General features: G+C 36.9%; 1 protein-coding gene across 1 annotated transcript; it reads right to left on the reverse strand.

The window, feature by feature from the left end:
* Positions 1 to 2,226: 2,226 nt before the first annotated feature.
* LOC149541568 (uncharacterized) lies at positions 2,227 to 60,236 on the reverse strand. The gene is made up of 2 exons (XM_089796776.1): positions 59,842 to 60,236; positions 2,227 to 3,465 (listed from the first exon to the last, which is right to left on the reverse strand). The coding sequence occupies exons 1-2, from the start codon at positions 60,156 to 60,158 to the stop codon at positions 3,276 to 3,278; spliced, it is 507 nt and encodes a 168-aa protein (XP_089652902.1). The 5' UTR covers positions 60,159 to 60,236; the 3' UTR covers positions 2,227 to 3,275.
* Between the last annotated feature and the right edge of the window lie 11,853 nt (positions 60,237 to 72,089).

Genomic DNA, 72,089 nt, shown 5'->3' on the forward strand with positions numbered 1-72,089 from the left:
AAAACTTATTACAAATACTTCCAAACAAAAATACATATGAGCTAATCAAGAAACTATTAAGATTAGATAATGATAACATTGATACACTATTCTTTCCAAAACACAAATGCTTTAATGTAGAATGATTGTAAGTCAATCTTCCAAACACCTTGACATGAATGACAACATTACCACCACCTTTGATATCAATGACAAAACTTCACAAAACAATTGGCCCAAGCGTGAAGGGAAACTTGCAAGATTAGAAAAAAAAAAAATGCATATGAAAAAGTAGGATGAATTCAACTTCGTGTAAGTTCACCACTTTGAAAAGGAGATAATTCGACATGGTCAACACCACATTTGTTGCTTAAAAAATAAAGGAACTCAAAACTAGGGGTAGAAAAAGCAATCTTGAGCCAAATGAAAACACGACACTTGGGAAATAAAAACATGGCAATAATGAGGGACATAATGGGAATCTTAAGAAGTTGACACAAGGCATTTCTTTAGACCTAGACCCACCTATCAAAAATAATTTTTTTAACAATTTGTACTGGTCTTATTTGCTGCAGCTTTGGTCATCACTCGATGTGTCATCTTAGCCTATATAACTTTGTGTATTCACAACTTTTTCTATATAAGCACACTTGGTCATGAGCTTATAGTATTTAGCTTGTGAAAAGCATGGCATTCCTTCAATTAGCGCATACTTGTCTACAAGTTGATTTAGTGTGTTCAAATGTTAATAAGTTAAGCATATACAAAGCACACACCACAATATACACACAAACTTATGAAAATTAAAACCTACTAGTCCTTGGTGATAACAAATGCGCCACAACATGTGTGCAATTTTTTGTTCATTGGAAACTTGTGTATTTATAAAATGGCATGTACTACAATATACATGCAAACATATTGAAAACTCATAAAATTCATTAAAACCCCTTGGCATATGCTTGAGTAAAAATTTGCCAACATTCAATACAACTCTCACCACTAAATTATGGAAACAACTTTATGTTTCTCTTCAATAGGTTGCGTCCAAATATAGAATTTGTTGCAAGCTTTACAATTTGTCTTTGCTTTATTAGGTGTGCTTCTATCTATAAAACAAATTTTTGGCATGCTCCTTTGTGCTAAGCAACATATTTCATGACTTGTGAAGCTTCACCCTTTCCTTGTCATCCAAGCTTCAATCTTCAGATTACCAAGATATGTTGGAAAACTCATTTTGTTAACCCTACAAAGACACTAAGGAGACAACAATAACATATATGACCATAAACATGACTTGTGATTTGAACAAACATGGAGGTTTTTTCTTGAAACGTGACATGATACGAAAAAAAATTACAAGTCATATTGCCATGGCTACTACAATGAGAGTACAAAATGTGGTTGTAGTGTGAACAAAAAGAACTCATTATTCTTTACTACTATTCCTAAATCCCATGGACCACAAGTTGCTTATTTGCCAAGGATAAGAAATCTTATATCATTGAATGATGCAAGTATTGAGCAAGTCAAATGCATAGCCTGCCTGATTGCATACAGTTGTGAACTAGAAAAACAAGAACAATGAAAAAAACATTCAAAAACAATTACAATCTCCATTATACACAAAAGAATTATACTCTATATTAGGCACCCCAAAATGTATGGAACAAATAATCTATTCTACTAAATCAATAAATATTCAACTTATTGACAAAGACTCTATGCAAAAATGTCTGCCTTTCTTTCAGCCTAATCATCAACACCTTTTCCAACCTTGATTTCTTAGTTCCAACTTGATTTCCAAATTTAGCAAAGGCTTCAACCCACCTTAAGGAAATGTTCACTTTTACATTGCATTTGACTTCCATTTGTGTCTTGATAACTTGGTCATTTCTAAAACATCTCTATATGACAATCATACAGAACTTACAACAATCTCATATGACATGAAATGTCTAATCATTTATTCCCACAAATCTTTTAAACTATATCGAAGAAACTTTGTTTATGTAAAACAGAGTTTAATTATATTGAATTATAAGGATACCAAAAATTCGAGTGAAAAGAAAGTTCTCTCCCATGCTCTTGTAAGCTTCAGAAATGGCAAAAGAACTCAAACATTCAAGTTAATATAAAGTTATCACTCCTCCCTTGTAAACTTCCAATTTACAGGTTCGCTTGTATTTTATGATTCAACATAAATCACAATAATCACTTACAAAGAAATTCCATTGTGGTAATAACTTGTGTACATAACAAACACATTCATTATTATCATTATGGTTGGTCACTGACTCATTGCCCTAAACAAATTATCAACTAGTGATGAGGAAAAATAAAAGTTACGTTTCCTTTAGCTACATTGACAATCATACTGTGAGAAAATTGTTACAAAATGGACTCAATTCAAGAGCCCAGGCACTTCCACTGACAAGTTTGACAACCTTTCAAAACGTTTATGTTTTTAATTTGTCAAGTTCTCAACATGATATTTTGTCCTGCATTTTGGGACAGTTCTATTTAGCAAAAGGTTCGTCGAATTCAAGCTGAATCCAGCTCTCAACTCTATGGAGAAATTAGTGTATAATTAGAGACAGCATAAGGTAACACATTTTCTGATAGGGGAGAAAAAGAGATCCTCCTCATTTGAGGGCTATTCACCTGAAATGCCTCGTTAACTCAGCAACATGGGTTACTGAACTGGAAAGAAGTAGACATTTTAGCTATTCTTCTGAAATGTTAAATAGTTTTCAGTTCTTTGTTTGCTGGTTTGTTGCCAAATATTTTTCAGAGCCTGAGCCATAACCTTCTATTTTGCTTTGCTAATTTATCTCAAGGTACAGGTCATCTGGCTTTGCAGTTTGCCAAGCGAAGTGCATGGAACACTTTATTCAAGGTATCAAGGTTGATTGTTGCCTTCCACTATTTTTCCAGAATTATATTGAAGAAACCCTGTGAGGCCTAATACTGATTGCCAAATACAATAAAATGCCATAGGTTCATTCAGAAAAATACACTGTCAAATGCTGCTTAAAAATGAAGTAGCATAACCTTTAATATCTTCCACTGCCATTAGTTTATTTGAGTATTCAACTGCCATCCACCCAAATGCTTTGCCTTTTCCACTGAACAATAATTATAAAAATGGCCATAAAAACAGTATTATTCCACTCAAAACAAGTTATCCATTTTTCAAATAAACATATATAAAAATGGATGACCCGTCCAGGCACCTATTGATTGAGGGAAAGTTTTTGCTGAAATTTGTTAAAAAAACACATACTCAAGGCAGTTTACTCCAATGGTTGGTGTATGGTGATGTTATCAATTCTATTATGCCTATCCTCCCAGTCAGATCCAATAAAGTTGATTTGCAGACCTTTTTCCTTGTAGGCCAAGGAAATGGGCCCTCCATGAGCACCACCCATTTTACCATCAGGCTCACCTAAAATATTCACAATCTCTTGTCCATCCATATTCAATCTGAAATTAAACCAATAAAAAAGTAATTAGTTGGAAAGGTGTGTTTTGTATATAAGATATTAAAAATAAACTATTGTGAGTTACTCTTCTTTATTGTAATTAGTTGGAAAGGTGTGATTTGAATAATTTACCATCAATCTTCTAATCCATTCAGCTAAATAGAATAAAAACATTTGAATAATTTAGCAATGTTTCTTACTATATCGTTATTTATTTATTTGTCTTGGCACCACCTAGCTGTTTTTAAGTGTTTGAAGGGGAATGCATATCATTTTTATTCTCTGTCTAAAGGTAACGGGCTTGAACATATGCCTCATCTAGATTTAAGGCAACAATATTGAAGAGCACATGATTATACTGCTTTACTAAGGGGGGATGAATCAGCATAATAACAATTTTGCCAATTTAAAACTTTAATTCAAACAATAACTTCAAATGCTGAAATAAACAATTATGCACATGAACACAATGACACAATGATTTACGTGGAAACCCAATGAAGAAGAAAACCATGGCAAAATAATTTCTTTTACAAAGATTTTAGGCTATGACCTACTAGAGGCTCCAACCCCTATGTTTATGAGCACAAACTCACTGGAAGCTCCAACTCCTACACTTCGCATGCACCAACCTACTGGAAGCACCAACCCTCAATGCTTGTCTTTATGAACACCAACCCACTGCACACAAACTTCTTTTCCACCTTAGTACTGTTGCTAACTCAACTGATGATGGATGCACTGTATCCCAATTTGAAGTTATGAAAAATCTCTACTCTTCCTTTGCACTTATATCTCAGATACAAAAATCTGAATATATATAATTTATCTTCCTTCAACCTTTTCTATCCCTCTATAATAAATATAAAAATTAGTTTAAAAATCTAATTATATATATTCTTCTCTATTTTTCTTCTCACTTCCCTCCCTCACTCCACTTGCATTATTCTTTCCATTGACTTCTTTATTGACTTCAATTTTCCTCTTTACACATTCTTCTTATTTCATGATCTGCACAACTCTTTTCTTTTTATCTTTTTGTATTTGTTCTTCTTTACTTCTCCTTTCTACTAATTTATTTTTATGCCCTCTTCACGTCTTCATATTTCTGCTTCCCTTCACTCTTCTCATTCCAATTCGTTTCTTCATATCATTCTTTATTTACATCATCTTCAGTTGAAAGGCAACTCCTCTAAATAGTTGTGTCCTCTAACTGCACCTTCTAATTACTATCAACCTTTATTTTAATTAATTTCTTATTATTATTTTAATTGCATCACTCAAAATCGATTTTTAATTCTCCTTGTGACGTGCGACCCTTTTAGATGATAATTCTCTTCTTCAACCAAAGGTTTTGGATGCCATCTTCATACACAGGCTTGCTGACATGAATATCTGATGGTTAATCCTTTGGATTGTCAAACTTTGCATTATACATTATCGATAGCCTTAGTCTTTCATCGGGCTTTTATCGAGCTTCCTTAAATAATTATCGTAGGCCCATTTACAAACATATCTGCTCATTGTGATCACTATTATATATGTCGCCGCTTGTCGTTCAATCAATTTTTAGTATCTTCTCATACAGATTGTTCTCCTTTGATATAATATAAAACTTAATAGTGTTCTGTGGACATGCACCGTTATACGTATATAATTTGTGTTGCTTTGACTATAAACATTTTAGTCTTTACCATCGGTTTCATGCTGCTAATACTTTTTCTTTCACAGTTTTTAAAGTCGACAATTTTCTCTAAATCTTTCTTGATGATGTTTCAATATTTCAGCGTATCCTTATTCTCGTGTTGCCTTACTTCTCCATTATATCACTGTCGTTTGGAAAATCAATATTTTGATTATCCTGCCGATAATCGATTCTTTATTCAAGATGAATTTCCTTTATCGCTGATTTTGAAACTGCCGTTCTCTTCGTCTGAACATGTATTGCTCCAAGTTTCTTTGTATTGGTAGATGCTTTGTTTGAAAACTTTGTTCTGTATGCTTCTAACTTTGACTTCTGTAAACCATGTTTTTGGTTCCTAATGCTGCCCATTATCTTTCATCGGGTCATCGGGTCATCGTTCATTTTTCCTTTCTATAATAACTGACTGGGAACTTCAATACGTATGTCTTGGTCTCTTCCTACATATCAACGCCGTATTGATTCATCGCTGACTTGCTACTTCTTTACAATATGCCGTCAATTTACAAATAAGATGTATGTATGCTTCTAATGTTATTGTGACTTCATATGCTGACTGGAAACTTTAATAATATATGGCATATCCGTATACTTTCATGGACTTCATACTTCTTGTCTTTTAACATTGCATCACACATTTTTTTCATATGGTATTTTCTCGATGCACATATTCACTATGCTCTATATAATTTTAGCAAGTTTGATTATGTTAATTTGGCAAATTTGATTATGTTTACAAATTGCCGCTCAGTCTCAATATTCTTAAGATATAATTCTGAGTTTTTTGTTAATTCCTCTGAAACTTGTCATCCACTCTGCAGGTTCACTGTCTCATGTGATTATTGCCACAGATGGAGATTCATAGTGTCTTGTTTTATCTCTAAAACATACTTAGGATGCTAGAAGCTACACCTTTTTATTGGATCCATGTATCTTCTTCTTTTTGTTGATGCCAATGCTTGCTGAGTTTAATCATTAGTCTCTATTCAATATGTGTTCCTCTGTACATTCAACACTTCCATTAATACTTTGATGTTATAGCTGTTTATTTAAATTGCTCACCAATACCATAGATTATATCTCTGATTGTTTGTGCTATAATTCTATGTCCAACAATCTGTATATTACCATTGCATTTGACTTCAGATATGTCTTAGGATGTTAGTCCCTTTGACATCAATGACAATATTCCATCAAAAACAAACCTGCTTAGATGACTATACAACCAATCTACATTATTTATCAGAATGTCAGAATCCAAGGCATCTTTTCCCATTTGGACTGCCTTCTTGTGAAATTCACTTACATAATCCTCCACAATATAACGTTTCTTGTGCTTAACATATTGCCGATTAATAGACCTGTCCTCCTTATAACAAACAATATATCACTGTCTCTTAATCAACACTTAAATAACATTACATATAGAACTCAGTGCTATCTTCCTCATAACTACGGAATAAATAAGGCTCTGAAACCAAGTTAAATCATAAATAACTTCAGTCTTAAAAAATAATTTATTCTTCACTAATCAAGAACAGCTACAAATTGAAACATAGCCATAACTGAGCTAATCAGTGGTCAAGTTTCTCAAAGTTTCCTTCATCTTCAAGCCTGAATCTCTGGTTTTGCCTTTTCTTTGAATGGAGATTGACTTTGCTTTCTATGGGAGAAAATCTTAAACCTTTAACACTCCATGATCTTTAAGAACTCTATATGGGAGACTCAGAAACTTTCTCTAGTTTTTCAGGCTTTTCCCGTTAGAAATAAGAAATACTGAGGGGGGGTGAATCAATATTCCACAAACTTTTGCCCAACTGTGGTATCTTTAACAATCTTTAAACATGCATATTAGATTAAACTGAAAAGTTAACATAACAGCAACACAAAGCAACTCATTACACCATTATTTGTTAAATAGGGAAACCTTAGCCAAGGGAAAACTCCAGTGGGGATGCTACCAACAAAATGATCCACTAAGAAAAAGTATCTTGTGAAAGATATTGACCCTGTTAAAGAGTCTATTACATCTGTACAGTGTATTTGTCCTTGTTAGAGGACTAGGCCTTGTTAGAAGCATCAACCCTATTAGGAGTTGGTATTACAATTACAGAAGTAGCAAGCTGAGCCCACTGCTCAAACATGCATATAAATTACAAAACTTCGCATATACTGCCTTTGGTCTGCTGTAATATAAAGTTTGCATCATATAATTATCACAACAAAATGACATAGTCATCACATAACTTTGCATCCAAAACTCTTTCCTTCATCTGTTTTGTCCTTTCGGCCTTCAAGTCTTCACACGTGTCCCAAAACATAAAGTCACTCCATGCTAAGTTAGGGTTCACATCTAGGATGTCATCCCATAATAGTTAAGTAATTATTTTGGTAAACCAAAATAATTCCTTAACACAATTTACCAATCCCTTGCCTCTCTTTTGTTTTGCCTGTACATGATTGCAACTGGTAAAACTCTAATAACTTTCTTTGTACAAGTCATAATGACTTGCACTCTCAAATATAGATTCCTTATACTTTGTACTATCTCCTGTCAAGTGCACACATGCCAAAATGTTGTCAGTGAAGTGTGCTAACCAAAAAGATGTCTTTGTTGGCAGTTACTCTTCATAGCACTTAGACAATTTTCCAAGTCTTAATACCAGAAACATGTCTTCATATCTTGCTGACTTAATACAGGCTATATGTTGCCATAAATGGCAACCTCATAGTATCCCCTTAGCCAAATTGCCAACATTTCCATGGTTGGTAACATCCTACAAATTGCTGAGCTGAACCTCACCATCTAGGAACGTTATCTCATCTTCAAAAGCCACGTTTCTTTATTCTTCTTGTAGATTATCTTGCAGCAAAGGAATTGAGACACTATGCCATCTAGCGCTAGATGCTTTGACAATAGCCATAAATGATGCAGGAGCATCATAGGCAGACATCATCACTTTTCTGGTTGGTGAGCTGTTTTGGCTTGTTTTGAGTTTAAGCTCACATCTCTCCATCAACTTTCTCACATCAGTGCCTAAACCTCTTAAATTTCTTTGACCCATTATAAGACACGAGAGTCGCAATCCTCCTAGTTGATATGAATGCAAAATGTGGAAGCATAGACAAGGCTTGATATAACGCCTCAAAGAAATGTTTTCTTGTGGAGAGCAATGATAGGAAATCTTTAGAAAATTCAATTGGCTGGTGTAAACCTCATCTCCACAACCTTTGGCAGCACCCACTAGGCCTGTGTTAAAGTAGAAGCTTTGAAATGGGCACAAATACTCATCAAAGCATAATTGAAAATGGATTTGTTGGAAGGTTTTAAAAGCTCTGGGGGTGTGGGGGGGTTGTGGAGGTAGGGGGTGAATCAATTATATGCTTCAAACAACTTTCTCTCCAACTATGGATATCAATTAAAAATCTTGAACTTTTATATATCAGTAAACTGAAAAGTAAAACCATGCACAACATAAACAAACTCATAACACCATATTTTGTTAACTAGGGAAACCCTAGCCAAGGGAACCCAGTGGGGACAGCACCCACAAATGATCCACTAATCAAAAGTATCTTGTGAAAGATACTAACCTTCGTAGGAATCTATTACATCCTTATAGAGTATCTGTCCTTGGTAGAGGACTAGCTTTGTTAGAAGCCTCAACCCTGTTAAGAGTTGTTATTATGATACAAAATACAAGTCGAACTCACTGCCCAAACATGCGTACATAACTTTACAAGTTATAGAATAGATACAAAACCTTGAATATGCTGATATCTTCTATATCTGATCAGTCCTTGTAGTTCCTCTTCGCACATCACATATACAAAAGCTCTGCTTTGTTCTATATATCAAATTCACATCTATATTGATCATTTAAAGTATGCATATAAACATTATACCATTAAGATACAATGCACACTTCGCTAAACAAAAAGATTCTTCTTTGTACCCAAAACATTAATTTGTCAACCTTGTGTTGACTTGCATATTACCAAATCTTCAAAGTAATTTCTGTTGTCATCTCTACCTTGTCAAGTAATTATTTTGTCAAGCCATGACAATTCCTTAACCAAAAACTCAATATCCTGACTGTTGCCCTGTTTTGTTTGTCATACCTGATTCTGAAAATCCTTTCAAAACCTATCCAAAACTTTAAAAAATCTTTAGTGGTCTTAGCCACATGTTCTATGGTGTCCGTACTATATATCATTAAGCCCACATAACCTGATATGCTTCATGTGAAGCTCGCTAAACAAAATTTTCTGCTTGTTCTCTGTTTGCCAACATTATACTTCGACAATTTTCTCGGTATGCTAACTCCAAACTTATCCTTAAGTTCTGCCATCTCAAAATAGGTAATATGTTGCCACAAATGACAATCCTAACAACTACCCTTAGCCAAATTGCCAACAAGGTATATCTTAAATGGTTCTTCCTTGAAATTGCTGGATAATGTGAAGAGGATCAGAGAGGTCATGGCGTGAAGAGGGGTATCACATGAGTTAGGGGAGTAGCACTCGAGAAAGGGAAATAATAGGGCAGCAGATAGGCAGGGAGTGGGTTGTAGAGCATCACCCACAACTCCTCACAGACTAAAGTAAAAACCCTGCACAATGAAGAACTAGGGAGGAGTGGGAATGAAACATATCCCAAAGCTACGTGAATAGAGAGGATAAATATGCCTCCAAGCTAGTTGTTGTGAAGAAAAGATGAGAAGAAAGGTATCAATAGGTGAAAATGAAAAGGCAGTGTGAAGAAGCGCGTAGGGGGGAGAAGAAAAGAAATACACTCTCAATCTCAAAGCAAAGAATGAGAGTGAGGAATAAGAGTGGAATCCGCAAAGGTCAAGGGGGTAGGAAGATAAGAAAGACCCCATTAAATTGTTTTGAGAACGAGGTGACAAGTGTGGAGAGCACAGATCAACATACAGTTCCAAGACAAATGGAATGTAATAGGAAGTAACAAGTCATGGGGGGGCGGAAGGGGCAGGGGTGGGGTGCGGGTGAATACCTCAACAACATCACCTTGTTTTTTTTAGCAGTGTATTGAATAGTAAAAGCACAAAATGAGGAGAGGTGGTATCAACCAAGAGTCAAGAAGAACCCATGCATAGAATACAATAGCTGTCACGTAGGAACTAATGAATCACTGCAGTTGCTTAAGGTGAAGGTAACCAAGAAAGAAAGAATTTATAATTTCCTGAACCTAAATTTTAATAATACTCTAAAATCTGGAAAATAGATTCACAAATATTACACAAAACTTCACCGAAAACACCCAAACTAGTTAGCACTCTTTCATAGAAAGAGCAACATTAAAATGGAAATTTATAAAACATCATTATGTGCATACAATAATCAGGTCTAAAATTAATCTATTACAGCAGCAACAGAAAATATTCAAACTCAAATTTATAAGAAAAACCCACAAAAACTAGTACAGTCAAATACCATCAATGTCGTTGTAACACCACAAACTGATATTGTTTGATTTCCAAATGGAAAATACATAGACTATGATCTGGTAAGAATAACTGCAATAATATTAATGGAGCCCTGAACGCACAATAGAAAATTGTTGAAACTACTAAAATCTTGAGGTTCAAATGCAACCTCTAGATGAAATTGCTCTACGCGAACAGTGGGCTTTCATCCACTATCCACTTGAAACTCATGAATTTCCATCCACAAGCCCCCAATCTCCTATGTGTTTCCATCCGCTGAAGAATTTTGCAGAACATGAAGTCCATACAATGAGAAATTGAAAAGTAGAAATGGCATGAATATCCCATTTTCCGAAACATTCTTCGTATTTATCTTGTCCTTGGCCAATTTGGTGGGAAAATAATTAATTATAAATCACTAATCCATTCCTACTTTTCAAATTTGCACTCAGTGGGAAAATCATTACTAAAAGTATTTTAACTTCCCAATCCACTATTGCTTTCTAATTTTGTGCTTGGTAAGAAAATCATAATTTAGAAATATTTCAATTTCCCACTCCACTCTTGGCAGGAAAGTCATAGTTAGAAATATTTCAAAATTCCCTTTATGGCACATAATCCAACTCCTCACTAAGTGTTTCCAAATATTTAATTTAATATTTGAATCCAACTCCTCACTAAGTGTTTCCAAATATTTAATTTAATATTTGAATGTCATTTTGATATTGACAATATTTTGACATTCACAAATATTAAATTAATTATTCCACCTAATCTTTTATAATCAACCCACCGAAGAATAAATTGGGTTACTATTGACCAAAAACCATTTTTTAACAAAAGGGGACATGATAGAATGATGAGCAAGTGAGAGAAGGGAGGAATAAGGAATGTGAGGGAAGATACAAGGGATGGCGAATACAAGCATTCAATTGTAGTGAGAATGTGCAAAGTTGAGAATAAGAGTGGAAAGATTACAAAAAGGGAGGCCTTTGGCAGGCTATGATTGCAATATTGTGTCTCTAGTTTTAATAAGAATAAATCATATTTCTTGTGCAATCCAAGTGTTAAATAGGTAACAGAGAGTCCCTATTACTAGTTTGTTTTGAGTTATGAATTTGTAGGCAGATGCCTGAGAGTTTTCTCTGCACCAAATGGTATCAGAGCCTATGTTCCTGAGCATGCAGACAGATCGCCAATCATAGGGCAGTCAAGTACCAAGACTTGCAGATGGAGCAAGTGCTAAAGTTGCTTGAAAAACTCGAGAGAACTGTTGCAGGTGTATGGAGATCTGAGCAATAAGAGCCAAGAGCGACAAGATGGGAAAAAAGAGTTGAACATGTGTGGGGGGTCACACATTAGGGCATGTGAAGTGTTTGATGAAATGTTGAAGAGGAAAAGCACAAGGTTGACTATGGAAAGCCTTTGGGAATCTCAGTCATTGTAAAGAGGATATATGTACTCAAATGAAATGAGGTTTGAAAAAAACCAAAGTAGCAATCAAAAAGAAGAAAGAAATGAGGTCGTGGAAGAGGAAGAAGTTCAAAAGATAGACTTGGAGGTTGCAATAGATGTTTATGAAGGCCCTACACTTGTTTGACCAGGTAAAGATGGTGCATTGCTTGAGAGAAGATCAAAAGGATTGAACAGTTATTCATTTTGAGTGAAGAAAATGAGAAAGAAGATGTAGCATAGCAACCTAAGGAAGTCATGGCTGCAATGTGCAATGTGCAATGATGGAGAAGATGTTGCAGTAGTAAAGGTTGAAAAGGATGTCACAGCAACTGAAATCGGAGAAGTAATTATTGATATATCTAAGTTTTGAAAAGCAGAGATGAATAGAGATTAGTTGGTGCATGTAGAAGCTATAGATGGAGTTGTTGATGCGAGCTTTGTTCAACAACATACAGGATCAAAGACTTCGTATTTCGAGATGAAATGCCAGCTTTCCAACTCTCTCTTGAATAAGGATGTTCATATGCTAAACAATGTAGATGAACTGTGTGATCAAATGAGACAACCTCAAAGTTCTTTCTTAATCATAGACTTTCACACAGTTTTGTGATGTGATATACTGGTTCTCACAAATACCAACTTGCTTTAACTTATTCAGTTGCTTCCAACCAAATAACTTGCAAATAGTTCTACGAAAGTAGGTATCCTGTCCTAAAATGTTAGTACTCATTTATTTGGAATCTCTACGACCTATTAGGCCTCATTGCAATGATTTTCGAGATTTGAATGTGTTTGTGCTTGATTTCCTACTCCTCTCATCTTCTTTCTCCAAAACTCTTCCCAAGCGCCGAGACCATTTTTGAAAATTAGCCTCTTTGGGACTAAGACAAAGTCAGTCTTGTCCTCTGAGAGTGATTTTCAGTGAGCTCCAGGCCCAATGCAAGGGTGTTTTATTTTCCGATCTTAATTATGGTCAGCCTGCCAAATTGGACCCTCAAAATGAGTATAAAAGGACATAAAGACTTCATTTTAACATCCACAATAATCAATCCACTCTTATGCAATTACATCCATCTATTGCGCAAGCAACTTTTGGTGGTTTCCAGTGCAATCAAGCTCTTTTGGATTCAAGATTTGAAGGCAAGCATCTAATTCAAGATCCATTCAAAGGCAGGCAATCTTTTCTCATTGATGCAAGTTTCTCTCTCCATGGTGGTCAAGTAGAGATTCACAAGCAAGCAAGAAGATCCACATCCATCCTTCTTTCCTCTTCTTCTCCATTGAAGTGATCAAGCATACATTCATTCAAGATATACATTGCATTTTTCAAGACATCCTTGATTCTACAACACATCTCAAGAAAGCATACATACATCTTCATGGGTTTATTAGATCCTAACATCCATCCATGATGGTTTTAGAAGCACGGTGAATACTTACATTTGTCTTGTTCTACATGCTTTCTTTATTTCATTTCAAGGTTGATTCCTATATAGCAAGCCCCTTTCCACAACAACTTCCCCTTCTTTCTTGTAGGCAAGAACAGGTGGAAAAGTTGCAGATCCGGATTTTAAGATATTCGAAACCAAGGATTGATCTTCACAAAATTTAACAACTTTTATCCTAAATGGAGTAGGCGAAATTGGGTCCCAAGTTGGCATCATCTTGAGGGTTTGCAAATATCATAGTTAGGAGTTGTAGGTCTCAGAGTTCCAAATCTAGAATTGTTTCTGATTCTGATAGGTTTTCAATAGTCAAACCTAAATCTGAAGTGCAATTGTCCTCTACTAGCACTCAAGGTGAGTACATCATTCTTGTTTACCTTTAGCATTTACTTTGATACATTAGATGGGAATTCATATCTTGTTGGTTATCATTTCCATTATTGCATATAGTCTTTTACTTTACATATCATATACATACATTTCTATCCGTATAGAGAATAACCCAAAATATCCCTTTATCTACATTGTGCATTAGCACACCTTCATCATTTTGGGTTGTGCTAATCAAATTTAGCCTAAGGGTGGTTTTGTATTCCAATGTATATGGGAAGTGAGGATCTACTCTTGATAACCGTTTCCCATATCACATTTTGGTGAACCCGATGTGAACATGCTTTCTATTTTTTGATTAGGTAGTTACATGTAAAAACCCTAACCGGTTATAGCCTTGTCTAACTCTGATTGCTTTACTATTCAATTGTTTGACATTTCATCAAACACTTGGCAAGCAAGCTCTAATACCATTGTTATGAGCCCTACTAGCTCTCAAACAATCTGTGCCAAAGAAATGATTTCTTTTTTTTTGTTTTTCAGGTTTTGCAATTTATGATACAACAATATAGCAGCAAAATAGAAGATATTACAATAATAATTTCAACTCAAATATTTGAATATTACATAGGGATTATACAGCTGAAAATTTCAGATAATAATATCAACTTAGATACTGAGTATTTTCACAAAATACCAACAACCCAGTTAATAAAATATCCCCTATTACCTAAATCAACAATACCCAAAAAAATTAGAAGTTACAATCCATGAACTTACAAGTGAGACATGTCTTGAAACGCTCTAAAATGAAGTCTAGCAGCAGCAAAAGAATTCTCCAACAAAGAAATCCAACTCATATATGTAAAACGTTGCTCCCAAAGTGCAAATAGAAAATAACACCTTAGCAAATATAAATGGCTGCTCAACCAACACCAAATTAACCAGCACCCAATCGCTTCTCAGCAACAGTAATAATAGTATGAGAAGGCACCGAATTCCAAATTCCCAACACCACAATATCTCCCAACCACAGTGTATATAGAAATGGAGATAAAGAACAATTCTCAAAAAACTAATTCACAATACCTCAGGTGTGAATTACAATGAACTTCTCAAGAAAAAACACTTATACTTCAGCAAGGGCACAGAAAAATCAGACTTTAGAAACATCACAAAGACGACATAGCAAAATAAGATAATCAAAAAATGATGTCTTTTCCTTCAGAATGAGTTCATATTTATGTTCCCTTCTTGACAAAAGTTTCCCAAAAGAACTCAACTTCATAAACTACGAAAGTTTCTCAAAAGAACTCAGCTCTTGAAACATTCCAACACAACTCTTTTAATAACATTTAATACTTGGCTTAGGTATATAATTAATTAAATAAATGGCCTCTTCCAATGATGACTCAACCCTCAACTTAAGTTAAATTATAACTTTATAATAAGCCATTTCATGATTTAATAATAATTTTGCCACTTAAAATATAATAACTCCCAAAATACCATGGGTACCGGGAGACCCGTCTCCCCCCTAAAAGCCGCGTCTCGGAGACCGAGACGCGTCTTGGAGACTTTTTGCGTCTTCGGAGACCTCAAAAAAGGTTGGAGACTTTGTGACGAAGTCCCCTGAAGTCTCCCCGTCTCCTAATCCAAAAAGTGAAGTCTCCCCAAAGTCTCCTGGTAAAATATAATATTAAATAATTTTATATATTTTAGCCCTCATTTGAATGTTTTTAATACAAAAATTAAGACCACCGACAATTTAAATGATCAAATCATTTAATATATTTTATTTAATAAATTAATAACTTTAAAAACATTAGAAACACTTTTTAAAAATTATTTTTATTCAACAATTTAAATGATTAAATCATTTAAAATATTTTTGGAGAGTGATGATTTTTTGGAGAGCATGATAGCTGAAGACCTTGAGATGGATGATCACAACCTTGTGGAGTAGATGATAGTACCATCGACATACTAATACTAGATATATTTCTGTTTTTTGTTTATTGTACAAAGTGTTCATTTTTGTTTGCATATCAGCAATTCAGCATCAAACTACACTTTTTTGAATTTAAAATTTGAATATGTAATGATAATCTCAGCGATTATCAATCTGATATGATGGTGATCATATGCAATATTCGAAAAACAAATACGTCTATGAGATACAATATTGTGATCATGTGAGTTTTGAAATCTTTGACTCTACGAGTCTATTTTAATTTTTAATGTGACATTACTATTATTATTTACTTTATAGCCTTACAGTATTACTATTTTCAAATCTTGTATTTACTTTTAGTATTAGACTCTTTAAACTATTAAATTTATTTTTTTTTTTAAATTGCCGTCTCCAAGTACCCCCATCTCCTATTTGAAAAATTGTCGTACCGGTACCAGTACCAGTACCGGAGACCTTGAAGTCTCCCCGTCTCGCAATGACCTTGCAAAATACTCATCATTTAAATATGTCATCTGAAATAGGAGTCACACCTATTATTTCTCTATGTGACCAAGTGCACTTTCTGAAAATAGAAAGGGTCCATCTCAATCAACACCCGACTTACCACAAATAGTAAGTACACAAAACTAAGCCCAAATGAAGTCCAATCTGAGCCAACGAAGACCAACCTATAGCTTACTGAATTTAAGACCCTCCCAAGCCAAGCCACTGCCTCAGAAGACCCTCTATCCACCATAATTAGCCTACAAGAATCACAATAATAGGCTAATCTCTCAGACTCTGATGCTGGCAAAAATGGGGACATTACATTAGATCTTCTTTGAGTGATCTCTTTTGCATCATATCTCTACGTTGAATGCATAGGTTCATCATATCACATTTTGGTGAACCAGACACTTTCATGCTTTCTACTTTCTTATTGGTTAGTTACATCTTCTTTGTGTCACCCCCTTCGCATCATATCTTTATATTGTATGCATAGGTTCTCTATATCACATTTTGGTGAACCTGTTGCTTTCATGCATTATAACTTTTTTTAATTTTGTAGTTAGATCTCATTTGCATTTACAAATCTAATCTACTTTGCATGCATTGTGTTAGTCATTCTTTAGATTACATTACATGCTTAGATTTGATCTTTCAACAACCCCCTCTTTCAACACACCCCACCCCACAAGAATATGGTGGTAATGACATTTTTGAGTGTCCTATCAACCTATTCTTCATATTTGGATTCATATGTGATATCTTGCAAGTCCTTATTTAACACTACTTGATTGTCTTCCTTCCCAAGGAGATTTAACATTTCCTTCAATCCATCCTCAAGAAACTTTTCAAGTAGCATGAACATAGGTTTACCAAGGATGTCTTCTTCAAACTTGTGATGATCTTCTTGTAGCTCTCCAAGTGCTTCCAAACGTTGATCTTTGCTTCCTATCTTTTCTCTTTCTTGGATGAATCCAACTACCTTCTTGAATTTCTTTTCAATACCTTCCTCTTGTGAACTATAAGTTAATAATATATAATATTTAAACATAAGTTACATTTATTTCCTTTCTTATACTTAAGTTATATTTTATATAGATATTAACAACATGTTTAAGATAGGTTTCAGCTTCATAGGAGTTATAATAAAGATTCTAGATTCTGAGAGTTCAAAGAATTTCAGACTTAGCCAAATTTTAAGATTTAACATGCCTTAAGCAGTGTTAACCCCCACAAACTTTCCTACTTTCTAAGGTGAAATTGAAGCTAGAACAAGGATTTTCAAAATGTTTTAACTCATTCCATCACAAATACTTTGATTCTAACTTCACCTCCTTGACTAGCTTAGCCCAGCTCTTGGTCACATCCCAGACATACTTGACTTCCCAACATGACAAAATTGCTCAAACTCATCTTTTCGAATTGGAGACTTTAAAATTGCTATTACCAACTAAGACCACTACTACTGCTAAAGGAAAAAGAAGGGGTCCCCATTGGAATGGAATGATGGTGTGAAAACCTCACAACATGAGTGCAAGTAGATCTTGCAAAGCAAAGTGGCATCAAAAGTTGCATTTTGCATGCAAAAGAAACAAAGGCTAGCATAAGAGGATTTTGCTAGAACTGGTTAGTTTATTGTTTGTCAAAACCCACGACAAAGGAGAATAGTAGAAAGATTACACGATAGAGGTTGTCTAATGGTGGGTTGGAACCCATAAAGGAGACAAGAACAAAGACTTTGATAGGGCTAGACACCAAATGATGGATAGAAATCCACGAGAGGAGAAAAGGGTAATAAGTTAAGTCATGGAAGGAAAGTGACAATTGTTCAAACTAAGTGCTAGAAGAGGAGGAAAAATAATAAAATGGGTGCAACTAATATAGTAATGGAAACCATTGCAAGTTGTTTACAACTTGAAAAGGTAGTTGCATTATCGAACTCCATTTTGTGAGTTCTAATCACACTATTTATCCTCAGCATTTCTTATTCAGGACAAGATGAACGAGGGACCAGCATCACCTAAAAACACTTTACTAGTTTGGCATTCAGTTTTGGCCTGTTTTTTAGTTTCAGCTAGCATCTCTCCATCAACTTTTCAACATCAACACCCAAACCTTATAAATTTCTCTGACCCATTATTAGATGCTAGAGTTGCAACTAGCATGGTAGATATGCAAGCAAAATGTCGAAGCATAAACAAGGCTCAATATAATCCTTTAAAGAAATGTTGTCTCGTAGAGTATGATGATAGAAAATCCTTAGAAAGTACAACTGACTAGTGAAAGCCAGTCTCAACAACCTTTAACCACATCCTTGACACTTGTTAAAGTGGAAGCTTTGGAATGGGGGTGAACATTCACCAAAGCATAGTTGAGAATATATTTTTTGGAAGGTTTCAAAGCTCTCAAACAAAGACAATTGGCAAGTGTAACTAAAAACAATTCGTCCTTGGAATCGTTGGATAATGCAGAGAGGATGGGAGAGGTCAATAGCATTAAGGACAACATAAGTTGGGGAGTAGTGCTCAAGAGATAGATAGATAGATAGATGAATTATAATGTCCTTGACACTAAACATAGCCTATGGGACAGCCTTCCAACTTAACCAACTTTAGTAATTCGGTTCTTTTTTCGTGCAAGCTAATGATGAGCCCACCTAACTTCTCAATGTTCTCCTTGCTGTATACATTGTACCAAGAGTTGTCAAATATAATATCTGCAAATTTGACCTTGTTATCCCTGTATGCATCACAATCTAAAATAAGTGTTGTCCGGTCTCCACCTTCCTAGAATTGCAAAATGTGCAAACTCTCTCTTCCCAAGCCTCTGTTGGCCTCTCCCAACTATTGGTTTTGAGTTGTGCATTAAGAGTTTTAGCTCTCCAAGAAACATACGCCTCTACGTATGCCTTTTGGAGTTGATTACATGTGGGGTTGAACTAGCTGATGCAATAAGTCTTTTTCCTTCCAAGCCTATTTCCCCAATTTCTCTTATAGAATTTCTCCATAACAAGACCTTTATTTATTTATTATTTGCGAGACACATGTTGAAAAGGATATGCCTTTGCTGCATCCACTTGATATTTTGTTGCATCCATGTCTTTTTACGTTTGTGCAACATTTTTCCAATTCGTTTTAGATAACTAATGAGGTAAATCATAGCAAGAGCCTCGATGGGTGCAACTCCCACATAACTTAGTATAATATCATATAAAACAATGCTTTGATTTTAAACTTTCTTGTGATCTGGCGCTTTTAAATCCTCTGACTTTGTTTCCATTGTAAGGCAGAAGTGCTGCTGGCCCATATTTCACGTCCATAAAGAACAACCGGTAGTACAAGAAGACCAAACAAGGTTTGGTTAGTTTTCCATTCCCAAACCTCTACTTCATCACATCTATTAAAGTGCATACCATGCCTTGAATCCTCCTAATACTGTTACATCCCAATTTTGGCTCCATTTGAAATGTTCATATAATCGTTGAGGTTTCATGTGAAGTCAGTTGACAAGTAAAATTAGTTACGATCATGCAAAATGGTAAGATGGTTAATCGTTATAATTTCATATCAAGTTGGCATGTTAGTTAACCATTACGATGATATTTTAATGTTATCTTGGAAAGTGGGTTATTCATCATGAATTCGTGGAAGTGATGGTTCATAATTAATAGCTTGTTATGATAATTGTTATTATATTGAGGAATATGATATAATTGTGGAGAAATTCCTTGTAGGAACACGTCAAGGGGTGGAAGCATTGTCAGAAAAGAATTGGGCACAGGTGCACCACCGTCACTGGGCAAATAGGTACGAGTCTTGAACACCCATGGCTAAGGGTAAACGGCTAAGCAAACAAGAATGTACGTTGGACGACCATGAGCTAACCTTTTACATTATATATATATATATATATAATTTAATATTAAAAGAAATCACTAAGCATGAATTGAAATTTGAGCAAGTTTGTACCTTTGTAATTGTGTTGTTGGTTGGAGCATCTTGATGTATATGTTGGAAATGTAATGACAAGCAAGTGACTGAGAGGGGGGGCGGGGGGGCACCGAATCAGGAACCAATAAAACTTTTCTCTCTAAGATTACTTCAGCGTTACTTTTTTGCATTGTCTAATCTACTTCCATGCATGAACATAAAACAATAAAGAAATCAACACCATAACACTTTGACACAAGATATGGTAACCTAGAAACCCTCCAAGTAGAAGGAAAAATTGGGGTGGGGATGACACCCACAAACTTTACTACTGCAGTAATAAAGTTGGTCTTTTAGGGCTTACAATTGATCACTTATGGTGATCTACTCTATTAGGAGTATGAAGGACTGTTAGGTCCACCTTATAAAAGGATTTTACAATACAATGAAGTATCTACTCTGTTAAGAGATTTAGCGAAAGACTGTTAGGTCCACCTAGTTAGAGGATTTGACTGATGCACCTGTTAGGATGAATCAACAAGATGATCTTTGCTTTGCAACTTGTTTTTCTGAAATAGATCCTTTGAATAATATGATCATTTGACTGTGATGGATGAGTCTTTGCTCTGTTCTTTATACTGCCTTGTAGCCTGATTACTTAATCTGCTCCATGTCCGCTCCTTATCTTCAAATATGTCTCATATTACACTTACTTACACAATACACACTTAGACAAATGAATTTGTCTTCCTTATATACCCTTCAAACAATAACTCTATACCAAGTCGGCTCCAACAATGGATATCTTTATAATAATCAATTTATACCTTTAACTCGGCCCAAATACTAGTGCTCGGGCAACACAGTACTTTCGATGATCTGCTGACACTCGGGCAATACAATGAGCCCAGGTGAGACTGTTGCTCGGTTGGCACTGGATGTCTGATAACATTGTGGCACTTGAGTGATATAGGAGCTCGATTAACTCTGTGAACTTGGTTCACACATGAAGCTTGGTTTCTTCTTACAATACTGAACAACTCGGTTTATACTGTGAGCTCGGTTAACACAGTCTTCATCTGCTCAGGCTACACTGAAATTTGTTCCCAAATGGAAAGCTTGGTTGCAGTATTGACCAACCTTCCTGGATAGCTCAAGTGGTTTGTCACTAATTGACAATATCTCTTACCATAGGGTTAACAATCTCCCCCTTTGGCATCAATGGCAAAAGCATTTATCATGAGTACTTTTGTCAATAATCAAAAACCTCTTGATCAAAATTTTTTGTCAAACTCCCCCTTTGCGTGTGCTTGGTTATGTAACTTGGTTTGAACTAGAATACTGTAACTTGGTTACAACTTCTTTGAATTTGGATTTTTCAAAATTATTTTTGTTTGACTAAATATCTGATTTGTATCATATACATATTCCTCTATACATTTCCTCATCTACATATTTCCTCCTTGATTATATACATACTATGTTTTCCCCTTTGTTTTTGTTGCAAATGCCAAAAACACAGTGTAACACGGAGACACGTCCCCCCCCCCCCCCCCAAAAACTAGGTCGTCTCAAAGATGAGGACGTCCCCGAGACGGGGGAACGACGTCTCAGCGTTATGGGCAGCGCCACTTAGAGTACCACCTCCGCCGGAGATGGCAAGATGTCTCCTGTGTGTGGGTGCGGGGGGACGCGACGAAGTCTCCTTTATTGTGAGGGGACGCGACGAAGTCTCCCTTATTGCGGGGGGGACGCGACAAAGTCTCCTTTATTGTGGGTGGGGGGAGATTTGTAGTAATATTATATACTTATTTTGATATCATGATTCATGGCACATGATACTTATTGTAATCATCTTTATGTCATGACTCATATGATCATTTATTACTTTGAGATAGTAGAATCTAAATACTCATGCTATTGATCTGAAGACTGATATATAGACTAATATTTGTTGATGTTCAATGTCAATGTTCATTGTTTGTTTGTCATTTGATCGTGAATCATGATGTTCCAATTCAAAACTTCAATGCAATGTTCAATTTTAATTTTTTATTGTTTAAGTTTACCATTTTTTACATCTTTATATGATTATATCAAGTTATATTGTATAATTGTAGTACATATTTTCATAACTAGCATTTTAAGTACCATATGTATAGTATATACACCCCTGCTCCCCCAGCTAACCCAGTCCCCCGCCGCCGTCCCCACATCAAGGCCCCTCTGTCCCCCTGTCTCATCGTCCTCCCATCTCGCAGGGCAGTCTAACTATGCAAAAACATATACTTGCAAGGTAATACCAAAATGTGTGAGGAAATCATTATGCAATTTCAAAATTAAAGACATACTTTTACCCCAATTATCCTAAAGTACCTTCAAGATGTGCAGTTCAATCTAGATTTGAGCTGATAGCTCCATCATCAGAACTGCAACTGAGAAGTTGGTGTCATGAACTAATGTCTTAGCATGTGCCAAATGCTTCTGCATCACATCCATGTGAGGAAGTATCATGGTTTGGATGTTTGATTGGGTTACCCTTATTCTAGCTTCCTCCTTTAACAAGTTTTCCTGTAAATTTGTCAAAAATCTGATCTTCACAAAATCATTTGAGCTGGTCCTCAAGTAAGTGCTAACTGACTAGCACTTCTCTTCAAATCTTCATCAATTTTTGTCAATTTGTCTTTTATTTCCTTCGTGAAAAATGATGTGTCACACAATTTTGTAAACAAGGAAACAACATTATTTGTAACTCCTTCAAGAATTCCAATGAGAGTGGAAAGTTCCACTTGATCAATAGCAATTTTCTTTGCTACATTCTACAAAGCTTTATTCTCAAACTTTCTTTCTGCCCTTTTGTAGAAGTTTTTCTTGTCATCTATATCTTTATTGAATTTATGTACAATATCTACTAATTGCTCAATAACAGGGGCCTCATGCTCTATTTGCATAACATCCAAAAATATGTCCTTGATTTCTTCAAGAACTTTACCTATGTCTCTTTCTGCTCTCAACTTCCTGTGTTGTGCTTTTTTCCTCCATAGATCACTTAGGATCTCCATCTAATCGATGGTGAGATTGGATTGATCCCAATTTGGAATCACAATCTCAATGTCAAAGTCAATCTCTTCAAAAATCTTTCCCTTTTCCTTACCTTTTCTTTTAGTGCTAGGAGAGACTATGATTGCTTAATCTTTTTCCTCATCTTTCTTCTCCTCTCCAATCAATTGACTCTTAGTTTCTTCTTTGTTTCCTTTGTCAACCTTGTCTTCATTCTTTGGTTTCTACTCGGTTAAAGCTGTCCCAGAGGTAGATTGAATTTGCAACTCGGTTCCTACTTGAGTGGATGGAAGACTCTATTCCTTCTTCTCTAATTGTTCTACACTAGGTGTAGCAATGGCTTGGCTCGGAGTGGAGCGTAGAGATGCAATCAAATCTACTGCCATCATCTTTGTATCAAACTCTTCTATAGTTTGTACCTCTTGTTCTTCATCATTCTTTATTTTACCTTTTCCTCAAAAATTGTTTTCCACAACTTTGTTGTGGACTGCACAACATCCTCAATATTGTTTGTCAAAATCTGAAATGCCTTGAATCTTGGAGTCTGCATGTTCTCATGCTTTGCCATGGCCTTCTTGATCTTTGCATTTAAGAGGTTACACATAATGCTTTTCAAAGTTTTCTCTCTGATGTCCCTTTCTATTTTCACAACACTTGTCCACCTTTGTGTAACTGCCTTCAATAGGACATCAGGGGCTTGGCCTTTTAGCTCAATTGGGTCGTACTTCCATTTAGCCATTTTCTCCACTAGAGCATCTTCTATTTGTTGTTGCTCTTCTCTGCCTCTGGTTTCATACTTGATGTATTTGAAGCCTGCCCTACCACTACCTTCCCTTAGTCTTTGCAATTGTTGTTAAAGGTTAGTGGGGGCTTCTTTAGCTAGATAATAGGTGTGTTTTTCTCTTCTTCATCTTCATCCTGAAGTTTTAGCTTTCTTTTGGATTTTCTGGCAGTTGTGATTATAAGGATAGCTGCCTTCTTGAATGTAGCCTTCTTAGGTGCCCTTGTAATCACTTTTCCTTTCTTCTTAGGAGGGTTTTGTTCCTCTTCTTCCTCTTCATATTCTTCCTCTTCTTCTTCCTGTTCTCCCTCTTCTTCTTCCTCTTCATCTTCACCTTTAGCCTCAGTGAGCATGAGAGGGTCACCTTTCAACTTCTTCAAGGTCCCCATCATCTTTTTCCCTCTTTTCAAGACTTGAGGAATCTCTATCTCTAGAGATGTCCTGGTCTTGGCTTCATCATAGGTACCAAAATGTGTTGCCTTGGGGTTAGCAGGCTCATTAAGAAGAGCCTCTATGATATCCCTTTGTATCATCTATGTTGACTTCATATCCCAAGGGTTTTACCCATGCAGTCCTATCATGACTCCTTGAATGTGAGCGTTATCACAATCAACCAAGAAACAAATATCTTGACCATGATACTCAACCAACTACTAAGGTATCTTATACTTGTTCTGCATTTTCTCCTTGAAATTCTCAAAATATGCTTCTATTATGCCATCAAAATTTTCTCCCAACTCTTGTATGCAGTCATTGATTTGATAAATTACTGGCCTATCCTTACTCCACACAACACTACCTTTGGATGGAAAGAACCTTTGAACATAGAAGAATAACCAAACTAGGAGGGGTCCAAACTTACATATGTTCTTCTTTGAAGCTCGGATGCTCTCCATATTTTTGCTAAGCTAACTAAGTTGCAACTCAACAAGGTCAAATGATAGGTTGTTCTTCACCACCTTGTAAGCCAAGTCAACAGCTTCACAAGGGACACTGTTCAGTCTACTCGAGCTATATATCTTGTGAGCAATGACATAGATCCCGAATTTGATTTCCATGTCAGTGACATTTTTCAGCTTCAATCCCCTGCCATTCCATTCAGCTAGGGTCTTCTTTGCCAATTCACCATGAGCTAGGGTTTTCGTCATTTTGTGTCTATCCAGCATAGGGTAACCCATAACTCAGTGAATCATCTTCTTCGTGATCTTCACAGGTTGCTCGAGCCAGAAAGACATGTCATTAATTCTACTGAAAATGAATCTGATTCACTTAATTTTGAAGTCCTTTGGCATGTACAAGGCATGTGTCAAGCCCTTAATCTCCAGATGTCTATGATCAGGCTTCAATAATCTATTATCACATAGGGCATTGTACGCTTCGTTCATCTCAAATGTACCTAACTCTTGAATAGTGCAGTGATAGAATGACTTGATATCACTAACCAACAGTACCTTTGGTGGTATAGCTAAATGCGCTCGCATTGGATCCTTTTGCTCAGCAATTGTTAGATAAAGCTTGAATTTGGGTGCCTCGCAAACTGCATTCTTCACTAACATTTTTGAAACCTTCTTTACCTTAGAACTGGAGTTGGATGCCATGATATTCAATGAGAGATGAAATTCGCAACAACTGAAACTTTCATTGCAACTTCGCTTCAACACCAATTCGCTTGTAGATCACTTGGGGGCTCGAAATCACTCTAAAAATTGAATGTAAGGTAAAAATAAAACCCTTGATTTTGCCTTTTTATCCAAAAGAAAAATCAAAATTTAGGGCCTCTTAAATGCATTGTACAATAGTAGGTTGAATAGCTTGGTTAAGTCATTCAAGCTCGACATGAACCGATCCTTTCACAACTCGGTTGGAATTAGGTTCTAACATGTCTCTACTCGGTGATAACAAGCAACTCAATTATAACTAAATTGTAACTCAGTTAATACATATATTTGACCTTGTGCATTTTTTCATGCTGATTTGAATAGCTCCCTTTTTGCACATATGGAACTGATGTAAGATCTTCTTGATTGCTTAGTTCCAATCATATTCATGAATACCTAGTTGGATGTCGATGCCTCACCCAACTCATTAGATTGGATGATGGTAGCTTCTTGCCTTGGGCTTTCCTCTCATTTTCTTACCCATTTCTGATTCCTTTGAGTTCTAATTTCTTCAATCTTTGACTTGCCTTTATTTTCTTCACCATTATTTGTTATATCTCTATTCATACAATTTCTTGCCAAGTGATCTATCTTCTTGCATAAATAGCATCTTACATTGGTATTCCTTTTTTTTATGTGAGTTTCTACACAATTTATACCAATGTGCCCATATTCTCCACAATAATGACATCTTCCCCATGTATTGTAGTCCCAACCAATAAATGCTCCTTGTCTGGTTCCATTGTGCTGATTATTCGGATTTGATCTGCACTCTGAAAACTTGTGACCTTGTTTTTGACATGTGAAACAATTTCCTTCAAATTTTGATTTGGTTCTACATTTATTTGCCTTGTGACCATACTTACTGCAATTTTAACACTGACCTTTGAACTTGGGTTGTATAGCATTGCTCCAACACACTTTTGATGCATGACCTATTTTTCCACAAGTGTTGCATGTAGACCTTTTGTTCTTTTGTGCTCCTTGCTATGATGATTCTCTTTGGTTAGTATACCCTAAACCAGTAGTGCCTTTGGGTCTATTCAAAGTTTGCTCATATAATTGATTCATACGTTCTTGTGATCTCAATCTTCTTTCATTTAGTTCATTTTCAGCTCTTAGTTCATTATAGAGTCTTTTATTTTCTGCTCTCAGATTGGTGATTCCTTGATAAGCATCATCTAACTAATCTATCATGTTTGCTTGATTTTGAGATGACTATTGAACTTCATTGGTCTTTTCCTCTTGTCTTGTAGCAAGTAGTCTTTTGTCTTTATCTGTCATTTCTTTATCATTTATTGCTTTGTTCTTTTGCTCCATGACTTCACATAGCCTAACTGAGTCACTTTCTTGTTCTCTTTTCAATTTTCTCACTTCTTCTTGTAGAGTAGCATTCCTCACCAATAGATCTTCTATGGCTGCATCTACTTCTTCTAAACTTCTTTCTTTGTATAGATCTTCTATTGTTTCTTCTGTGTAGGGATTGTCATTCATCTGTAAAGCCAATTCTTTTCTTCTTTTCAGAGAGTGAGTCAGTTGTTCCTTGAGTGTCTTGACTTGCTCTATAGCCATGTGTATATCCAATTTTTCATTGTCAATAGCTTTCTCTAACTTGTACACTTCCATTTCCTCAGATCTTTACTCTCTAGCTATTAAGCCTCTGAAATATCCCTTACAATAAAGGTCACTAAAAACCCAATACAAAGGTCACTAAAAACCCAATACTGTACTGTGACAATTAGTCAAATAGTTTGCAAACAAGCTCTGATACCACTGAAATAACCCCGACAGGATTATTGCTTCTTTAAACACCAAAATCTTAATATTTCAAGGGTTTGACATTTCATCAAACAATTAGCAAACAAGCTCACACTTAAAAGAACCAATGCTTAAATTTAGATAATTCATACATCAACCCGTCTTGTAATCTAAACAGCCTTATGAATAGATAGTGTGCTATTTAAGTTTATCAGATTGGGCATACAACTATTAAGAAATTGATAACCCCAATTCACCAAATAAACAAATACAAATCTGTGGCAAAACTAATAACAAGTAACAGTGATTAAATTCCTCTGGCTTTAAAAGAAAAAACAACCTCAGGAACCTGGGATGCCACTGATGGATTCGGTCTGTTCTTCTACTACTGTTTGCCTATCAACAGTATCAGCGTTTACCACTCCATAAGCTTTTCTCAACCTCTGCTTGACCCACTATTCTAAATTTATGAGCTCTATCTGATTCCAACTTCTCAACAATGTACCTGGCAGTTTCTTGACCATTTCTACTGTATGCAGCTAATATAATGACTGGTATTTGTTCCTCAAATGCGTCATCCACGAACTTATCAATTCCTGGTTGTAATGCCAAGCTACGAACCCCGACCTCTGTACTTCATTCGTTCTGCTAGTAACAAGTCCCGACTTCGTCCTTCTGCTATTGCTGTAGACTCAAAACTACACACCGGACATAATTTACTCCAGATTTCGCTGCGGCTACCGAAATAATGACATCGTGATGTAATTGGTATTTGTTTAGACAGTGCCTTCACTGCCCAGATGCCCCTGCAGCTGCACCCGTACTGTGGATCCGCCGGTTCCGCTGGTGTCTTGGTGCTCTTATGAACGATGACAGTGATCACCACATGCATGAAAGCCATCTCCCGTCCGTTGACCCGTGTCAATGCCTGCGCAATACTGATGACGTTGATAATGTATGAAACCCGCAATCGAAGGTACTGGATTTCTTGGTTAGGTCGCAAAAGGGAGATTCAAGATAGTCGTCAGTCAATTCAATGACGTGTTGACCCTTGCATAACAAACCCTCCACTCAGTACGTAACAATCATAACAATACTAGGCTGGGGAAATGATCTTCAATGATCTTCAATGATCTTCAAGACTCTTCGTACAATTTTTAATTGATATCAGTCTCTAGAAGCATTAAATCTGAACCACAAAAATCGGCCTTAAGCCACAGATAATCGCCCTGATGAAATGACTGAATGTCACCTCCAATCTGCAATAATTCAGATGATATTTCACACCCTCAAAATTGCGTACCAATTGAGAGTTATCGTTCTCAATGGCCAGTTGTGACAATTGCAGAAACCCTAGGTTCCACAATGCACCTGTGACTGAATCACAATCTGATAACAAGAGAGAAATAACAACTGCTTTATTCGAATGGAGCCCCGGATGCCTATTTATTCTTTTCTCTCCATCTTCTCCAGAGACTTCTAGAACATTTCTGATTTTATCTCTTAAGTGACTTTATTAAATATTTTTATAATCCAAGTCACTTTATTAAATTAATTAAATATATAGTTACCTTTTAATATTTATTTATTTCATAACTTTATAAATAATTAACTTAATATCACTTATTTATTTAATTAAAATGATTAATTAGTCGTCCTCATAAAATATTCATTATTTTGGACAACCAAGTTAATCAAATTAATTAATTAGACTGCCACCGAAAAATTGGGGACATGACAACCTCTGATAGGAGAACCTTACCAATTGTTGGAAATGGAATGACAAGTGACTGAGAGGGGGGCGGTGAGTCGAGAACCAATAAAACTTCTCTCTAGGATTACTTCAGCTTTACTTCTTTACATTGTCTAATCTACTTCCATGCATGAACATAAAGCAATAAAGAAATCAACACCATTACATTTTGACACAAGATGTGGTAACCCAGAAACCCTCCAAGTAGAAGGTAAAACTGGGATGGAGATGACATCCACAAGCTTTACTACTGCAATAATAAAGTTGGCCTGTTAGGGCTTACAATTGATCACTTCTTGTAATCTACTCTATTAGGAGTATGAAAGACTGTTAGGTCTGCCTTGTAATAGGATTTTACAATACAATGAAGTATCTGCTCTGTTGAGAGACATGGCAAAAGACTGTTGGGTCCACCTGGTTAGAGGATTTGACTGATGCACCTGTTAGGATGAATCAGGAAGATGATCTTTGCTTTGCTGAAATAGATCCTTTGAATAATATGATCACCTGACTATGATGGATGAGTCTCTTCTCTACTCTTTATACTACCTTGTAGCCTAATTATGTCTCATATTATACTTACACAATACACACTTAGACAAATTAATTTGTCTTCCTTATATACGCTTCAAACAATAACTCTATACCAAGTCGGCTCCCGCAATGGATATCTTCATAATAATCAATTTATAACTTTAGGTCGGCCCAAATACTGGTACTCAGGCAATACAATACTTTCGATGATCTGTTGACACTTGGGCAATACAGTGAGCTCGGGTTACACTATTGCTAGGTTGGCATTGGATGCTCTGATAACATTGTGGCACTTGGTTGATATAGGAGCTTGGTTAACTCTGTGAACTCGGTTCACACATGAAGCTTGGTTTCTTCTTACAATACTGAACAACTCAGTTTATATTGTGAGCTTGGTTAACACAGTATACCTTAATCTACTCAGGCTACACTGAAATCTATTCCCTAGTGGAAAGCTCAGTTGCAGTATTGACCTACCTTCCTGGATAGCTTAAGTGGTTTGTCACTAATTGACAATATGTCTTACCATAGGGTCAATCGGATAAGCATGTCTTATCATATTGACATCATGATACCTATATATCTATACATGTATGTGTACATACGTAAACCAATTTTATACATATAAGGACGTACACACATACTTGATATTTGGCGTATACGTAAAAAATATATGGTTTGGGGTTTACACATGTACACGTATACGCATACATACATATATAGGTATCTGTAGATTCCATGATGTTATATACTAAGACAATATCATTATTTCTTTGACCTTGGGCTATGGTTTAATATTATTTCATGTGTGGCCACCTTTCATATTTCTATATTTTTTCTATTGGGCATTATAGTTTGAGATGGCGATTTTAATACTGGTGCTGATGACTTCTTGTGTGCATTGTAATTCCTCCATTGCCACCCTCTTCTTGTAACTAAGATAAGGTGCGAGTGATTTATTTATTACTCTCCCCGCTGCCAGCGAAGCGCTCGTTCTCTGCTTGCAGTTGTTTCCGAGTTCGTATTTTCTTGCAGGCACTCTCTCTCATGGCCTCAAGCCAAATGCAATCTTCCTTCAAATAGAATATCATGAATTCCTGCATTTTATAGTGGATATCAAAGGCATAGAATTGTATCAACGATGTGTAGTGCCTGCCCCTAGTTTACATTTTTGTTATCATTGCCAAACTCTTTTAGGCCAGTTTTAAGCTTGATGATTAGTAACATTATTTTGAGATTATCAGATATTGTTTCATATTCAGTTGATCTATGATGAGATTACTTGGTACTCTATCTTTCATGTATGCATGATGATTATTATAGTGTTCTCAGTTATTGATGATGATTAGTTAGATGGACTATCATATGTGTTTTCTTATGGATACTTACCCCATACTGCATGTTTATGATGTGCATGTATGTTTTCTTTATGTATGGCATTTCTGATGTGGTTAAGGAAGGGAGTCGTAGTCACCTACTAGTCGGGATCTACACGATGCACCACTTCCTGCCATTGTCTATTTAGCTTAGTATATATGTGTTTGTGCATGCGTGGATTTTATGCAGATTGCAGGTACTGGGTATCGACTTCCCTGAATTGCCAGGATGAGCGTACCCTATCACATTATCTCAATGGTAAGGGAGGGGAGATAAATTCTTAAGTCCAAATCCTAAACCTTTAAAGCCATTTGTCCTAGAAAATTAGGACAAGTATCTGAGTTGTTTACCTTCCGAATGCATTAGATGACGTTAATTCATGATTATAACCCTTTAGTTTGATCTTGTATGTGTTAATCTATGATGGGTTTTTGTATTTTGTCTTATGAGTCTTTGGTGATTTTTCATCTGGTGACCTTGGCCTGCTTTCCACACAGAAACAAGGCTTTGCTCTTTGTGCCAAATGGATTATTCATGCCATCAATGGAGATGAAGCCTGGAAGATTTTGGTTTGGCATTGCATCTCTTTCGACTTCCCTGTCAACAGGCCTGCTTGGAAAGGGATTGGTTTCCACACCCTTCTCAACATGCGTGAACCAATGATCATACAGGACTTTTTTGTTATCAAGAGTATATGGAAGGCTTGGGAAGCTATCCAGCCTTGGCTTCGCTGGTCTAGTGATGAGTTCCACAATGGCCTCTCCTTGAATCAACAAAACATTTGGTGGTCTCCCCTATTTGTCATTCAGGGTACTCCCCTTGCCAAGACTCAAGGTGTTAGTGCTCTGCGTTTTTTCAAACGAGGCATCATAACTCCCAAAGATCTTTTCTCTAGAGCTTCCTTGAGTTTCAAATCCTGGGAAGATATGCAAGTCCAGTACCGTCTTATCCGTTCAGATCTGCCAACTTTTGCCTTATTGCTCTCTTCAATTCCAGTTCACTTAATTCATACAGTGGGTATTCAGTCTGTTAGACCTTGGTGGCACGATTGGAAGTGGTATCCTGCCACTCCTTTTCAAATTACAAGCCAAGTTTGAGTTATAGATGGCTTTCTCCCCATTTGCCGATGGTGGATACGCTCAATCAGAGATGGTATTTGCAATCTTCTCTTTCTCAATGGAGAACACGCTTTGACACTATTTGGAGTGCTATTACAGAGCCCAAGATTGCCCATTTTGATTGGTGTTTGGCCTTTCAAGGTCCTCCCCTTGGGGCCTCGGCTCAAACATATTGGGGTTCCAGATCCTAGATGCCCTTTTTGTGGACAACCAGAGTCTTTCATGCATATTTTCTAGTTTTGTAAGCATGCTCAAAATTATTGGCACTGGATTCATGACTTCTTCAAGCCATTCAGGCCTGAAACCTTTTCTTGGCACATGGTTATATTGGGTGATTCCCCCAAGATCCCCTCGAAATTCACCCAGATTTGGCATACCTTCACGATGGAGATTTTATTCACTCTGTGGAAAGATAGGACTATTGTTCTTTTCACACACAGTTTTCTTGATATCAATATTGCTATGTACACTAAGGCGTGCATTTGTAATAATGTAACTATGCAAATTCAAGTTCAAGCTAACAAAGTGGCCTTGGAGGTGGCTCACCTGCAAGAGCTATTGAACCACTGGGGCAATGCCCCTTGCACTGTTCCCAGAATTTCTCCTAATGCTCCGACAGATACCTCGACGCCTCACAGCCGCCATCCGCGGTGCCATTCCTTAGGTCGTCACTCCAACACCCTGCGTTCCCAGGCTTCCCGCCACCACTCTCCTAGCAGTGGCGATGGTGGATGGAAGCGCTGCTCAACTTCCCTGCCCCGTGGTGGCCCTAGCTGGTCCTCGGCTCCTCCTCCTAGTGCTCGGCGGGCGCTTTCTGGGAAATGGCCTCGCCTTGATTTGGCGATTTCTCCTCCGCAGCCAAAGATAAAAGATGCAGAGGCTGTCACTAATCCTCTTGCTGCTGCTACTAATGACGGCTGGACTGTCCCCAGCCCGCCCGTGATGAACCACCACCCTCAGCAGGCACTGCTTTGGCCGCTGAGGTTGCTTTTTATGTCTTTTTTTGATGAATAGTGTTTGATTCTGGCTGCGGCTATGTGATCTTTCGCAGGGTGATCTTGTATCCCCCGGCCATTTTTTGTGAATTGTAATCTTAGTATATTATTCATTAACAGAGAAGGACTGTTCATCAAAAAAATGATTTAATTTAATGGAAAATTATTATGGAATTTTTAATATTTAATTAATTGGGAAATAAATTAAATAAAAGAATTAAATTTAAAGATAAAAGTTATAAGTTTAAATTTTAGAACGTGATAATATTTATTTAATTTAATAATAATAATATTTAGAGTTCATTTTTAAATAAATCCTAAATAGTATTATTATTTAAGTTAATAAATATTTTATCAATTAACATTTCGAAAATAAATTAAAGCATGAAAAGATATTAATTTATTAAGAGTTTTAAGTTTGCATAAAGAGTGCATGAGATTAAAGTTTAATAAATTAATTAAAAAGAGGAGTCAAGTGAATTAAATAAAGTTATTTTATAATTCATAAACATGCATGAATAATAGAAAAGATAATAAAGAGTTAAAGTTTGGTGAGCAAAGAGTCCTATCACGTGATTGCACAATTAGTGCCCCGATTTTAGGAGAGAACTCCTTATCACAATTTGAGGGTTCATTTTCGAGGGACGGCGAATTTTGGAAGGAGAATTTTTCGAAAGAGGGAAGGTTTTGAGAGGAGAAATTTCTCACAAATCTTTTTGGGTGTTGCGTTGCTAGCATCAAAATCCAAGTAGATTCCTGTGATCAATTCGCAAAGCAATTACGCTATTTCTTTTCCTGTCTTCTTCGTGTCTGTGAAATGGTTATCTGAATGATTCTTAGTGACGAGTGCTTTCAATATTGTGAATTACTGGTATGCATTTATATACATAGAGATTAAATATCTTAAAATTTTCTATTCCATAATTTCCAAATTAGAGTGAAATCGGGAAGGGTTTTGAAATTAAAAAGAAATTTTAAGGAGAAAATTCAACTGGTTGGTCGTATTTTCCCTATCAAATTAATGTTGGAACTGTTATTAAAAAAAATATGTTTTTATTAACAAAAAGGAATTTGTTTTATTTAAATTTTAAATTTATAAAATTAATTAATTATTAAAAAAACGAATTTTAAAAATAATAATAATAATTTTGGGTGGGTAGGGGCCACGACCCCCCAGCCCCCTTTTTACCTTTTCGCGGCTTGTGCTGCCTGCGTGTGTAGACTGTGATGCTACACACGGTAGTTAATTAATACTGTTGCCGGTGCCAACAACCCAGTCTACGGTCGCACGGCTTCAAAAAGGCCGGTGGGCCTTTCAAAAAGAATACGCTTTGATTTTTTAATGTTATTTTAATTTATTTAAAATTTATTTTGATTAAAATGTAATTTGTATAATTAAAAAATTAATTATTATTATTTAATAATTAATTAATAAAATTATTAAGTTATTAATTATTTAATAATTATAATTCATATATAATTTTTAATATAGTTTTGTTTTTAATAATTATTAATTAATTAAATTAAATTTAGTTTAATTAATAATACAAATTATTTAATGAGGTTTTAAATTCATTTATTTTATTATTATTATTAGTGACTTGAATTTTAATAAAGAGGGTAATTATTTTAATAGAAAATCAATTGTCGTTATTTTAATAATTTAATAAATAATTATTTTTAAAGTGTAATGTCCCCATTTTAGCAGTTGACCAACTGTGTGTGCGTTAGCCTTGTTCTACATGGTCCCGAGGGCTAACGAAGGCTTTAATGGGATCCTGGAGTGTTTTGGCCTAGTCATTTCCAGTTTGGGCCAAAACGAAGTTGATTTACTCAGTTTTAGGCATACTTACTATTTTTACTAAGTCGGCAGGACACAGTGCAGGTCAATTTTGGTGATTGGATTCGATACTCCTCGGTGAGAGCTTTCCGATGAGCTATCACTCGCATTATTTGGAGTCTGATTGCTAATACATTTTAATGCCTGAAGTTTTATTAAAATAACATCTAATTTAATTGTAAAATATTAAAGTGTTACTTTAATATTTATTTTATGGTGATGTGTACCCAAGGGAGACAAGGGGTATTTTAATATATGTTTTATATATTACACATCTTTTATCCCACATTGCCCATATGAGTTGAATGAACCCTTGAAAATAGAATAAAAGGAAGCATTTGTGGCTTCATTAGGCAGGTTGAATATGAGAAGAAATTGGTGTGTGAGTTGCAGCTCCGTTCTTGGCATTTGAGGACGTCTATCCTCTCTTGTAACATTCTAGACGTCATTCCCTTGGGGTTTGGCCTTTGGAATTCTTTGTTATTGGCTTCATTATTAGACAGTTTAGTTGCATTTCCGGCTACAGGCAGATTTGGTATTTTGCTCATATCTTCTTCACTACTTGTCCGACGCTTATGCCGCTTTGAGGGAATGGTATTACGAAGGTAGTGGACTGATTGAAGGACAAAGTATTGTAGCAGCAAGTTCGAAAGCATGGGCTGGAGTATTATGTCAATACTGCTGAAGTAATTACTGAGTTGTTAAATCTGCCATGTATTTGGTTTTATGAATTCTGAAAATAACATTTTATTAGCAGCAGTTCATTTCCACTTTGCATATTATTGTAGTTTCTTTCTTGTTTATGTTGTATGATACCAATTCCATGCACGAAACACAACAAACAAATAAACGTTTGATTTCCGGAGTTATAAGGGGTTTAAAACATTAAACGGAGAAATAAGAGGTTGCATGCAAACTCTTTGACAAAATTCCTTTCAGCAAATTGGTTTAGTTTTTTGGGACATCCAGGGGTGCCCATTACAGTGGTATCAGAGCTATAAGTCCTGCCATCCTGTGGAGGTCTTATAGGGAATTTGGAACAGCCGGATAGAGGGAAAAAGTAAGTAAAAAACATAGGCTAAGCATTTATGTTTGAGCATGCGACAGGGGTCTTATAATTTCTGCGATACCAGAGCAAGACAAAATAGGATTTCAGACTTGCAAAGCAAACAGTCTAGTACATCCGTACAGGTGGACATTGAATCCAACTATACAGACACAGAGGAGATATTCTTTGATCAGGACAATAATATGGGTGATCGAGATGACAGGAATACAAGATTAGGCGGAGGCAAAAATGCTGGTCCAGATCAGGGGGAGGTACTGTTCAGACAGTTACTAGATACATTAGAGCAGGGGCAGCGTATTCAACAGGAGCAAAATAGGCGAATGGACATGATGTTGCAGCTCATGGCTAGACAGATGGGTGTCAATATTAATCCAGGTGATGCTAACAACAGAAACAATAACAACGAGGGAAACAATAACAACGGGGGAAACAATAACCATGGAAGCCAAGGCAACAACAATGGCCTGAGAATAACATTAATGGTAATAATGGACACGGCAACAATGGGAATGAGGCTGATAACTTTAGACACGTTGCACGCCCAGCGCGGACTGCGAGCTCGAGACCTCTTCTACCCACTTTCCCACCCAGAGATCCGGTTCAACCAGTAAACGAACCACAGATTACCGAGTTACAGGATCAGTTCAGGAGGGACTGGGAGGCTAGTGGACCGGAGTTTTAAGCGGATATTTCTCTTAGAGATTATATGGACTTGAGGATGAGACACATGCCTAAAGCAGGAGGGAGGAATCAAAACTTTGAGCTGAGGAAGAAAGTTGGAAAACTTTCTTTACCTTATTATGATGCTTCAGGGAAGATGACTGCACAAGCTTGGGTGCAGAAGGTAGATACATACTTGCAGCTAAATCCTATGCCTGAGGAGGAGGCTATCAAGTATGCGGCTATACACTTGGATGGCGTTGCACATGAATGGTGGCATCATGGCATGGTGACTTTGGGGCATAATCAAATTACATCCTATGAGGAATTCACCGAAACATTGATTGGGAGATTTGACACTAAGGATCCCGAGTTACATTTCAAGGAGCTAGCACAGTTAAAACAGTCAGGTTCTATGGATGCTTACATTGTCGAGTTTCAACGCTTGTCTGTACTTGTTACTGATATCTCTCCTAGGAGATTGGTGGTGTTATTTTGTGATGGTCTTGCTGATCCATTACGAGGTTGGGTGAAGGGACATGATCCACTCACCTTAGCTGAAGCAACTAAAAAGGCACGAGATTTAGCCCCTTCGGTATACAAAGGAAAAAACCATTCAACTGATTCTTCCTACCGCAAGGACAAAGACAAAAAACCGTTTCAGAAAGAGTATAGCAAACCCAAAGAAGGATCAAAAGGACTAGACAACGAAACCTTGAATGAACTTCGAAAGAAGAAGCTGTGCTTCCATTGTAGAGAGCCTTGGGACTTATCTCATAAATGTTCTCTCAAGGCTAAGGCAAATCAAATGGAGTATTTTTCAGCAGAAGAGTCAGAGTCAGAAGGGGAGGATCAGCACTCCGATTCAGATGAGGGTAACACTATAGAGGAGAGCAACATTCCTAAGGATGATAGATCGTTGGCACGCTTGACAGGGGCCCAAACGGCAATCACATTTAAGGTCAAGGGTACTATCCAGGGGCAGAAAGTGATATCTCTTATTGACACTGAGGCTACACATAACTTCATAGATGCACAGTTGGTAGCCAGGAGAGGGTTACAGACAGAGGAGCATGATGGGTTTAGAGTCATGGTGGCTAACGGTGATAAGTTATTATGCACTCGGAAGATATCTAATCTTCGCATCAGGTTTGGAGATGGCTACGAGTTGGAGGATGAGTTCTATGTTGTGGACATGGGAGATTATGATGTCATCCTCGGCATGACATGGATGGCTTCACTAGTTGAGTTCACACTCAATCTAGCGAAATTGGAGATGAGATTCTAGCATGAGGGCAGAACTGTGGTACTTAGAGGACTTTCAGATGGAGGTTGCAGAGTAGTGTCCTTGAGGAGAATGCAAAGACTTTTTCGTCATGATGACATAGAGTGGGCGGCAGAATGCTACATTATGCCAACTTCACCAGAGCCACAAGAAAAGAGTCATCCACCAGATATCCAGAAGATACTTGATAGACACGCTAAAGTATTTAGCGATATTCCTCATGGGGTTCCTCCTGACAGAGGGATGGAACATGTTATTGAGCTCGAGGAGGGAGCCAAACCAGTTATGATTACTCCCTATCGTCATCCTAAGAAACACAAGGATGAGATAGAGAAGGCGATTAAGGATTTGTTGGAGATGGGGCATATCAGGCCCAGTAAGAGCCCCTTTGCTTCAGCAGTAGTATTGGTAAAGAAGAAGGATGGGACGATGCGCATGTGCATCGATAACAGGGCACTGAATAAGAAAACAATTAAAAACAGGTATCCCATTCCTAGGATTGATGAGCTGATTGATGAGTTGCACGGGGCATGCTTCTTCACCAAAATTGATTTGCGATCCGGATACCATCAAATCAGGATGAGAGCAAAGGACATTGAGAAAACAGCCTTCCGATGTCACTATGGCCACTTTGAGTTCATGGTTATGCCATTTGGTCTAACCAATGCACCTGTTACATTTCAAAGTTGTATGAACCAGGTATTCAGCAAGCAGCTGAGGAGATTTGTCTTGATCTTCTTTGATGACATCTTGGTCTTCAGTAAGACCTAGGAGGAGCACTTACATCATCTGGAGGAGGTGTTATCTATTCTGGAGAGAGAGTCATTGTATGCCAAGGAATCTAAATGTGAGTTTGGCATGACTGAGCTCCTTTACCTTGGGCATATCATTAGTGCAGATGGCGTTCGGGTTGATCCCGAAAAGATTAGAGCTATTGTAGAGTGGCCTACTCCCACAAACCTTACACAGCTTAAGGGATTCTTTGGTTTATGTGATTTTTATAGGAGGTTTGTTAAGGGATTCTCACAGATTGCTACACCCTTGACAGATCTTACCAAGAAAGGAGCCTTCGTGTGGACAGGGGCAGCACAGAGGTGTTTTGAGCATTTCAAGCAGGTAATGTCTTCATGTCTAGTTCTAGCTCTACCGGATTTCACGAAGCCTTTTGAGCTTCATTGTGATGCATCAGGTGATGGGATTGGAGCAGTATTGATGCAGGAGAAGCATCCCATTGCATTCGAGAGTAGGAAGCTCCGGGGAGTTGAGAAAAGTTATTCTATCTATGACAGGGAGATGTTGGCCATAATGCATGCATTGGCCAAATTTCGATCATATTTGGTAGGTGGACGTTTTGTGATCAAGACTGATCACAACAGTATTAAATACTTCATGAGCCAGCGTGATCTTAATGACCAGCAACAAAAATGGGTGACTAAATTGCAAGCTTATGACTTTGACATAGAGTTTGTCAAAGGTAAGAAAAATGTGGTGGCTGATGCCTTATCTCGGAGACCTCACTTATGTGCTCTGGCAGAGATTTCAGGAGATTGGAGAGATCGGATTATAGCAGAGTATGTCGGAGATGCTTGGGTTTCTGGATTGATTTCAGGTACCATACAGGATGATCGCTATGAGGTGATAGATGGATTGATCAGAGTTTAGGACAGGGTTTATTTGATTCCATCATCACATTTGAGAGAGGCGATACTGAAGGCATTTCATGATGCACCCACAGCTGGACATCCGGGGGTCTTCAAGACCTACAGGCAGATCCGAGAGCGGTTTTCATGGAAAGGGCTCAAGGATGATGTTCAGAGGTGTGTCAGGGAGTGTGTGGTTTGTCAACAGAATAAGAGAGAGCACACATTTCCTGTAGGTTTATTACAGCCCTTGCCCATTCCTGATAGGAAATGGGAAAGTATTTCGATGGACTTCATCACTGGTTTACCACGAGTACAGGGAAGGGATTGCATCTATGTGGTGGTGGACCGCTTGACAAAGTTTGCTCACTTCTTTGCTATTCCCTCCACTTACACAGCAGCACAGGTGGTAGATCTTTTCTTTAGAGAGATATTCAAGTTACATGGGCTGCCCAGATTCATTGTCAGCGACCGGGATAGTAAGTTTATGAGTGTTTTTTGGCAAGAGTTGTTTAGGTTGTGTGGTACAGATCTTACACCTAGCACTAGTTATCATCCGCAAACAGATGGGCAAACAGAGATTGTGAATAAATGGGCGGAAGGATATTTGAGGAACTATGTAACTACACAACAAAAGGCTTGGATCAGATGGTTGCATATGGGAGAGTATTGTTATAACACCACTTATCATATGTCCATCAAGATGACTCCTTTTATGGCACTCTATGGTTATGAAGCACCTAGCTTCATGGATTTAGTTTTGGGGGATAGTAGAGTGCCCAAAGCCAAAAACTTATTGCAGGATAGTCAAGACATCCTGAAAGTGCTCAAAGAGAATATACAATAGGCCCAGAATCAACAGAAATTGTATGCTGATCAGCACCGAATAGAGCGTAGCTTTGAGGTAGGGGATATGGTTTACTTGAGGCTACAACCATATAGACAGTCATCGCTCAAGAAGAGCGGAGCTGAAAAGTTGAAACCTAGATTTTATGGTCCCTACAGAGTGATTCGCAAAGTGGGCAAAGTCGCCTATGAGCTTGAGCTTCCAGAGGGCAATCGAGTGCACAATGTGTTTCATGTGTCTAGGCTTAAGAAAGCCATCGGTCAGAGTGTAGTGCCTTCTGCAGATTTACCCCCTTTGGATGAGGAGGGGAAGCTTGTGTTAGTACCCGAGGCTATTCTGGACACCAGAGAGAGGAAGCTTAGAAACAGGATAGTGAAGGAGTATTTGGTCAGATGGAAAGACCTGCCGGAGGAAGATTCTACATGGGAGAGTGAGCAGGTTATTCAACAGGCTGGACTGAGATTGCTTGAGGACAAGCAATTTCAAGGGGGGCGGACTGTAATGTCCCCATTTTAGCAGTTGACCAAGTGTGTGTGCGTTAGCCTTGTTCTACATGGTCCCGAGGGCTAACGAAGGGTTTAATGGGATCTTGGAGTGTTTTGGCCTAGTCATTTCCAGTTTGGGCCAAAACGAAGTTGATTTACTCAGTTTCAGGGATACTTACTATTTTTAGTAAGTCGGCAGGACACAGTGCAGGTCAATTTTGGTGATTGGATTCGATAATCCTCGGTGAGAGCTTTCCGATGAGCTATCACTCGCATTATTTGGAGTCCGATTGCTAATACATTTTAATGCCTGAAGTTTTATTAAAGTAACATCTAATTTAATTGTAAAATATTAAAGTGTTACTTTAATATTTATTTTATGGTGATGTGTACCCAAGGGAGACAAGGGGTATTTTAATATATGTTTTATATATTACACATCTTTTATCCCACATTGCCCATATGAGTTGAGTGAACCCTTGGAAATAGAATAAAAGGAAGCATTTGTGGCTTCATTAGGCAGGTTGAATATGAGAAGAAATTGGTGTGTGAGTTGCAGCTCCGTTCTTGGCATTTGAGGACGTCTATCCTCTCTTGTAACATTCTAGACGTCATTCCCTTGGGGTTTGGCCTTTGGAATTCTTTGTTATTGGCTTCATTATTAGACAGTTTAGTTGCATTTCCGGCTACAGGCAGATTTGGTATTTTGCTCATATTTTGCTCATATCTTCTCCACTACTTGTCCGACGCTTATGCCGCTTTGAGGGAATGATATTACGAAGGTAGTGGACTGATTGAAGGACAAAGTATTGTAGCAACAAGTTCGAAAGCATGGGCTGGAGTATTATGTCAATACTGCTGAAGTAATTAGTGAGTTGTTAAATCTGCCATGTATTTGGTTTTATGAATTCTGAAAATAACATTTTATTAGCAGCAGTTCATTTCCACTTTGCATATTATTGTAGTTTCTTTCTTGTTTATGTTGTATGATACCAATTCCATGCACGAAATACAACAAACAAATAAACGTTTGATTTTCGGAGTTATAAGGGGTTTAAAACATTAAACGGAGAAATAAGAGGTTGCATGCAAACTGTTTGACAAAATTCCTTTCAGCAAATTGGTTTAGTTTTTTGGGACATCCAGGGGTGCCCATTACATAAAGTATTTAGAACATTTACTTATAATCAAATAAGGGTAATTATGTGTATGTTATCCGGATATCAAAATTTGCCTCAATTCCTACCTTTTTGAGCTATGTTTATTCTCGGAATATGCCTCATTTTAAACATTAAAATAGTCACTTACTCTTAGAGTTCTTGAGAAATTTCGCCCTTCAAATATCTTCGGCTTGTTCCCAGCTCCGTCCAACACTTCGAATTTTCAAAATCCAACTTTCGAGTCCAAAGTTATCGCAAGTTAATGGAAGAACCAAAAAAACGAATTTTCAATCGCATCATTAACCATTAACCTCTCAAAAGGTTAAGGTTAAGCTTCAAATTACGTATTTTGGAGGTGGTTAATTATCCTCTCCAAAATTATGTATTCTCTCCCCCATCATTAACCTTTTAAAAGGTTAAGGTTAATCTCCAAAATACGTATTTCGGAGGTGGTTAATTAACCTCTCTAATCAAGTTAGTAAAAGAAGAGAACTGAAAGGATCAATCACTGGCTAATGCTATTACTAACTATTCAATTGGAGATAATCCAGCAAAGCTTCAACACATGGAAACTGCGGAGGCATAAGCTATTAACAAGAATTGTGTGTCAGAATGTTCAAATGATAGTGAAGGCAAAACCCATCACAAGTTCGATGTACAGGATAATGATGAAAAAAATTGAGAAAACGAAAAGAAGAAAATGCACAGCATGATATCTATTTAGTGATACATCAATTGTTTGACCAAATACCAGCCCAATCATAGACAAAGAATGTGGAGATTAGCAACAACTGCAAACAAAAATAATGCACAGGAGCAAATTTGATCCAAGTTTCCACCCTCAATCAGGCCAAGACAATGCACGTGAGCTGTATAAAGGAAGATCCTTACTCTCAGCTGCAACTTTCCTCCTTCTCTCAACATGCTCGCCTATCACACTACAGTCTGAGCATAGACAAGGCACGTTACCTATTTTCACTCTCTTCTCTCAATATTACATCTTGCAGGCAGATAGACGGTGCAGGGGAGTTGTTTGATAAAAAGTATGCACAATGACAATCCACGTAGCTGCGCACTTGAATCTTGAAGGGTGTTACTAAATCATTTCCAAATGGATTGAATAATCAATGTGAGCACAAATGTTTTAATAAGAAGCCATATCAGATGGACATTATGAAGTGCCTTCATACAAACATGATCAGTTGTCATTGAACCAACTCTTTCACCTTGACATTCAATCAAACACGATCAGTTGTAGTGTCTCAAATTGTGCATTTGAGATCTTGAAGATAGAATCCTTGAGAGATTTCTCTAGAGAACAATGACTTGCAATTGCACTTGAAACTGCAAGCCTAAGACATGGCTCCTCGGTGCGGTTAGGGAAGCAGAGCATTGAAGTAAGAGACGACCATCTCTTCTCCCTTCCGGATTGGCTTTGTCACATGCAAAAGCATTCCTCTTCCCACATTAAGTCTAGTCACATTACGGATGCAGGAATGATTAATAAATAATGGAAGTAGCTCTAGCCCGCGACTAAAAGAAAACAGATGCCTTAGCACGAAAGTTTATGCAGTAATGCCATGAATGTGTATATGCAAGAAATAAAATTTAAAAAACCAAGAGCCTATTAAGACCTTTTCAATAGTTTTGTGAAAGAAAACAAGTACCAACCGAAATTGTTGTGCTAGAAGATGACCATATGCCAAGAACAATTGTGAAATATATCACCGATTCAAGTATAAGTAACCTTGTTATGGGATCATCGTCTCGTAATGCAATTATGAGGACATTCAGACGTCATGATATTGCAGCAAACATTACAAGAACAGTCCCAACACTTTGTTCCATATATGTTATATCAAAAGGAATACTTACTTCAGTGCATACAAATGTTTCTTCCATACAAGTTTGTGACAACAACAATGAGCCAAAGGGACATTCCAAGGTTAATTCACAGGGTTCAACCGTATCAAGAGAAATGATCAAGGAGACATCTTCAGACTCCATTGAATCAACTGCACTTCAATCTAAAGATGTACAATTTCAGGGATAATCAGACTTTATACCAAAGTATACTGAGCTTAGAAAACAATATTACAGTCGATGATGAACCAATCTCCGTGTCACAGAACATTGGCACCATCATGCACGACACCATGACTGATTCTAGAATGCAATTAAATTATGCCAATGAAGCATTTATATATTCAGAGAGCTCTATGTCATCTCTTGTCAAAAAGCTCAGGTGCTACTGGTGAAGAATCTCAATCTTCCAGCTCAGCTCATTCAGATGCAGAACTAGTGAACACCAAATTGTTCAAATCAAATCCCTTAAAAAGACGTGTCCCTAAGGAAGGGCACTTAGCATATGTGATTTAAACGTGCACAGATTTCAAGGTTAAATTGCTAGTAAGTTGGCCATGGGCAGATCAGAGGAAATCTACACTCTCATGTCCACGAAACTACCTATTTGATGGTTCTGTCAAATCTCATGTCTTTTTAGTATGACCTTGTAAAGAACAAGTTTTTCATATTGGGGTTAATTTTAGTGAGGTTAATTAACCTCTCCAAAATTACGTATTTTGGAGATAGTTATTAACCATGAAGAGGTAGTTCTTAACCTCTGTGTCTATATAAGGAGTCTTTTTGGCTTTGTAAGGAACATTTTAAGACTTTAGAAAAAGGGAGCACTATGTTAAAATCTTGATTAGAAGATGATATTTGTAAAGTATGTACAAATTTTGTCTTTGTAATCAAAAATTCTTCTTAGCTTCTTGTGCAAGAAAATAAAGGAACGTGCAATTTGAGTTCTCCTCTTTTGAATCTAAATTGTCAGAAATATTGATTCTTTTTGCAGTGAGCATTCTCATGGTATGGTGCAGATGTTTATGCATCTTCAGATCAGCATTGTGCTAATAATAGTTCTTAAGCGTAGATCTTGATTACTGTTATTAGTGGTTTTAAGTTAGTCCAAGAAAGCTTTGAAGTTGCGTGGTGCATTTGTCATCAATGGCTTTCTATTTATCTTTTAAAGTTTGATTTCACTTTTATTTGAAAAACTTCAAAATTATATCATACGAGTGAGTTGCCCCTCTAAACGCTGAGGAAGGTTGCATACCAAGGGCCTATCCAACTATTGTGAACGGTTTGCCACATACACTCCATTGGACCAATTTTACAATGACAAATCTGTTCACCAACAATGTATTATTTAAATATATGAATAGGTTAATTGGTAGGGTAAACTAAGAATCTTATATACTTGAAAACTTACATTGAACAAAAATTGAAACCTTACTGTTAACTACATGTTTCAAATCAAAGTAGACTATGAGACCACTCTGTTATCTGTGTGTTGTTTATACTTTGGGTTTTGGGTTGACTAGAGTGTTGACCAGTTCCAGGACGTCTACCAAAGGCTTGGGGGTTCTGTGATTGTGATGTTATACTGAATTGATCTTTGATCTTTCAAACTCAACCATGGTAATGTGTCTGGTATGCTGTATGATGTGAGTTGATCTAATGTTCATTATTGCTTTCCAGTATTCTTGTGTGCAGCTGAGGTGAATGTATGACATATTTGACTTAACCATTTTGAGCCTTCGATCAGTATTTTTGGGAATACTTTCCAATTACTCGTAGAGAACTGATGTGTTATTGTGAATTATCTTTTAATACTTTTTAGTCACTTGTATAGGACTGAGGTGAAAATTGTGATGCTTTGATTTTTACTTTTATGAGCCTAGGGTAGGTAATCTATATGTTAAGTTGGGAAGTGGCTTGCAATGGGGGTTGGGGCCCAAAATGGCTGCCAGGGTAACTCATTGTAAGTAGTTTAATAAGTGATAACATTTCATTAAATGGGTTAAAATGAATTAATAAGATATTGGTACCACAGAAAGTCACTAAAGGACCGAAGGATTAAAAGACTAGTCGGGTAACCTTAGAGTTGACTCGTTAGTAGGCCTTGTCAGTACGAAAGGATACTAGTGCCGCATAGAGTCACTAGGGGGCCGAAGGATTAAAAGACTAGTCGGGTAACCCTAGCGTTGATTCGTGTGATGACACTTGCCCACTAGCAGTATAGATTTACCACATGTCTTTGTGTGCCTCTGGGTCTAGATGTCAGTTTTAGCTTGGAACCTTTGAGTTAGATTGATTTTAGGGTTTTCTGGACTTAGAGAGTACTTTTGATTTTTGGATTGATAACCTGTTTGGGACTTGAGACTATCTCCTTAACGCGGTGGGAGTGGGCCTTTTTGGGTTACCATGCAATCGGGTGGTAGTGCTTTTTACTCTTACCATTGAGATCCGTCCATTGATACCATGGTTGGAGTTTCCTTGTCTACATTTCTTTTCATCCTATTCTTGCATATTATGACAGATGGTTATATCTTTATGAAGGATGATTTCACTCATTGTATTGTACTTTGTTTGATGGATCCGAAAGGGATGATGTAATCTATTTTCATAAATGTATATTCTTTTAGCCTTTCATACCCTGTGACATGTACAGTGGATGATTAAGCATTCCGAATTTTATTGCCAAGTGGCATTCGGAACAAATGTAAATTATTAAAATGGACTTTGGACTTTTAATTATTCTTTCATGTGGATGTGGTAATTGTTAGACTTGGTATTAATTAAATTTAAATTGACTCAACATCTTGGGATCCTTAAGGAATGTAATCTGTTATGTTTGTTTATGTGTGATTGTATGTTTTGCTTCCGCTATGTTATAACTGTTGTTGTTAAGTTATTATCTTTAACTTTTTTTTTTTTAAAAGTTTGGCAAACTTAGTAAAACTTTAGGTTAATTCTTTTGGATCCCTTGGCAAGAAGTTACACAATGTTGCTAGTAGGCCCAGATAACAATAATCGCATTGCAACTCATTGTTCTCAAGTTCTACTAGACACAGCACTAATCCAACTACAGGTCATGCGATTGTTACTCATGATTTATTGTCATATATTCTTTGTTCTCAAATGTTGAAGAATCAATAATGTAAATTAGTTGGTGTATTATCATTATCCATCCTTGATCATGAATGAAGCAACAATGTCGAAAATTAACCACATATTGTTGTTAAAGGAGTTATTAGAAATTTCGGAGTATCTTTTGTTACCCTACTTGTTGGGTGTTACTGATAATATAGACCCACAACTATAAATTGTCTTCACTTTAAGTGATAAGTGATCACATTGCTAATGGCATATTTTGTGCATGATTATTTGAAGCAAGCATGGATGAATATTACTTTACGTAAGGCATTGGTCTGATTTGTACAGAGGTATTCAACATATATCTCTGAGACAAGATCAGTTTGAATGGAAACAAATTTGAATTGCTAAAATGATACTTGCATTATACATGGCTCGAAATCTCCTAGGCTACACCCAAGGCCAGAAGGGTCAAGCAATAATGGGTGGGGAGGAGAAGAAAACCCTGCAAGACCAAACATATGTCGATAAATGAAAGTAATAAAATGATAAAATTGTATATACCGAGTCAGCTCATGGTAGACCAATGTTTAGATCTCGGTGCCTAGTCGAGTGGTGGGATTGATACTCTAGTACCAGGATGCTAGGTGGATGGACAAGGTGTTCCATGTCTATTTCTGAGTAGGGAGGACCTTTCTCGATTGAGATTGTGTGGAGATACTCAAGGGTCCGCGGTTGGGAGGTAAAGCCCCTAACAATATTTCCCCTCTCCACCAAATGCCAAGACATGCACAAGACAGAAATAAGTTATGCATTCAACATCTGTTGGTAACAGGTATTTTACTTTTATGATATTTGAAATCACACGTTGAAGATATGTTAGATTGATTTATATTGTTCAATTAGTTATTTCCTTCAATAAAATCAGCTTTTCTCGTCAATGTAAATGGTAACCGGTTAGATCAATTGATCTTCCAAATCGACATGGATTATATTTATATGCTTGAGATAGGCCTACTTGATGGATATTATAATTGTCCTTTTACGTGAAAATGAAAATAAACGTATCTTTTAAATTGTGTGTTATTGCCATATTTAGCAACAGGAAAGACAAAAGGATGATACAATGGTATTTGATGCCCTAGACGGTATCTATCATTATGATGCAGTTGTATTTGATGCCTGAATCGTAGTTTTCATTATGATATAGTGGTATGACTATTTGTTCCCTAAGTGGTATATGCAGATTAAGTTGAGTTTTGCAGATGTTGCTCTAAGTGGATTCCGGTTTCAAAATTTGGGGTATGTAAAACTCAAATTCTTTATTTAGATTTATTGATGATGCTATCAATTGTTAGTTATGAAATTTCTGTTAAACTGATTGTAACCATTAATCTCATTCACATGAACATAACTGTTATAACTGCCTTCCCATGAATATGAAGTAGTAACTATATTTCTATGATATGCTAGTTGTTAACCAAGGCCGGAAAAAGTGGATGTTACAAATACTTCTTTTTTTCTACAACCTTCCCATATTAGATTTTTGTTGAAGTCAATCCTGAGGTATTTATAATTCGTAGCTTCCTCAAGAACACTACCCTCAAAATAGAACTTATGCTAATGTTGTTTGTTTCTTTTAGGAAAAATTATGACTTTAGTCTTACTGATATTGAATTGCATCCCTACCATTTTGTAGAAGTGCTCAAGCGAGAGCAAATGTTCTTGCAAACCATGAGCAGAATTGGCAACCATAATGAGATCATTTGCATAAAGGAGTAGTCTTATTAAAATTCACTTAACTGGATACCCTCACCATTTTGTATGTCTAACCATTCTTCAAGTTTGTCGATATATAGGCCAAACAAAGTAGGTGAAAGAGGACAGCCCTGTTTGACCCCTATATCGCTCCTAAAACACTCTAAAATGCCATCTGAAGTTCTGATTTTGACTTTCACCTCTTCATACATCCTATGAACAGCAGCTTTGAGATTCATTGGGATCTCCAATTCTTCCATCCTAAGCCAAAGCTTGTCCCTAGGGACAATGTCAAAAGCCTAAAAAACCTCATCCTATCTCTCCCACACTTTTTCAATAATGTGACTCAAGGTGATACAATGGTCAACATTCAAGTGTTTTGGCCCAAAACCAGCTTGCCCTTTTGCAACTATGATTTTCCTCAGCCCATTCGCTGATTTTGTTTTCTATCATGCTGCCAAAAAGTTTTGCAAAAAGGGTTGATAATTATTGTCCTATAATTAGAGGGATTATTAACAACGTCGCTCTTATGGTATAGCAAGGCTAATCGTCCAATCTCTAGGAAACCCATATTGGGTGATATTATTGAAGATTTTCATAATGTGTGGTACAAGAGTTTTCATGCCCCACTTGAGATACTTTGCTTGAAGTTCAACTAGGTCTTTTGCCTTTCCGGTACTCGACTTCTTAGTACCCATCTCAATCTCCTACACAATGAAAAGACCTTTCATATTGCTGACCAAGGGTGGCATGTCCACCTCATCTTCTCTTTCATAAAGTTTCCTAGCATACTCAAAACACTGAGTGGCAGTAATAATATTTTTAGTTTGTTTGTTTCTTGGTTTTAGTCTTAGTTACCGATTCTCTGCTGAAATGGCCGGATGTTGGTTCTGATGCGTCTGGATGCTTGGGTGCATTACGATGCTGCACGGATTCTCCCTGATAGCGCATCCTGGGATTGAGGGTTCTTGGTGGATGCACTACAGCGCATCCAGCAAGAATCCATAGGTCCAGGATGTGCTTCCTAGAAGAATCCAAGAAGCATCCAGGCCCATCTAGAAAACACCCGCAGCCAAAACACATTTTAGATGTCAATTTTAGCATGTATTTAATTGATGATGATGAGAATGTGGATTTTTTTTAGAATCCTTATGATTCTGAATGACTGAATTTGATTAGTAGATTTGAGGTTGAACTATCAATAGTGAAGCATCATGTTATGGAATGGTTTATTTTTGTATATTTCTTGCATTTCTTTGCATACATAAATTTTAGTACACACACACATGGACACACCCAAACGCATCCAAAATCCCAAAGAAAATTCCACACATCAGCGCATCAGCACCCCGCACCCGCATCAACATCAGAATCAGCATCGGTAACTTAGGTTTTAGTTCTTTCCAAAATAGTTTTGGGTTATTTTTACCAAGAAAGATTTGATCTTCTCTCCTTGTGAACATGAAAACAGTTTTTTTCTTCTTTAGGATCTGCTTGTACACGTTGATGTCAAGGCTTGTTTTATTAGACTCTCTTAGCTTTCTCCTGGCAAGTTTCCATTCCTTACCAAACCATGCATTGGCTGGAAAACAATTATAGGCCAATAAAAGGTAGTAATCTTAGACTTGGGTTGTTGAGCATCACCCACAATTGCACAAATAATTTAGGAGAAAACATGTGCATTGATGAACTAGGAAGCAAAAGGAATAAAACATATCCCAGAGCTACATGAATGGAGAAGATTAAATATGCTTCTAAGTCAATTATTGCCAAAAAAAAGATGAGAATGGAAGGCATTGATACAAGGAAATGAAAGAGCGTGACAAAGCAAGTAGGAGAAGAAGAAAAGTTGCCCCCCAATCTCAAAGTAAAGAACAAGAGTATGGGATATGGGAGGGAGCCTGAGGAGCCACAGGGGTATAAATAAATCCTTGGGAAGATGAGAAAGACCCCGTTAGATTGTTGTGAGGACACAAAGAGCAATGTCGAGGATAAGCATCGATGCCCAACTCCAAGACAAATGGAATGTAATAGGAGGTAAGAGGGTAATAAGGAGAGAGTGAAAGCCACCGAGGAGGTTGAATACCTCAACAACATTGCCTTTTTTAGTGGTGTGTGGTATCGGTCAAGACTCAAGGATAACCCAAGCATAGCGTGAAGAATGGTAGCTGTCACGCAAGAACAAAACAAATCACTATGGTTGATTAAGGTGAAGGTGAGGAAGAAAGAAAGAATGGCGAGCTAGTGAGAGAAGGGAGGAATAAATATTTTGAGTGAAGCTACAGGGAATGGCAAATGTGAGCATTAAATTGTAGTGAGAATTGTGCAAAGTTGAGAATAAGAGTGGAAAGATTAGAGAAATATAGGCCTTTCTCAGGCCATAATTGTTATATTGTCTCTCTAGATTTGATAAGAATAAAATCATTTATCCTGTTGCAATTGAAGTGTTATATAGGTAACAGAGTCTATGTTGGTGATTTGTGTTTTGTAATCTAAATCCGTAGGCAGAAGGAGTTTTCTCTGCACTAATAAATCTGCAAAATTGGCACACCACAAAATGCCATATAGCAGCTAACACAAAAACCTGATTTAATACCAATCTGATCCAAATGCAAGTTATCCAGAAACAAAATCTCCATAACAGTGCACTACAGAAACCTAAAAAATATTAAAAACAGGGTTAAGAATTTACTATTTTGATGAATTTGTATGCTAGTGTACAATACCCTCTCCAAATCAACAAACAGAATAAATTAGACGATATGTACAGTAGTTAAAACTTTGCCCAACCTACACATTTTCTCAATAGAATGCAGATCAAATAGCAATAGCCAGTGTCTGATGTTCCAAACAATGCATTTAAACTATTCGCATTGACATAATTGCTCATGTCCAAGCAGTTGAGGTGTACAATCTAATGGAAATGAGTACCACTAATAAGAAGAGGACCCAAATTTAATTCTCCGTCATTGCTATGGCTCAAACCTATCAAGACAACTTTTAAGGTAGCTCGTATTCTCACCTAAAATTTACCATCCTAAACAGAAAAAAAAAAGTACTAGAAATAATTACTAGATTCCCTTAAATAGCCAGAATGTGTCCTATTCAGTGCAAATTCAACATAAACGACTCACTAATTGGGATTTGGCTAGCAATACATCTATCAAATTAGAACTACGTCTAGTTGTAATAAGCACCCAATACCTACCAGTAAATCTTGTTATAACAAGCACCCCCTTATTACCATTCAAGAGTGCAAGTGTATAATGGATATATTTCAACAGGATTTCAATCTAGTTATGCACATATTCCACATAGAAGATCTTTCACTAGATTTTGATAGACATGTCCAGAAGCTTAGAATTGAGCCTCTTCTACTAAGCATCCCTTATGACTGGGTCTTGTTGTCATAAAAAATCCTCCAATTTACCAACAGTACATAGGTATAATGAATACAAAATTCTGAGCAGAGCTCATCATACTGAGTACCCAAACAACATAGAAAATCTTTCATAGTGATTTATCAAGTAAATTTTCACTAGATTCTAATAGGATCAAATTATAATGAGCGAATTCTTGCTTATCATGGTGTCTCATCAAAATAATCACCTACTTACAAAACCTACATATGTACATTTATCATGAGTTTAACCAAAGCAAAAGAGTGGATAAATGATCATGATTATGATAATGTCATTGGAACCGGATCTCTTGATAATAAGTCACCCCTGCTTTTTATTAAATCTCATTGTTCAAAGCAACCCGTACAAACCACTCAACAATAAAATGGATACAACACATTCAAAATTCCTAGTTCATACTAAATGCATATTTAAATACAAGGTTGTTAGCTTAGATTTTGGCAGGAAACATTCCAGGATTGGATCTAGTTTTCCTTGTATTAAGAATACCTTACATAAAACTCAATAACACATAGGTAGAACAAGAAAAATAAGAACTGTACTACCCAAATCAATAGACAACCGTATATTTATATAACACCAAAAAAAGAAGATATTACTTGAAACCAACAGATCACAGTACGTGGTTAATAATACAAAAAAAAAATATTTATACTAAGAAAGTCATGATAGCCAAACAAGGGTATGTAATGGAAATTAAAATATAATGTTGGAAATCAATCTATAACAAAACATAGGTATAATATGAAAAGATTGTACTATTTCCAGAAATGAATTGTGATTAGAAATGTTTTAGTTAAATAAGGACAAAAATGAGGATCCCTGCCTTTAAAAAAAGCCTAATGGCAAAAGTCAAAATAGGTATACAAGAAAAAGCCCACCAAAAGGATGATTACTAACACAAGCAGAAAAAAGGAGACAACACAGAAAAGAACCTATTACCAAAACTGGACACCAACGCATCCAACACAAAATATTAAAATTCATTCACTCATCCAAATTACTTGGAGGGAGAATGGCCCAATCCCAAGCTGCCTCCCTTTCCTTAAAGAGATGGGATAGAGTTCCCTTATTCCTTTTGGTTCTGGTAAACTCTTCCTCAAAAAATCTCATGCTTGAAGCAGTGCTCTCTAGGCATTGCTGCTTAGAGTGAGAAAAATGACTTCCGATTCCTCCGAATCCTTGATCTTTCTTTTGAGAAAAGCCATCATGTTTGCATAACATTGATCATTTTATGGTTGAAGTAGCAGGTAGTACAAGGATAGTGTTTATTATTTATTTTTCTAACCTTTTCTTTATCAACACCACTCAATTGGTCATCCTCCTCATCTCCGGTTCCTTTCTCTCCTCATTTTTTGTGCTTTCGAGAGGGTTCTCAATGTTGTTCTTATTTTTCCATGTTAGTTTGTTAGCTTGGACAATTGTTTATCCATATGTGATTATTTAGTAAATGATTGTTTTCCCAACTAATTTGTTAGAGTAGGGACAATTATTTCTTAAATAATTGACTGCTTTTAGAAGCAACTAGAAACCAATTTTGTTATTGAATGTTGGGTTGTTTTAATCTCAACCGTTAGTTTTTCAACAGGAGTAGTATAAAAAGGGGTCAAGGGGCATTTGGAGACCACAAGTTGAAGAAACATTTGCAATGATAGCAAATAGTGTTGCGGTGTTAGCAAGGACATAGTGATAGCGTTGGAGATAGCAGTGGGGAATATCAGCGGGAGAAATTGGAAAGTTGTCAGAGTTTTGTCAATAGGAAGCAAAGAATTTTGTATCTCTTGATGTACTACAGTTTAATATAATTCCTCATCTATAGAACTGGTTTCCCCTTAGGGGTTCTTCAAGGGACAATTTATTTTAAAATATTGTGTCATTGTGTTGCAAATTTCTTTCCATATTTTTATTGGTGAAGTTGCTGTTGTGTTATTTTTCAATATTAGCTATGAATTAATTTTCGGCAGTTAAATAATCTTTTAAGATAAGAGATTAATAATCAGTAACTACAATATTAATTTTCACATGGTATCAAAGTAGTGTTGAGGGTAGAAAAGTTTTGCCCTAGGAAAGAAATTAAGGGTTTATAAAACCTAGTTTGATCTCTTTAGATTTATTACTGCTTTTATCCCGTGAAATGGCTTCAGTTGGTTTGAGAGATCAAGACAAATTGGATGGTGCCTCCAATTGTGGTGTCTAGAAGACCGAACTTTCTTTATTGTTGGAAGAGAATGCTATCAAGGACTATGTTACCAATGTTGTAGCTATACCCATGGATGCAACACTGCTTGTAGCATATAAGGACGATGCCAAGATGAGGAGGATAATCCTTGATGGTGTCAAGAACCATATTGTCCAAATATCTCAGAGCTAGATATAGCGAAGAAAATATGGGACACCATTTTGAATCTATGCCAGAATGCTACCACCAATAGGAAGATGATTCTTAGAGAAAAGTTGAAGAATACCTGGATGAACTAGGGAGAAGACGTCACAAGTTACCTCACCAAGCTTAGACTTGTCAAGGACAAGTCAGCAATTATTGGAGATAGTCCCACTGATGATGAGCTAGTACGAATAGCCCTAAATGGGTTTACTAAGCAGTGAGGTGTCTTTGTTCAAGTTGTCAGTGGACGAGACACCTTCCCGAGTTAGGATCGATTATGGAGTGATTTCACTCAGGAGGAGTTTAGACTAGGTCTTGTCAATGGGGCCAACAAGAGTTAGAAAAGTGAGGTGGAACAAGAGAACGTTGCACTAGTGGGAAAAGGGAAAGCAAAAAACGGGTCTAGCAAAGGACCGAATTCACAAAGTGAGAAAAAGAAGAAGGATTTGTCTAAGATCAAGTGCTTTAGTTGTCACAAGTATGGCCACTATGTTAGTAATTGCTCGCAAAGGAAGAAAGGAAAGAAGCAGGTGGCAGCTTCACCAAGTGCAGAAGAGCTCTCTACTAGAATAGAAGATGAGTTTGCACTCATAGCTTGTATGGTTAGCTCAACCTCATAGTGTGTTTGGTATATAGATAGTGGGGCGTCATTTCATACGACAAGAGTTAGAGAGTAAATCTCCGATTATAAGGAGGAGAACACCAATATCTAAATTTAGATGGGAAACTTGTTCAAACTCAACTCAGTTGGGAAAGGGACTTCAGTTTCAGAGGGAGAATGGAAAGACAATTCCACTTCATGATGTATTGTATGTGTCAGGCTTAGGTATGAATTTGGTTTCCATAATTGTCCTTCAAGATAAGGGGTATAAAGTACTCTTTAGAGGGGAACATGTGTTAATCAAGCATAAGGATTAGAAATCACCCATAACTATTGGAGTTAGGAGTGGTCGCCTTTATAGGTTGCAGTTTGATACTCTTAGACACTCATGAGCAGCAGTAATCCTAGAGATCTTGGAGAGCTATGGCATAGAAGGATGGGTCATATTCATTATGGAGCACTTAAATTGCTTCGTGAGATAGTGACAAGTGTTCCAGAGGTGAGCACAGAGCATGATGATGTATGTAAGGGATGTGTGTTGGGGAAGTTTGCAAAAGCATCGTTTCCAAGGAGTGACACCAAATCTGAGGGTGTTCTTGATCTAGTACATTCTGATGTATGTGAACCAATGTCAACGAAATCTCTCAAAGGATATGAGTACTATGTTACTTTTATTGATGATTTCTCCAAAAAGACCTACATATACTTCTTGAAAACCAAGGATGAAGTTTTTAGTCAGTTCCAAGAGTTGAAAGCCCTTGTGGAGAACTCGACAGGAAGGAAAATAAAGGTTCTTCTATCAGACAATGGAGGCGAGTACAAAGGAAATTATTTCAGGATTTATGTACCACAGAAGGAATCAAGAGAGAATGGATTGTTCCTTACAATCCGCAACAAAATGGAGTTGCTGAGAGGAAGAACTGTTCTAGATCAGAGGCAACAAGGGCTATGCTACATGACCAGGAAATGGCTCGCTACTTATGGGAAGAAGCATGTAGTACAATAGTTTACATTCAAAACAGAGTTCCACACAAGGTACTAGGGAAGATGACACCAAAGGAAGCTTTAACAGGGAAGAAGCCAGATGTTGGTCACTTCAAGATATTGGGAGTTTGGCATATTGTCATATTCCAAATGATACATGTACAAAGTTGGATCAGACTACAGAGAGGGGGTACTTTGTTGGTACAATGAAACCTTTTTGGCATATAAGATTTTTATTCCAAGGACCAGAAGAATTATTGTTCGATGTGATGTCAAGTTCATGGAGGACAAGGCATTTAGAAGGTCCAAGAATTCACCAACAGATGATTAGAATGAGCAGCCTGCAGAAGCTCCAAGGCCAAGTCAAGGGCAGCAAAGCTCAAATATAGTTACCAATACAAGTGTAGGCTTAGGTGGTGAAGATTCACAGAATATGGAATAACTGGTGGAACAAGAAATGCATCAAGAAGACCTAGAGGTTGATATTTCATCCTCTACAGTTGGCAGCAGGAACCATGAGGTTCATGATACACAAAGGAATACTCAGGAGTTTGTGGGAGCTCCTAGGAAGAGTACTAGACATCGGAGCCAACTAGCTAAGTTCAATGATTATGTGGCACTAGTTAGTCAGTCGGTAAATAGTGAGCCTTCCCAGCTATCAAGAGGCTGCAGAACATCAAGTATGGCAAGATACTATGGTTGAGGAATATTCCTCAATAATGTAGAATGATGTGTGGGAGGTAGTGCCTAGACTTATAGATAGGGAAGTAGTTGGATCAAGCTAGATCTATGAGATAAAGCATGGTGCAGATGGTAGCATCGAGAAATACAAGGCAAGGTTCGTGGCAAAGGGGTTCTCTCAGAGGGAGGGAATAGACTATGAGGAGACATTTGCTCCCATGGCCAGGTATACATCTATACGAGCTGTGATCTCATTTGCAACACAAATGAGATGGCAAATCCATCAAATGGATGTCAAGACATCATTCCTTAATGGTGAGTTGAAGGAGAAGGTATGCATAGAGCAGCCAGACGACTTTGTAGCACACAACAAAGAGACCCACATGTACAAATTGACGAGAGCCTTGTATGGACTCAAGTAGGCTCCCAAAGCGTGGTATGAGTGCATTGATACATACCATTAAGAAATGGGCTTTGTGAAGAGTGAAGTGGATGCTAACCTATACTACTTGGTGGTTGGGGGTGAGGTTCTCATTCTTGTTCTCTATATCGACGACCTGTTTCTTACAGGTTCACTAAGGCTCATAGAAGATTGCAAGAGAGACCTTGCAAAAGAGTTCGAGATGAAGAATTTGGGACTTATGCACTACTTTCTAGGCATGGAGGTGTGGCAAACAGATGGAGAGATTTTCTTTGGTCAAGGGAAATACTGCATTGAAATCTCGAAGAGATTGGGGATGGAGGATTGCAAAGCCATGTCTACACCCATGATCACAAACTGGAGGAAGATAGATACATTAGGGAAAAGGATGTAGATCCCACCTTATATAGGCCACTATATAAGGATTGGTTCACTTATGTATTTGGTCAACACCAGGCCAGATATAGCACTTGCAGTAAACTCTCTTAGTCAGTTCATGGTTGAACCAAAGGGAATGCACTGGACAATGGCTAAGCATGTTTTGCATTATTTGCATGGTACAATTGAGTATGGCATCAAATATGTTTGAAGTGAAGGTATCAGGTTGATAGGGTATACTGATGCAGATTGAGCAAGAAGTACAAGGAACAAAAGGTGCACTTCAAGGTGTTGTTTCAGTTTGGGATTAGGAGTTGTTTCTTGGTTCAATAGGAAGCAAAAGTTTGTGTCTCTAAGTTCAACAGAAGCAGGATACATAGTAGCTAGCATGGCGGCATGTGAAGCTATATGGCTTTGGAAGTTGCTAGTAGCATTGTTTGGTCAGAGAGTTGAGACTACTATGATACACTACGACAATCAGAGTTGCATCAAGTTGTCTGAGAATCCACTATTTCATCATAGGTCTAAACATATAGATGTCAAATATCACTTCATCAGGGATTGTGTACAACAAAGGATTCTTCAACTACAATACATACCTACAAAGGAGCAGGTAGCAAACATTCTGACTAAGGTATTGGGGAAGGCAAAATTCATATACTTCAAATATTAGTTGGGTGTCATGTAGAACAACTTCTTGGCTAAGAGCGAGTGTTAGTTTGTTAGCTTGGACAGCTGTTTGTCCATATGTGATTATTTAGTTAATGATTGTTTTCCTAACTAATTTGTTAGAGTAGGGGCAATGATTTGTTAAATAATTGACCACTTTTAGAAGCAACTAGAAACCGATTTTGTTATTGATTGTTGGGTTGTTTTAATGTCAACCGTTGACTGAGAATCAATCTCGGCCGTTGGTTTTCCAACAAAAGTAGTATAAAAGGGGGTCAAAGGAGCATTTGGAGAACACAAGTTGAAGAAGCATTTGCAGTGATAGCAAATAGTCTTGCAATGTTAGCAAGGATGCAATGATAGTGTTGGGAATAGCAATGGGAAATATCAACAAGAGAAATTGGGAAGTTCTCGAAGTTCTGCCAGTAAGAGGCAAGGAATTTTGTATCTCTTGATTTGCTGAAGTTTAATATAATTCCTCATCTATAGAACTAGTTTTCCCTTAGGGGTTTTTCTAGGAACAATTTGTCTGAAAATATTGTGTCATTGTGTTGCAAATTTCTTTCCGTATTTTTATTGGTGAAGTTGCAATTATGTTATTTTTCAATATTAGCTGTGAATTAATTTTTGACAGTTAAATAATCTTTTAAGGTAGATTGATAATCAGTGATTGCAATATTAATTTTCACATTCCAGGGCAGGCCTCATTTCTGTTCACTTTAGTAGTCGTGAGCATGTTTTTCTGCTCTTTCCCACTGTGATCAAGGGGAGGACTGCTACTACACAAACTAACATCATCATCCAACACGGTTTTCTCAGTTTTATAAGGCACATACAATTCATCCTTGTTCCTGGGTTTTGGTCCTGCCAAATTGCCAACAACCAAATTACTCTTCATTTTGGCTTTAAAGTCAGTTTCATTCTTGCCAACTAGACCAGGACCAAGGTGAGGAGACAAGACATACCAGCGGTTCTTTTAAAAACCCTGTTGTGGCTTAGGGCTTTTCTCAGAGGAGGGCTTTTCACTGGTACATCCAGTCGTGGATGTTGGACTATTTCAGTGATTAGAAGTGTTAACGCAAACAAAGTAAACATAATTATTTCCAAAACAATTATATTCATACTCAAAGAGTGCCAGGGATAGAAAGTGGAAAAATTATTATTCAACCCGAATCAACAGATACTCATACATACGTCTAACAGAAGTTTTTACTTTTCCTAATTCAAACATAAGCGGGCATTGAATACAAGGCATTGAATACAACACAATAATATGATTAAGTGACTTGAGCTTTTTAGATTTTTATCAAACAAGAAAAATTAAAAGAGGGATTGAAAATTAATCACCTGATCCCAAGAGGCAATTCAGCCTTGCAGACCGAGAACCCATGAGTACCATTGTAAACATGAATTGCCTGCAGTACAGAATCTTCAAAGCAGAACGATAAACCCAGGTGTTTGTAGTTGTGGTACTCACATGCTGCTCTTTTGAGTAGAGCTGGATAGACTTTGATTTCTGGGATGGGACTAATTCCTTTTCCTTGGGTTGTAGACGTTGTGTTGGCGATATGAGTTACGAATGAACTGACCTCTTCTTGGCTTTGCTTGCATCCCAACAAGTTGGTAACTGGGATCGATTCAGATTTACTGGTACTTCCCTCCATTTCCTCTTCTAAACGTCTAGTGGAGTAGTAGATAGACTCGGTTTCTCAAAATGAATTGCATCCGCAAGGTTAGTGATTGTAATTAATTAATTGTGATTGTTGCTTTCCAAATTTATTACATCTTTTGTAATTATTTTTGTGTTATGAAATATTTTAATCAATTTTTGTTGTTTGGACATATTTTTTTTATGAATAGACCTTTTTCATTACTTATAATTTAAAGATACATTTTCACAAAAAAAGGGACTAGGGGATACAAGATCACCTCACGAGTTCAAACAGCACAAAGCTAGATTAACAACTATTCATTAAAAAAACATATATAAGCAAAAAGAAAAAAGCTCTCAAACTGCAAGAGCAGTGTCAATCGAAGGTGGATCTTTATCATCAGAAGCCCAGAAGTCCTTAGAGTTGGTGGTTGGCTCAAGGGGAGCCCAACCATCATGAGCAGCAGCATCAACATCTTTATCTACCTTTGGCCTGGGCGAAGAAATGGCTAAGTCCAACCGAGGGAAAGCCCATTTGGAGTCTCATTGTGTAGACTGCCAACCCGCATCAAGGGCAGCAAGAGGAGCCATCGAGGACCAACCTGAGTCCAACTTCCATGGAGGTGAGGCCGAGTAGCGACAGCCATCAAAACCACCACTGGGAGAGCAGCGATGAGGCTATGACTGGGGAGTGTGCGAGCAGCGTGTATATTTGTTTCGGCCTCAATGGCGAACATGAGGAGTGCAGTCACTGGATAAAGCATCCGGAGGCATGCGGGCAACCATACAAGGGGCATTTCCTCAATGAACTAATAACTCCTGCATGTGAGCCACCTCCAGCATGACTTTGTCAGTTTGTACTTGAATCTACATCATGACATTATTATAGATACGTGCTTTAGAGTGCATAGCAACATGTATATCAAGAAAGTTGTGAGAGAATAAAATAGCATTGTGGTCCTTCCAAATAGTAAACAAAATCTCCAGTCTGAAAGCATGCCAAATCTGGGCATATCTAAAAGGAAGCCTGGGCAGATCTCCCAATACAACCATATGCCAAGTGAAATCCTTTGGATGGAAAGGCTTGAAAAAGTCATGGATCTAGAGCCAATAGTTATGGGCTCTCCTACATAACCAAAAAATGTGTAGGAAGCTTTCGAGATGACCACACAAAGGGCATCTAGCCTGGGACTCCCAAATGTCCGAGCCAAGGGCCCAAAGGCAAGCCCTAGAAGAGGAGCCACCAAGAAAAATGAGCAATCTTTGGCTTTGTAATGGTATGCCAAACAGTAGCAATTCTAAGACTCCAAGTCTTATAAGAAGAATGCAAATTCCAACATTGATTGAAAGTATCAACCATCAAAAGATGGGACACCAGCCACCAATACCCCCGCTTGGGCTTGTAACTGGTCATAGGAGTGGCAGGATACCACTTTCCAATCTTTCCACCATGGGCGAGATGAGTAAATACCAATCTTGTGTAACGAATTGGGAGGCATCATAGAAACTAGAAGATTAATTGTCTGTTGATCTGTATGGATAAGCTTGAACTACACCTATAGATCCTCCCATGAGTGAAGGCTCATAGTAATCCTAGAAAATAAATCCCTGGGAGTTTTGATACCCCTTTGAAATAAGCGCAAAGCATTGGCTCCCTGAATCTTAACTAAAGAAACACCTTGAGTAGCAAACAAGGGAGACCACTAACGGTTTTGTTGGTTCATTAAGAGTCCATCTTTGAACCCATTACCAGCCCAACGAAGCCATGGTTTGAGGGCTTCCCAAGCTTTCCAAATGCTCTTAACAATAAAAGTGCCCTGAATCTGAACAAGTTCAAGAGTCACAAGAAGGGTCTGAAAGTGAATCCCCTTCTCGGCAAGCCAGTTAATTGGAAAGCTTGAGGAAATGCAGTGTCACAACAAAATTTCCCAAGCCTCATCTCTAGTGAGGACCTGAATGACCCATTTGGCACAAAGGTCAATCCCTTGCTTACAAGTGGAGAGCAACCCAAGCCCACCAAAGTTTTCGAGCAAGCAACAATAATCTCAAGCCACTCTATTAAAGTCCTGATGCACAACATCAAAGGCCCAGAGAAAGTCCCAGAGGAGACACTCGAGCTTGAGGTATGAAGCTTTGGAAGAGACCCAATAGGAAGAGTAGAACACGTGTAGTAGCAAGCACTTTGGAACAAATTTGAAACTTTTTAACAAGGGAGAGTGGCTTAGTGATCCAATATTCCAACTTCTTCTCAATCCGTGCAAGGACAACATTCCACAATTCCATGAGGGAGGCTTGAAAAGCAAAGGGAATGTCCAAAAACTTAAAAAATTCTTCATGCTGGACCCATTTCCATCCATACTGTTGCAACCATTGAGGGTTGGCAAGAAATATTGTCTATAAAAAAGGGTTTTGTGCCATTGAATAGCAAACCCAGAGGCAAGGCAAAAAGTATCCAAGCATTGCAAGGCATTGGCAATATTGTCTTCATCTTCCACCAAAGTAAGGACAAAATCGTCTACAAAATGGCCATTAACAAGTTGCATGGAGGACTCCAAAAGAGAAATGTCATACACTAGACCCTGAGAGATGTTGTTGGCAAGAAGATAGCCAAAACCTTTAGTCATCAACACATAAAGTGAAGGCGCAAGAGGACAACCTTGACGAATAGATCTGAAGAGCCCAAAAGCTTTAGATTGCCTCCCATTGATGGTGATGCAAGCAGAGGCATCACCAAAAAGCATCTACATAAACTATAGAAAGACTGGACCAAATCCCAGAGCTTGAAGCATGGCCAGGATAAAAGGCCTCGAAATCTGGTCATAAGCTTTGGAAAAATTAATCTTGAGAAATGCTTGGATTTTCGAGCCCATTCCATACCTTCCCTAAAAACAATGATGTTATCCAAAATATATCAGGACTTCATGAAACCAATTTGTTCAAGGCGAACAATCTGAGGGAGCAAGTGTCAAATTTTAAGAGAGAGGGTTTTGGCAATGATCTTGTAGGAGACATTCAACAAAGTGATGGGCCTCCAATTGTAGATTTCCTCGAGATCACTTACTTTAGATATAAATTTAAGATTACCCTTGTTGATAATGCTACCTAGGGAATTAGAATTGTAAGCTTCACAATACACCTGAAGCAAATCAAGGCCAATATCATCACATAGGATTTTATAGAATTCACAAGGAAAACCGTCACAGCGAGGGGCCTTGTCATCAGCCATGGAAATGATAGCTTCCTTCAGGTCTGCAAGCATTAACTTTTGCTCACAAAAGGCATATTGCTCAGGAGCACGCCTATGGGAAGTGACAACAAGGCAAGCTTGTAAAGCTTAGTCACACACAACAGAGGGCCCTTGAGCCATGAAAACCTACTCATAGTGGTGCACAAATGCCTAGAGAATGTATGGCAGATTAGTAAGAACTTGCTAGTCTTTTGTAATGCATTTGATGCCAATTGTAGACTGACGAGCCTGCACAACATTAAAAAAAAAATAGAAGCGTGATCACCAACCTCCAACTAATGGAGATGGGCCTTGATCTGAGCTCCTCTAGCAACATAATTGTTTGCAACTTGCTTTTGGTGCCAAAGATTGGCAAGCCAAACTTGGAGATCCGTATCAAATGGATTCATGGTGAGGGCTTCTAAGGCCATACACAGATCTTTAGTTGTGGCTTCATAAGATCTTTTGCAGTACTTAGCCAACTATCTATTGTAAATTTGAAGAAATCTTGCAGTACGGAGGATGGTGTCATTCCACCATTGAATCCACCCAACTTGGGTGTGGGGTTGAGGCTCAAGATTCCAGACTCGAAGAATGTGGGCAATAGTCAGCGGATGGGACATCAAAGAAGTATTGAGATAAAATTGGGTTTTACAAGGACAAGGCTGAGTTGTTTGCCAAGTGATAGAAAAGATAATGGGGGAATGATCTGACAGCGTCACATCTGGCAAAGGTGTGATAGGCAGGGCATACTTGTGAGAAAAGGAAAAAAGGATTGTGCAAAAATCATAGCCCTATCAAGTCTCTTTAAGACTCTATTGGACCCAGCTCAAAAATTGGACCATGTATGCCAAACCCCATCTGGGTGGTGGTGGCTAGCATTGGGATAAAAAAGACCTAGCTTGTTCTGCATGTAAAACCAGGCCTCTCTTTCGCCAACTGCCCATCAAAAAGGCAGAAGTCCTTCCTTTTCAATGGTCAGCTCAACCATGTTGAAGTCTCTACAAAAAACTCAAGTCACAGGTGGCAAATGATCTGCCAACCAACACACAAGTGTGAACACTCAACAACAACATTAGGGACATATATGTTAACAATACCAAAAGAATGATTGTAAAAAGACAACAAAATCCAAACCACCCTGTGCAGAGGGTCAAATCCATGTGAAATAACATAAGAAAGAAAGCGAGGGGATAGAAGAGTAACAACTTCACCTTGGCCAGTCTCATGCTGGGAAGCAAATACGGCATTGTCCGGTCAAATAACCCTACAAGTTGAGGTAAGAAGAAACCCAACAACTTTAACTTCTTGAAGACAAAATACATCAAGATTACCAAGTTGATGCTTGGTGTCATGAACAAAATATTTTCTAGGGAGGTCTGTTAGCACCCGCACATTCCATGAGAGACAATTCATGGTAAACCAGCTTGCATGTCATCCTCGTCTCCAAGAGAGGAAAAGTTGTTGTGCAAAAATGTGGGAGCATCAAATGAGGAGTCATCAAGAGAGACGACCCTCCAAATCTTCTCCCCATTGTCAATGAGTTAATTCTTTTTTATATGAAGTTTGGACACATTTTGGTTTTAGTTGCATAGATTTTCAATGAGTTAATTTTTTTTTATAAAGTTGACATCAAAGTTTTAGATCTTTATACAATGTGTTCCATTAAGATTTTGGATCTTCCTTTGTGAGCAACATATATATTGAAATGTTTCTTTGATGTATGAATACAAGATTTTGATTCATAAAACATAAAAATTAAAAAATTAAAAATGGACTAAATTTATATATACAAATCTTTAGGATAAATTTATATAAATAACTATTTCAACTAATTTTTTATAAACAATTGTAAGCAAATATACCAAAAAAGGGGATTTCTTTGAAATAAAAGTATACTACCTAACATTGTGTTGTATAATAGGCTGTGTGTTAGAATAAAGCATTAATTGAATTTAATTTATTAAATTACATTCACTCCCTTCTTTAGATTTCACGTTATGTACTTTGCATTTCCATTTAATAAATAATTAGTAATTATTAAATTTAATTTACCTCTTAGGGTTTCCCTTTTAGGTTTTCAATTTCCTTCTATAAGGATTAATCTTTTGTAATTATCTCTTATTTTTTCAGTCTAATAATATAGTTCTCATATTTTCAGAGCAAAACTCGTGCCTCTTCTTTGTTTTCTCTTCTCTGTGATAGGTTCTTGCATGTAGGTGTTTTTTGGGTTGTGTGGATTTGTATTGCATATTGCTCAAATCCTTAATGGTATCAAACCCTGACCCGCTATAACTTATTCAGTATTTGGAGGAAAAAAAAGAACAAGGGCTTGACAAAACAGATCAAGTATTTTTTAGGTATTTTCTGTGAAAATAGGGGGGTCTCTAATTTTCAGAACACTATGAGGCCGAACAGACCTCACGATTGGATTTAGAAGGTATCAAAACCTCCATTTTCATATAAACTTTGTCAAATTTGGACACTGTTGGAATCTGAGGCAAAATAATATTGCTTCCAGATTGGGCATGTTTCTCGAGGCAGCAATTTTTTTTTTTTTGACCTGCAAATCAAGATTTTTTCAGCTCAAAAATTGAGTTTTTAACACAAATTGAGATTTTTTAGCTTGAAATCAGAATTTTTTAGCATGAAAATCATGATTTTTGGCACGCAGTTTGATGATGTTTTTGGCACACATGTTGAGGTTTTTTGTTCATGGATCAATATTTTTTGGCACACAAATCAAGATTTTGGTGTGCAAATCAAACTCTTGCATGCAAATCATGATTTTTTGGTATGCAAATTTGGGTACTTTTGCACAAAAAATAATGCATTTTGGCACAAATCCCAAGGCATTTGGTACATCTTTTTCGTTCGAAGTCAAATGATCATTTTTATCTTCTAGGGGGCATAACTTACTCATTTTAGCTTCTTTTTTCGATCCGAAAGAAGTGTAGGAAATCTCTTCTCGACCGCTATCCAAATTCTCTACTATTTTCATCATTATTTTTCCAAGGTACATGTGTTTCTCAAACTGAAGCCATTTTTCTCTCTTCTTATTTACGCATTCCTACTAGCAGATGGGGTTCATTTTTGTGCATTGTGGGGGGGTGTTTTGTATTATTGTTTCTATTATTTACATCAATAAATGAGAAATTTTTCAAAAAACAATGCAGTACCTTCTAAAACAATGGCCAAGACCTCTTCTTGTCTAGAACTTTTGACCTCTCATACTATCACACATGAAAAACCTTGATGACACAGCTTCTCCGGTCAAACTGGTTTTGGTCTTGTTTAGATGCAGTGCAACTAGTTTTATGGAGGCCTTTTGAGGTCATGCAACACAAGAACAAGATGGATGAGGCAATGGGGTTGATTGCTTTACAGATATCTGATAGTCTATAGTTTCATCTTGATGGGTGCAATACCCCTCTAGATATGTGAACCAAGCTTGATGGCTTGTTTGGTACAGTGAATGAGTTTAGGGCGCTTCATATCAAGACAAAACTTACCGCTCTTGTACCAAATTCTTTTTCTTGCATTGAGGACTTCTTGATGGAGTTCAAACAACAGAGAACTTTATTACAAGGTTGTGGGAAAACCAAGACTGACACTGAGTGCATTTACCTGATTCTTTCTAAGCTTCATGGAAACTTTTAGATTTTTGCTTCTACCTTCTATTCCACCAAAGATGCTTTGGGTAATAGATTTACCATACCATCCTTTGAGGTTTTTTGTGATCGTTTGAGTTGAGAGAAAGCTAAGCTCTCTCATTTGCATTCTCTCATTGTCTCACAGACTTATGTATTGGTATCTCGACCATCTTCTAGGATGAAGGAGAAGACACATAAATCACATTCTACAGAGCCTCAGATTGATTCTAGCACTCACAGTTCATCAAGGCCACCTCCTCCTAAAGGGGGTAAACCAAAGCTGAAAGACCAAAGTGTGCTTATTGTAATAAGTCTAATCATGATGAGTCACATTTCTATGAGAAGAAGTTAGATGGTTATGCCAAACAGGTTTCATATTTGACTACTCTCCTTCCAAAGAGCAACATTGATATTCCTTCTACTTCACATAGATTGTTTTCATTACTGTCATTTTAGTCAGATAGTAAAGATATAGGAAAGAGTCATGCACTATGTGCAATTGCTACTCCACATTCTTCTTCATGGTTACTAGATTCAAGTGCTTCACACCATATGGCATCTTTTTAGGCTTTGTTCTCTTCTTTTGAGGCTTCTCCTACTCCACACATTTTGATGGGAAACAAAATTGTTATGATTGTATGTGGGAAAGGTTCTATTGGCATTCATGATGGTACATTTCATGATGTACTTTGTGTTCCATTTTTGTCCTTTAACCTTCTCTCTGTTTACCAGATTACACATAATGGAACAGGGAAGACAATTGAGTTTGCACAAGATTCAATGCCCATCAGAGATAGTGAGATAGGTAATATTGTTACTACAGGGATTGTTGATCACTCTTCTTGCCTATACTCTTTCTCTCATTTTGGTTCACCATCTCCAGTATTGGAGACTCACTCTCCTTCTTCACGAGAGACTACTGAGGTGAAGTCAGGTCACTTGAGCTTATGTGGTATTCCTGATACCAGTGTTGTGACTTCTACACCCTCCCCTTCTGTTTAGATTCTATCCATTGCATAGGATTACTCTTCAACATTGCCTATAATTGTAGCTCCAGTCATCAAGCCACCTAGTGTAGTTGTTGACAATACATCAAAGGACACACATCTCCTCTTAGATGACAGATTCAACACACCTGTTGTCCCACCTCTATTGGAGATTCTATTTCATGATTCTCATGCATTTTCATTTGAGCATTAGCTAGGACTTCCAGCTTCACCTTACATGTCCATTGCCTTTGTTTCTTGCAGATTGGAGCCACATTGGTATGTTCATCGACATAGGAGTTCCTCCATTCTGGGGGACTATGGAGTCTCAAGCTTCTATCATAGGGGGTTTTATTGTACTTTTGATCTTGAGAGAGTCTCTTAAGATATTTCATTTGTGCATCATTTTCTAGCTCTTTTTAGAGTGGGATTTTTTTCCACTGGGTTTTCTCTATTTCTTTGTTTCATAGAATTTGGTTGTGATTGGGTACCTCATCAGGCCTTGTTGTCAAGACCCATGTTTTGTTTCAGCATTGCATTTTAGTTTTCTTTCTTTCTATGCATTGTTTGTAGCTACATTGTTGCTCATCTTAAGGGGGGGGGGTATTAGAATAAGCATTAATTTAATTTAATTTATTTAATTACCTTTACTCCCTTCTTAAGATTTCACTTTATGTACTTTGCATTTCCATTTAATATTAATTAGTAATTATTAAATGTCATTTACCTCTTAGGGTTTCCCTTTTAGGTTTTTGATCTCCTTCTATAAGGATTGAGCTTTTATAATTATCTCTCATATTTTCAAAGCAAAACCCTTGCCTCTTCTTTGTTTTTTCTTCTTTGTGATAAGTTCTTGCATGCAGGTGTTCTTTGGGTTTTGTGGATTTGTATTGCATATTACTCAAATCCTTCAATATGTAGATCCACATAAGGCAAATGGAGGGCTCTAGAAACTTCATAGGAGCACTTCATTTTAATTTTTAGATTTTCTACTCACAAAAAATCAATATATAGCCTAGGAAATTACCATCGAGCCAATAAGAAAATAGCAATTAATATAGGATAATTGATTTTTAAAATCAAACCTTACAAACTTTGGAAAATGACATTAATTTTTTGGATATTAATTAATATAGGGGGCTAACGAGAACATTAGTTCCTTGCCTTAAGGCAATGACTAATATCTGGTTGCATAGCCATTTCCTAGGGAGCCTATGATAAATTGTTACAATAGAGCATATACAATTGTATATACCCATGTTCTAAAATTTGATTTTTATAAAAAAAATATTATTATTTTTATTTCAACTTTGATTATAATTCCATAACAAAAATTAAAATTTATGACAAGATTTTAAAAAAGTCACAAACTTAGAGTTATTTTAACTTATTTTTAATTTATAAATATTATATATTGTAAATTACTTGGTAATATATTATATGAAATGTGTGCTAGTAGTCTAAATATAAAAAGGGTCATAGTTGCAAATTTTAAATAAAATTTTAAAAAATATTTTTAATAAATATAAATATGAGTAATTTCATGATATGGTTGTATGGAAATATGAGTGATAATTATGGAAGTGGGTAGGGAAAAGTTTATAAATACAATGAAATGCAAATCACCATATTTATATATTTGAGAGAAGGAATATCATACTTAGCACCAACAAGCTCTATACACATTCATATAAAATTGTAAATCAATAATTCAAATCATTGAAGTTAGTAGGAAATAAGCCTCAACAAGATAGACATTTTCATCAAACTTCATGTACCAAATTGAAATGTTTGATGACTTAGAAACAATAAAATGCTCTACTTGTTTCAACCATTAAAAAAATAAAGGACACTTACACATCATGTTTCTAGTACCAAAGGATGAAAGGAATTTTTTTTTATCTTTGCTAGGATGTGGACAATGAATGAGATATGGAGGACTACTTTGATCTTGTTATGAAAGGAGAGCATTAGACAAAATGAAAAATATTGGATCATGAAGGGGAGTAAAAGGGATATTTTGCTCTATTTTGAAATATAATCATTAGATGGACTCAAGGGTGTACTTTGCTCTTTAGATAGAAGGGGGTCATCTTAGATGGAATGAAAATAGATGATGGGATCATTGTGAGATTCTAGATTTATTTGATCTTGGTCAAAATTTTAGTGAAATTGGAGATTTTTGGTATCTTGACCTTGATTCCCTTTGGGACACATTTCTTCATGTTTTTAGACTATTTCATTAACATGGATCCAATTTGAAGAGTGTGATGTAAATTTAGATATGTATAGAGGATTCTTAGGTGGATTCCATAATTTCATCCACTAGGAGTAGATTTTGAATGATATTCTTTTGAGTGGGTATATGAGAAACAAAATAGTGGAGAATGACACCGTAATTGACAAAAAGTTGAAGCAAGGAAAGTGAGAGGTGACAAAGTCAATGTTCAAACAATTCTCGAATAGATGCTTTTGATATTTTGAAAGAAGTCAACAATGTTAAAACTAGTGAATAAGGAATGACATTGATTTCGATGGAGAAAGTGTAACCTTCCCAAATAATTAGAGATAGAGAAGATGACAGTGAAATAGAATTGAATATTGTGATAGAACTCTAGAGTTTATGATTTCCCATAGTATGATTGATTGCATAATCAAATGTCAAGATATCTATGGGGCCTTTCTTTTTCTAAGAGGAACCCATTTGAATTTATTTTTCACAAATGACTTAAAATAGATTAGGAGAATATTGGTTGGGAAATTGAAGCTTTGAGAGGACCTTTCATGCAATTTTGAATAAATTGATTAGGTGCAAACTATGTTGTAATTTGTCACCTAAGTTATGCATATGATCTTATTTAGATATTTGATTTACACCTTGAGGGTGCCTTAAGATCCAAGTACCCTACGTGGACATATTTACATTTAAAAAAAAATTCTTGCCTCTACACCCTTTCCCAAGAGAAGTTATTATGTAGTTTAAAAGAGTTTTAAGGTGCAAAAAAAAAAAAAAAAAAAATTTTAGATTGTGATATTGCTATCAAGATTTAATCGTGTGATTTTTGAGTCAAATTTTTAGATGTTGGAGAAGGTCTCAACAAACTTGTAGTTTGAAGAGATGGAGGACAAAGTTGAGCCCCCATGTGGCATTTTGTAGACATCAAAGTGTATGGCTGTGTATGGCTTCAAGGTTAATCACTGGACATTTCATGAGATAAAAAATCTGAATCTCAAATATATGTCTCTTTTAGCCGAATGGGATAATTTGTAGAACAAGGGGAACTCTAAGTATGTAGTTGGGGGAAGACAATGCTCTTTGGAACACTTAAGATAATAAATTAATCATGGATTTTGTGGAGTTGGAAGGGTTTTCTAGAGGGGTGTTGGAATGGAAATTGGAAGATATTCCTACTAAAGTCAACAAGACAGAGGATGCACTCAAGAAAACATTAGAGTACAATCTCATGATAATGGGATCCTCTATGGATAATATGAACACATTAATCAGCCACCTGAAGGGTAACATTTAAACAAGGGTTGTGATGATTGATGTTGACAAAGAGTTAGATGAGTTGGCCCAGGCAAGTGCACCAGATCCATGAAGAATAAGGTTGCTACCACTACTATGATTGATGAACTCAAATACCTCAAGAAGGCGGCAAGGAACATGATTAAGGTCGGGAATGAGGTGTTGCTTACCTTGAAAGAGATGGTGTAGATTTCGTTTGATCTTTGTGTTTTGTTGTCTCTAGTTTTGTTATGTTCTATTATGTCTTGCTCTATTTAGTTTTTGTTGGACTACTAGCTTTTTGGATGCTGGATTCCTATCTTTCTCAAAAAATTTGGTTATAATGGCCTTATATTTATTTAATCTTCCTCTTGATATATCAGGTTTTGGGTCCATGTAAAATTTATCTTTTCCTTAATAATTTTTTTTTTTAAAACTTATATATGGAATAGTGCAAACAAATAAAGAGAGACATAGTAAGAAATGTTAATGAAAAAATGGGAGGGAAAATAGAATTACAAAATAATTTTCCTTCTACAAATAGGAAGTAATGTCAACTCTTAGAAGAATG

Source organism: Cupressus sempervirens, chromosome 8, assembly GCF_028749045.1.
Source record: "Cupressus sempervirens isolate cs-2001-9-10 chromosome 8, ASM2874904v1, whole genome shotgun sequence".
NCBI classification, from domain to species: Eukaryota; Viridiplantae; Streptophyta; class Pinopsida; order Cupressales; family Cupressaceae; genus Cupressus; species Cupressus sempervirens.

Coding starts and splice junctions, on each gene's coding strand:
- LOC149541568 (XM_089796776.1), bottom strand. CDS start 60,158: ATGGAGGGAAGTACCAGTAAATCTGAATCGATCCCAGTTACCAACTTG. Junction 3,466..59,841: donor GAATTGCCTCTTGGGATCAG/GTGATTAATTTT, acceptor GTTTAATTTCAG/ATTGAATATGGATGGACAAG.